The 72,089-nt window shown below is 34.1% G+C and overlaps 1 protein-coding gene and 1 long non-coding RNA gene across 2 annotated transcripts; both read right to left on the bottom strand.

Annotated features, from left to right (window-relative positions):
- Positions 1-35,930: 35,930 nt before the first annotated feature.
- On the bottom strand, positions 35,931-67,275 carry LOC149546820 (uncharacterized). Its single transcript, XR_016353781.1, has 2 exons — positions 67,169-67,275; positions 35,931-36,440 (listed from the first exon to the last, which is right to left on the bottom strand). It is a non-coding gene; the product is annotated as an uncharacterized LOC149546820 (long non-coding RNA).
- On the bottom strand, positions 51,297-60,506 carry LOC149546821 (uncharacterized). The gene is made up of 3 exons (XM_089791377.1): positions 53,412-60,506; positions 53,237-53,315; positions 51,297-52,085 (listed from the first exon to the last, which is right to left on the bottom strand). The coding sequence occupies exon 1, from the start codon at positions 60,452-60,454 to the stop codon at positions 59,120-59,122; it is 1,335 nt and encodes a 444-aa protein (XP_089647503.1). The 5' UTR covers positions 60,455-60,506; the 3' UTR covers positions 51,297-52,085; positions 53,237-53,315; positions 53,412-59,119.
- Positions 67,276-72,089: the final 4,814 nt, after the last annotated feature.

The following is a 72,089-nucleotide window of genomic DNA, read 5'->3' as shown; positions in this document are numbered from 1 at the left end:
GTTATCTTTAGGTTAGGTTACTTCTTGCCAAAATCTTAAATTACATGTCATCTCCACATGGACAACACAAGTGTCAAGTCACACATTATAATTCACAATGCCATGTCTCTAATTGATCACAAAATTAAATCCATCACACACATACAATTCACATTGATGAAATGAAAAGCACATTACAATGAGGTTTTGAATCTTTCCAAGATTCAGCCATGGCTTAATTGTGTTTAGATAATTTTGAGCCTTGATTCCTTGATTTAATTCAATGATTAATTCCATGCACACTAAACTCAATCATCAATAGTCCAAGAAAAATTATGTAAAAATACATGTATATATGTGTATGACAATTCAATATTGCATAATTCCCATTAAAATTAGCATATTCACTTATCACATTTGACTTTCCTTTCTAATCATTTTGATATGGAATATTCAAAACATTGTTCAAAGTTGCATATCAACATTAATCTCTATTTAACATAGTCAAATTAAGATTCTAAATATCATCATAATCTATTTTATATGATAGAAGTAAAACATTGAATCCCTAGCCATCAAATCATTAGGCATGTGAACTACGTCCTAGTACATATCATAAGTTAAAATCCTAACATTACAATTTAACATTTCAAGCATCTTTGCAAATTAGTTTGAATCATAATAGTGGAATACCAAAAATATGTACCATCAATCATTAAAACATATAATTTAGGTCCTACAACATAAGTGAGTGTCATCATAAATGCAAGTATTGAATTCACATAACCATAAAACTCTATGTCTATCTAGAACACAATTATGTCAAAACATCAATCACAAAATGTTAAATAATGAATATGTCATTTATGTTTGATAGGTCAGGATGAGGCTATTAGAAATGCTTTAGAATAATTGAGAGGTGGAGTGGATTAGTTATTCAAGGTCTTTATGTCCAATTAAAACTTTTTCATCAAGTAAAGTGAGCCCATTAAATTGTTCATGCATCCAAGCTTAAACTTTTCTACTTAGCAAGTTACTATAAAATTAGCATGCAAACATAACAGATGAAAGATCAACACATAACACGATGATTTACATGGCAACCCAATTTGGGAAAAACCACTAGTCACATGCTACTCAATTCTCACTCTTCTAAAGTGATGCCCTATGAAAGGCCTTCCTTGTTAAAGGCTACAACACACTATTAAATGTGACCTGGTTAAAGGATTTAACCACCATATTAGAAGTGGGCCTAGTTAAAGGACTTTAGAACATTCTCTTAGAATGCCATCCCGTTAAAGGATTTACAAATGCCTATTAAACTGACCTAATTCCATAGCATTTACCCTTGCTCACACAATTGTTAGAGAGTAACAACAAGGGCTTTTGACCTAATACAATTCACAACTTATCTTGCAAATTTCAGATCTCTATTCAACTCTTCACAATTTCTCTGGCTTTTAGTCTCTATAGCTTTGATAGCTTGTTCTCCTTTCAAGCTTCATCTCCTTAAGTCTTCATGCTTGATATACTAGTGCAATCTCCTGTATGGCCACTTATTGAAGTAGAGTCTCTGTGCTATGTTCTTCCTTCTTAATGCCTTCTCTTTGACATCCTTCAACAACTTTGCATTTTGGCACCCCAACAACTCTAACTTCTTGGCCTATGACTCCTTAAATAGAGGTTTGGAATCCTCTTCCTAGTCAATTCTTCCCTCCATTAATTTTAGATCAAATGGATTAGGTAGGATTCAATGAATCTAACCCATATCTTGTTCCTTCTAAAAACATCATGAAGAATCCTCATGAATTTGCTAAAAAATGGTTTACCTAAAATTATGTGCCACTAGCTCATCATCTTTATCCTCCATCTGGTCCACAAAATTCAAGGTAACAAACTTGTCAGCTCAGTATTGGTGAATCATTGACTTTTTAAATAATGCAACAACTCGGCACTATTGAAATTCTAGTGCTCAACACATATTGTGTTACTTGGCACCAACTATGTTTTACAGATGCTCGGTACCTACTATGGATTCACTCGACATCCACTAAGTTTTCTAATTCTTGGCACCTGAACTTTTCTCGGCTTCTTCTATATCACTTAGAACACACTAGATTTTGTATTTGCTCAGCACTAACTGAAAATCTACTTGGCATGAACTAGCTTGCTCAGAACTCACTAATGAACTTAGTTAAGCTTTGTAGACAACGTTGTTACAACTTATTCTTCCAGTGTTTTTAAGTGTAGTAAACCTCTATCTCTTCATGTATATTTTCAATACATTATTTTACTATTTTCTTAACTAATCCTTCTACTTCATTGCAAGACCATAACTCAAACTTTCCCTTAGGTGCTTTTGTTACATATTGTTGATTAAATCCTCTTCATCAATCAACTAACTGATAGTACTTGGATCCTATGAGCAATTTTCATTCTAGCAAATAGCAGGTTTGACATCAATGACAAAACAATGATTGAAAACATTCTTCATCAACAATCTCCCTCTTTGCAACAGTCTCATTTCTTCAATAATGATCTTTTCAATTAGATTTCCAACAATCTCCCTCTTTGGAATTGATGGAAAACCAAACTGATCAACCAAGTTATCAAAATGCTAACTAGGTTAAAAACAATAAATTAAATGCCAAAAAGAAAACTTTATTCAAAACTATTTATTTTATCAGCAACATAAACTAGCTTATGACTCCCTTTGCTAATAAACTATCGTCTCCTTTTTCTTTTCTACTATTTCTCTGATTGATTCTTGTCTACACTATTTTCTCCCTCTGAGTTGTTATTTCCTTTCTACTTATTTTTTGCTATTCTCCCTAAACACTCTTTTTCTCCCACTATTCACTTTGATCTTCTCAACTACTATTTCTCCTTCTTACATTTCGTTCCTTGAGATGTGTTTGTATCATTTCTCCCTCTATATACATTGATCAATTTCTATTATTTCTCTCTTTGTCAATTTGGTTCTATAGATTTGATCATTTCTCCCTCTGTATGCATTGATTAGTTTTTTCTATTTCTCCCTCTTTGACAACAATGCCAAAGACATATTATTTCAGCATCTTAACATGCAAGTGTACCATTTTCAAGTACTCCAATTTCTCTCTCTGTCACTTTGCTTGTGACTTGTTTGGAGTTTTAGTACTTTGATTACTTCAGTCAAAATTCTAAAGTAAGTATCCTCTGCATCAATTTGTAGTATTTTAATAGTTAAATTCATTTGATGCAGGGTAGTTTTGCTATTACTCAAGTAGCCTTAGCTAGGGGTATCACCCTTATCTTACCTCTAAGATACTCAAATGCATCTTTAGGTAGTGCTTTTGTGAAGATGTTAGCAATCTATTCCTTTGAGCTAACATATTCCATCCTCACTTGCTTGTCTTCCACCAATTCTCTTACATTGTGATACTTAATTGCAATATGTTTTGTTTTGGCATGTATCATAGGATTCTTTGATATGTTGATGGTACTTGTGTTATCACAATAAAGTATCACAGGTTCAATCATCTCTTCCTTCATACCTTGCAATAGGTGTTTGATCCATACAATATTAGTGCAATTGATAGTAGCAACAACATAGTCATCTTCTGTTGTGGACTGTGAGGTACAACTTTTCTTTTTGTTGGTCTAAGTAACCAATCTTTTTCCTAAAAAAGCTCTCCTCCACTGTTCTTTTTCTATCATCAATATTACCTCCCCATTCTGCATTAGTGTAGGCTTTCAACTCAAATTTTTCACTCCTCTTGTATTATAATCCAAAGTCATCAATTCCTTTTAGGTACCTCAATATTCTCTTTACTGTCATCATATGATTTTCCCTTGGATTTGCAAAAAATCTTGCCACTATTCCAACAACTAATCTAATGTCTGGTCTACTATGCACAACATATTGTAACTTTCCAATCATTGACATGTACATTGTCTGATTTACTTTAGCTAATTAATCATTCTTGGATAACTTATTTCCTATTACTATTAGTGTACTAATTGGTTTTGAGTCTTCTAGTCCAAAAGTCTTGAGTATCTCTTTGATATATTTTGATTGGGTCACAAATATGCCATGTTTCAATTGATGTACTTGCAATCCAACAAAGAATTTAATTTCTTCAAACATTGACATCTCAAACTCATGTTTCATCTGATCAACAAAATCTTTGCATAGGGCATCTTTTCCTCCAAATATTATATCACCAACAAAGATTTTAGATATCAAAATGCATTCACATTTTTTTGCCTTGATATATAGGTTGTTGTTGTTATTTTTTCTCTCAAATCCTATCTTTACAAGATATTTGTGCAATCTCTCATACCATGCTCTAGGTGCTTGCTTCAAACCATAGAGTGTTTTATGTAGTTTGCAAATCATATCGTTATTGTTCACATCAACAAATCCCTCTAGTTTTTCTATGTAGACTTCTTCTTCTAGTATACCATTTAGAAAAGTATACTTTACATCTATTTGGTAGACGTTGAAACCTTTGTAGGTAGCATATGCAAGTAGTGTTCTCACTCCTTCCATTCTTGCAACAAGGGCAAATGTTTCTACATAGTCCAATCCTTCTTCTTATGCATACCCTTTGGAAACGAGTTTGGCCTTATTTCTTGTGACTCACCATTTTCATCTAGCTTGTTTCTAAACACCTATTTGGTACCAATCACATTTTTATTAGATGGTATAGGAACTAGAGTCTAGGTTTTGTTCTTCTCAATCTAATCTGTCTCTTCTTCCATAGATTTATGCCAACTATCATCTTGCAGTGCATCTTTTACTATTTTGGGCTCAATCTTGCTCAACAGACATGATTCATTCCTTATTTTGTTCCCTTTCATTGGTCTAGCTTCCTTGTCACTAATGATTTTTTCTGTAGGGTGATGTCTTCTCACATACTTGGATAGTCTTGGTTTTGTCCTTCTTTCCATATTTGGTCCTTTAGCTTCAGAGTCACTATGCACATCACTTTTAATTATTTCATCATCTCTTCCATGTGTACTAATTTCAAAATTAGAATGTGCATTATCTTCATTCTACTCTACAACTTAGCTTCTGAATGTAGCTCGACATTCACTACATGTGACTCAGCTGATACTAAAACTTGTTGTTGATTTCCAATTTGATTGGTAGCTTCATCTTCAAGAGGCATTCCTTCATAGAAGTATAGAAAAGATCTATAATCTTCTATTTTCTTGGATTCATCAACTTGAACTTCTGCATGCTTATCAAAATTTATATTTGGACTCTCTACAATCTTGTTAGTGTTAATATTTAAACACTTATATGCTTTGCTTGTAGTGGAGTATCCAAGGAATATTCCTTCATCACTCTTTGCATCGAGCTTGTCATTTCTAGTATCTTTAAGAATATAGCATTTACAAACAAATACTTTGAAATATTTTACATTAGGTGAGTGACCATACCATAGTTTAAAAGGTGTTACATTTGTACCTTTCTTGACTTGGACTCGATTCAGGGTGTAGAAAGTTGTACTTACAACTTCTCTCCAATACTTCAGAGCAACATTTTTCTCCATCATTAATGTTTTGCTATAGTCTATCACTGATGTATTCCTTCTTTCTGCAATGTCATTCTATGGAGGAGTTCTTGGTGTTGATGTTTGTCTCTTGATTCCTTTGTCATTGCAAAATGTCTCAAATTCCTTAAATGTAAACTCTCCTCCTCTATTTGATCTTAGGCACATCAAAATCTTTCATGTTTCCTTCTCAACCCTAGCCAAATACCATTTAAACATTTGAAATGCATCAAATTTTTTCTTTTAGAACATAATAGTCATCATCCTAGAGTAGTCATCCACAAATAGCATTATGATAGATTTGTACTTCTATTGGGCCACATAAATTCGTATGGACTAGCTCTAATACTTCTTTAGAAGTGTAGGTTTTACTTTTGAAACTTGACTTGGTCATCTTTTCGAGTTGGTATTGTTTGCACATTGTATTTTTAGGTTTCTTTAGCTTAGGTTAACCTCTAACTTTCTTCTTTTTGCTGATGTTAATTAGATTATCAAAGTTAACATGACATAACCTCTTATGCCATAACCAAACATCATCAAATCTAACAATAAGATAGGTTGCATCTTCCATATCTAAATAAAGCAAATTACTCCTAGTTTGTTCACCTTTTCCTATCAAATTTCCATCAGTGTCATCGATTTTGGCAGATTTGTTTCCAAATTCTACTTTGCAACCTATATTGCCTAACTGAGATACACTCAGCAAATTGTAGTTCAATCCTTCAACATAATATGCATTATCACATGAAATTTTCTTTGTAAGTTTAATAGAACCTTTTTCTTTGATTTGACATGGAGCATCATTTCCAAATCTAAAACTATTTCCATCACACTAAGTAAAGGTAATAAATTTACCTTTGTCTCCTATTATGTGATGTCATCATCCACTGTCTATGATCCATTTGTCATTTTTGTTCACATAGGTTACTACTGTTGTTGCCTCATGTTCATCTAATTCATCCTTCATGGCTACATAGACTACCTCATCATCCTTATCATTAGAATCTTCTTCAACAATGTAGCATTTTTTGCCTTTGTCCTTGTAATCCCTTCTATCATCTTCTCTTTTGTTCTTGTACTTGTTTCCTTCTTTGTAGTTATTCTTTTGTGTGCATCTTGCTGCAATATGTCCTACTTCATTGTAATTAAAACAAATGATAGGTAGCTTACCTTTGAATTTACCTTTGCCTCTATGAAATCTTCTAGCCAACAATGCTTCCAATTGTTCCACATCTTTTTCATCTATGCTGCTATCACTAGATGCATGTTTCTTCTTTTTCTTTTTCTTTGATTTCACCTCCTCAGTGTCTTTCAATTTTAGCTTGGCCTTGGAAGTAGATTCAAGGTTCTCATGTCTGTAGTTATCAAAATTGGACAACTCAAAAGCAGTGAGTCTTCCTACTATTCTTTCAAAAGTTAGTTGGTTTCCTAGTACATATCTTAATTCTTCTATGGCTAAAACTCTAATAGCATAGATAGGGAGAAGGTTTATCAGGAATTTTCTATTGACAATATCATATTCTAAATGACCACCCAAACTTCTAATTGCATTTACTACTTTCATTCTAGAGGCATATTAGGCAGTATTCTCACCTTCCTCCGTTTTCATTTCATCAAACTTTCCTCTAAGGCTTTCTCTTTTTCTCTTTAAACATTCTAATCTACTCCATAGATATCAATCAAGCCTTTCCACATTTGAATGTAGAGCCACATCCCTTGATGTCATCAAATTCAACATAGTTCAGGGCAAAGGCAATCTCCAGCATTGCCTAATTGTGCTCCTTCTTTTTCTTCATATCTTCTATTGTGGGTATTGCTAGATCAACATGTTCTACTTCAATTGAGGTTTATGCATGATCACTTATTGATCCAAGGTGCAGCTTCATTAGATTTTTCCATGCAGTGAAGTTATCTCTATTGAGCTTGCAAACTTCTCTCTTGGAAATCTTGATCTTTCTGCTTCTAGTACCTTTAAACTAAATCAGTAGATGGCTCTGATACCAATTGTTAGAAATGATTTAGAATAACTAAGAGAGGGGTGAATCAGTTATTCAAAGTCTTTATGTCCAATTAAAACTTTTTCTTCAAGTAAAGTGAGCCCATTAAACTGTTCATGCATCCAAGCTTAAACTTTTCTACTTAGCAAGTTACTGTAAAATTAGCATGTAGACATAACACATGAAAGATCAACACATAACATAGTGATTTATGTGGAAACTCAATTTGGGAAAACCCACCAGTAACATGCTACTCAATTCTCACTCTTCTAAAGTGATGCCCTATGAAAGACCTACCTTGTTAAAGGCTACAACACATTGTTAAATGTTACCTAGTTAAAGGATTTAACTGCCTTGTTAGAAGTGGGCCTAGTTAGAGGACACTAAAACATTCTCTTGGAATGCCACCTTGTTAAAAGATTTACAAATGTTTGTTAAACCAACCTAAGTCCATAAGATTCTACCCTAGCTAACACAATTGTTAGAGAGTAACAATAAGGGCTTTTGACTTGATACAACTCACAACTTATCTTGTAGGTTTTAGATCTTTGTTCAGCTCTTCACAATTTGCCTAGCTTTCAATATCTATAGCTCTGACAGCTTGTTCTCCTTTCAAGCTTCATCTCCTTGAGTCTCCATGCTCAATATACCAGTGCAATCTACTATATCGCCACTTATCAAAGCAGAGTCCATGTGCTCTATTCTTCCTTCTTAATGCCTTCTCCTTGACATCCTTTAGCAAGTTCACATTTTGGCACCCCAGCAACTCTAACTTCTTGGCCTATGACTCCTTAAATAGAAGTCTGGAATCCTCTTCCCACTTGATTCTTCCCTCCTTTAATTTCAAATTGAATGGATTAGGTAGGATTCAATGAATCTAACCCATATCTTGTTCCTTCTAGAACATCATGAAGAATCCTCCTAAATTTTCTCAAAAATTGTTTACCTAAAATTCTATGCCACCAGTTCATCATCCTTATCCTCCATTTGGTTCACAAAATTCAAGGTAACAAACTTGTTAGCTCAGTTTTGGAAAATATTTGACCTTTCAAATAATGTAGTAGCTCGGCACTATTGAAATTTTGGTGCTTGGCATATACTATGTTACTCAGCACCAACTACATTTTATTGATGCTCGGCACCTACTATGGATTCACTCGACATCCACTAAGTTTTTTGATGCTTGGCACCTAAACTTTTCTTGGCTCCTTTTGTATCACTCTGTACGCACTAGATTTTTCATTTGCTTAGCACTAACTGAAAATATACTCGGCATGAACTAGCTTGCTCAACACTCACTAATAAACTTAGTTAAGCTTTGTAGATAGCCTTGTTATAATTTATTCTTCCAATGTTTCTAAGTGTGGCCAACCTCTATATCTTCAAGTATATTTTCAATACATGATTTTACCATTATCTTAACTGATCCTTTTACTTCATTACAAGACCATAACTCAACCTTTCCCTTAGGTGCTTTTGTTACATTTGTTGATTAAATCCTCTTCATCAAATCAACTAAGTGATAGTACTTGGATCTTATAAGCAATTTTCATTCCAAAAAATAAAAGGTTTGATATCAGTGACAAAACAATAATTGAAAACATTCTTCATCGACAATCTCCTCTTTGCAATAGTCTCTTTTCTTCAATAATGATCTTTTCAATCAGATTTCCAAAAGAGCCCTCACATCCTCCCCCATAGACATGAACTTACTCCTAGTGTACATCAAAAGGTATGGGTACTAGGATTTTGTCTATGATGCATCCTCTCCATGAAGTTGTGACCTCATCATAATAATCCTACAAAACTCTAAATTTTTCTTTCCCTATGTCTCAAAGTGCTAGGGTTTGTTGGGACAAAATGTGAGTAGGTTCCAATGGTAGCTACCCATTGAATATTCCTATCACTTGTCAATGTCAATATTTATGGTCCTTAACATGGTTTCCATCTATAGCCTTAATAAGCTTAAGAAAAATCTATCTTTTTGCTAATAGTGGTTGAAGGTGTTTGACCATTCACCATATTTATGACATAGGAAAGGATGGTGTCCTGGGGACCGTATGTATCTAATAGATCCATATATTATAACAAGAAGGTTTAAGAGTGTTCTAGTTTCCCAAATGGTTTGTCAAGGATATTTCTTAGTATGGCTATCACCATAAATATACTTGCCAGCATTATTCACAAGAAAATGCCTCATAAATAACTTAAAACCAAAGATTAACAAAATAAGAATTTTATGGGAAAGCAAGCATAAATGTGGCCACAATGGGGAATCCCAATTAAAAAAATCCGTGTTCTTGACATAAAATGGGACCATAGAAAAGAAACATAGCTAAGTAGTGCAATAATAACTACGTTGTTGGCAAAACATATAATTACAAGAATTTGCAAGAAAGGACCATCAATAATTCACATTAAATAAAAAAATTTCACATTATCAGAATGATATGGCCATACCAAGTTTCCCTCATGGGAGAAGAGGAAATTTTGTTTTATTGAACTATTAGTTTGAAAGAAAGCTCCTCATCTCCTATATCTCTAAGTGCTTCAACCACAGATCATTGTTCAATCAAGTGCACCAATGCATCTTACACAAAGTTGCATCTTTACATAAAATGGAACATAATGGGTTAGGCTCTTAGTATTGAAACCTAGCTCTAATACCAAAATGTCATGTACAAAAATTATAGGGAAAAAATACAAATACAAAAAAACTTGAAAGATAACTTAGGTAATCATAAAAGGAACTAAACATAGTCAATTAGGTTACTGCATGGTTAGGTATTCAGTATACCTAACTATTATGCTTATGAGGTTGTAACATACTACCAATCCTTAACCAGAGTGATTCTAAAAAATAGTTAGTTGATGGTTCAATTTCAAATTGGTATTGTGAGTCAGAGTAGACCATCCGATGATACTACATTCATGATATCACATTCAGCTTTCCTTTCTAATTATTTTCATATGGAATATTCAAAACATTTTAATATAAAAAGTTTCATATAAACATTAATATCTATTTAACATAGTCAAATTAACTTTCTAAATATCATCATAATCCATTTTCTATCATAGCATTCAAACAATGAATCCCTAACCATCGAATCATTAGGCATGTGAACTATGTCATGTTGATTGATGGAGGTATAAACATGATAACAAGATACTAAGAGGGGGGAAGGGTGAATTATAATCTTAAGCACTTTTACTTTTCACTAATTCATGCAAACATTCACTAGTTAACTTATGCATGTAAAACTTGTAATAATAAACTTGTTGTAACATGTAAAATTGATCTATTACATGCATTAAAATAAAAACATAACACAATTTTTGTTACATAGAAACCCTCCAATGTGAAGGTAAAACTACGGTGGGGATGACACCCATAAATTTTCACTATTGCAGTAATAAACTTAACCTATTATGGTTACAATGTTTGACCATAAAATATGATCTACCCTATGAGAGGTCTTCCCTATTAAAATCTTAAGAGACTATTAGGTCTCACCTTTTTAGAGGATTTAACACATATAACAAAGTAAGGACTCTGTTAGAAGATTTTTTTAAAATAGTTAAGACCACTCTGTCAAGAGATTTACCTTGAATCAAGTTAGTTAGAACAAATTTAGTACCTGACTCTTAGTATGCTCTGTAAATTGATTTTGAGTCTTCTCCTTGCTAAGTGGTCCTCTTCTCTAACATGATAATATTTGTCTTCCCCTTCACTACTCTGAGTAGGTCACTTTCTCTGTTAAGAGATAACAAAACACTTTCACTAACTTCTGATCTCATCTTGATCTTTCACTTTAGCATACTACTCCTTGTTTGCATGAATACTCTTCTCTTCACCATGCCACTGAACTAAGTTAAGATCTTCTCTATTTAAAGAGTTCCATAAAGACATTTCTAGATGCTTCCATAATAGCCTCTTCATCTAAATTATTGATCACAAAACATAATGATATTTAATACATGTCATTAATGTGTAAAACTCTCTATAACAACCTCTATAAATTTAAATATTCCTTCCATGTTGGCTAGAAAATGATTTACCTTCCCTATGTTTCCTCTATTAGTTTCATGCCACCGACCTCATTGTAGTTGCATTAGGGCCTTGAACTGTTGGTGGTTGACACAAAGATACTTTAGACCCATATGTAGTAGCTCAAAGTCCATCACCCAGATAGGTAAAGCATCCTCTCATGTAGTTAGTCAGAACTCTTCTTTGAAACCCTAGTTTTCCTCCTTGGAAAACTCCCATTACACTAACCTAGTTGCAAAATATGTAAAACAAGTCATTTCACCATTACATGGAGCAGCCAAGATGCTCACATTTGGGTGAAGAAATAAATATCCACACCAGTTGTGGAATTATCAAGATTAGGGTAGGAACAAAGAAACTACCATAGTTTGTTATAAAATCCCTAGACTTGGTTATCACCATTATCTTTGGTCATGGCTTGATTTTTAATGTCTTTTCTAATTATTATTGTTTCTTTCTGAAGAGGTGCTAAACATTGTTAGGACTCCTCTCCTATAGTAATTGGTAATTCCCAATTCCTGGATACTAATTTAATTTTCTAGAGTTTTGACTTTATCAAAATCATTTTCAATTTAAGATATCTCTTATCTCTTGCCTATAAATTTATCACTTTTTGTTCAAATTTGTCTATGTGTTCATATATGCACTAATCACCATAATGTCCAAGGTTATTCAATAGCTCACTGAATGGGTATATACTCACCCTTATGGAAGGAACACATACCAATATTGTAGTAGTGTGCTTTAATCAAACTATCATTGGTGAAACAAAGACAAAATGACCAATAACTACAATAACGGAATTTCTATCTCATGAACCCACTCCACTTTAAAAAAATTGACAAAGTATTCCATGAAGCTAAATGCCTAGTAGGATCATTTAAATCACTTTTAAAGGCCACAAAAGACTTTATTTCACAATTCAAACAATGTTGTTTAGATTCAACTAGCACATGAATTAGGAAACATGAAAAACTTATATAGAAACCCCATATATTTATGTTGAAATTTATTTCATTTGAATTAGAGACATCATGAGTAGAATAGGAAGCACACTAATAAAGATGTTGCTTCTTTCCATCTCCCCCACCAATCATAAACTAGATGAGTAGAATAGAAACCTCCAAAAAATTTCTAGGCTTATCCGTAGATGTTTTGACAATTATTTTCCTTTTAGAAAGGATTTTTTTATGTATTCTTTAAATCCTCTATCTATACAAGAGTTTCAACCAAAGAATTTTCTATTTTATTTTCTCTCCTACATCTTTCCATGTTCTAAGATCTACTCTTAAGTTGTTAGGATTTCCCACCATATAACTAACCTCTGATACTAAATGGTGATTTGAAATATTTTAGTACTATGGAATGTGAATTAATACTCAACCACTTCATTATTTTTTTAATCTTTTAACCAAAAATTCAACACTTAACATTCAGATTACCAATAGTACTTAATCTAGTAGTTTTAGTGATATGTTGTAACCATTAAATTGAAAAGTAATAACAATAAAACATAACATGATTCACACACTCATAATTGAGATATATTTAGTCTCTTATAAACCTTGGTGAGAGAGAGAAACTCTAGTGGGGATCATACCCACAACTCTTTACTATAGTAGAAAGCATTTTTTTGGTTAAGACTATAATATTTCACCTTCTTAGTTACTTACTCAATTAGGAGAGATAGATATATTTTAGTTGTATCTATAGTCTTGTTAGGAATTCTCTATTAAGATATTTAATCCCACCTATCCAATGTTTACCTTGTTAAGGGATTCACAAACTATCATACAATGAACTTAATATTCCAACTAATGACTACACAATTAAGGGATTTGCAAGAACTTGTAGAAACTCTTAGGTATTCATAAAAGATAAGGAATTACATGTATCTATTTCAAAAAATTTATTAGATCCCTTTCTCCTTGTTCTTAACCTCAATCATCTATTTTTTTCTTCCTCTCAACTCATCTTCATACTTTCTTGATTCTTCTTTTCTCACTTCTCTCTCTTCCAAAACTTGATCTTAATTTTTTTATGATTTTCCTAATCCTCGATAACTACTAATAAAATCCTTCCAATTAATCTTAGACTTCATCAATAATTAATTTTTATAGTTCCTTAACATCTTTATTATTAGTTGTTCCATGTTCTTCTTTATAACTAACAAATATTGATTGCTAATATTTGCTTTATTTTTATAGATGCATAGTATGTTGACAACCTATTCCTTTTTGTATTAGGACTTTACTATACATCAATAGTATAAAATTATATATCTATTAGATCCTGCTTTTGTATAAATTGACATCAATAACGAAACATATTAATCTTTTCATCACATTTCAATAGAACACACAATAGTAGATTACACATATTTGGAGGAAGAAATTCCTTAAAAACTGTAAGCCCAAAAAAATTGTAAGGGAGTTTTGATTGACATCCATAAGGACTTTCAATCAAAAGTCCTCAAATTTTAATTGAAAGTACTATTTTAAGGTACTTTAAATTGAAATTAATTACTTTTTATCAAATATATTCTATGAAATACTTTCACTAGAAATTCATTTCAATAAAAAGTAATTAATTTCAATTGAAACTATTTTTTTATCAAAAGTACTTACTTTCAAATGAAAGTACTTTTGATCAAAAGCACTTTTGACAAAATTTACTTTCTTTCAAAAGTCCCTAGGATTAGGCCTTGTTTTCAAAGACTAACAAATTTATGAAGAAAACATTATTTTAGGACTCAATTATAAAGATTAAATTGTAAAATGAACACAAGTTAGTCTGGATGACATAGGTATTGAAAACAATTTTTTAATGGTTATATATTTGATAAATTTTGAGTCCATTGTGTACATGCTTCTTGATAATAATAAAATAAATGTTCACTATCTAAAATAAGTTGTTGTATTATACATTCATGAAAAAAGTAGAAAGAAAGAGAGTAAATATTCTAAAATATAACCAAAATCTATGTATCAGAGTATTCTTCCTAGTACAAAAAAAATATATAATTGGACAAATAGACAATAAGTTATATTTATAAAAAAAAATTATGTCAAAATTGGAGTTAGGTCAACTTAACACATTAATAAAATATAAAATAATAAAGATAAATACATGAAACCAATTATGTGATCTCAATATGGATGCTCAAAAATGAAATCTGAAAGAATCAGATTGATATCTATTTTATAAAAAAAGTTATGCATTTTAAAATAGTGTCATGCTTTAAAAATCAATTTTTTAACAACATGTCAATTTTTATGAGAGAAAAAAATTGATTCAATTCAGTTCAGTGTATATAAATATCTAATATACACAAAAAATTCCTAGAACTCTATAATTTATGTGATGACTTATGTGGACTTCGTATTATCGTCACAAATGTAGAATTACAGAATTCACAAGTACAATATGCTAAATCACTTGGGCACCTTCATTATAGTAATCTACTAGACAATGGTGCAAACTATCACCTAGAGTTGTTCTAGACCAAGTTTAGGCATTTCTTAAATAGGCAATTTTATGCCACCTAGAAAGGTTCTAGACATTGAAACTTAATACCTAGGGTTGACAGACCCTAACAATACATATAGAGTCAACCAAATACATCTCTGATGATTATTTTAGAAATTTCAGGCAGCCCAACTTTGGAAGGTCATAACTCTCGAATCATTGCTCCAATTGGCTATTATAACCACTTTTCAAAAATGCCAGCTCCTAATCTACAGACTCAAAATAGTGCAAGTGCCTGCCCATCAAGTTTTTGGACCTCATTTGGGCACTCTAAGGCCTCCAATAGTGAGCTTGGAGATATTTCTCATAAATTTTCCACTAAAAATTTGCAATAACATCTTTGATACTTAAGCTAGAGTAATGAGATTTTTATGGTAGGCTTATAATAATAAAATGAACCTTCATATAGAAAATGAGAACATTTTGAGCTCGTATGACAAACTTACTAAAAATAGCAAGCCCTCAAAAATAGGAACCACCCTATTTGCTAGTACTTATTAAAATAGAAAAGGTTGAAAAGAAAATATTGTTGGGTGACGCAAGTTGCTCTTACATCTAAGATTCTCCTGCATCAGACACCCATGGTAATTTGAGAACTAACTCTATCATGTCTCAAGTGTTCAAATGAAAATCAAGGTGGTCAACCTCCTCCCTTGCTAGCCATCATGAATCCTCTACTAGCCTCCCTTTCCATTTGACTAGGTACTCCTCATAAGTTATGATCCTTGTACATTTTTCTAATAGGATTGTCTAGTATCTCCTTAATATCCTTTGTAGCTAAACTAGCTACTAGAATACTCCAATGTGCTTCTACAACTTCATCTTCATCACCTCTTTCATAATTCTCTATCAAATTTGAAATATTAAATACTAGTGAAATATTCAATTAAGTAGGCAACTCCACTTCATAGGCATTTCTAGAATCATGCCTTTTCACTATCTTGCATGGTTCAAACTTTTTCATTTTCAGCTTATTATATGTACCTACAGGAAAATGTTCCTTTCACAAATGAACCATGACTTCATCTCTAATCTAAAATTTCTTACACCTACTTTTCACATTTTTCTTAACCTTTTACTCTGTATTCATCTTTATGATGTGCTTCCTCATGTCCTCATGAATTTTCTTCAAATATTAACCAAATTCTTCTACTTCAGCACTACTTATATCTCCTTTATCCAACTGCCTCAATTCAAAAGCATTTATGGGACTACTCCCATATACAATTTGGAATGGTGATTTACCAATACTCCTATTGACTAGATTACTATATGAAAACTATGCCTATGGTAAAATCATATCCCATCCTTTTGGTTTATCTACAACCAAAAATCTTAGAAAGTTTCTCAAACTCTTATTCACCACTTCTATTTGTCCATCAGTCTATGGATGATGCAATGAACTGAACTTCAAATCTATCTTCAATTTCTTCTACAATATATGCTAGAAATACTCAAAAAATTTGGTATCTCAATATGAAACTATAGTCTTTGGCAGACCATGTAGCCTCACCACTTCTTTGAAATACAACTCTACTACATGTACAACATCACTAGTCTTCTTAAAATGAATAAAATGTGTCATCTTTGAAAACCTATCAACCACCACAAAAATAGAATCATGCCCTTGCTAAGTCCTTGGTAATCCGAGAACAAAATCTATGTTGACATCCTCTCACAGCTTCTCTGGTATAGGTAATGTCTGATACAACCCTTATTCTGCTTCACTCCTTTCACCATCTGACATACTCAGCAACTCTGTACAAACTTCTTCACATCTTACTCTAACTATGGCCAATAATAATTCTCAACAACCAAAGTAATATTTTTATCTCTATTGGTGTAAATAAGTATTTACTTATTACACTTTACTTAAGTTTACTTAGGTAAATGTATTATTTTATTATTTATTAGTTTAACACCTAGGAGTTTGCATACTCTTATGAGTTGCCATTATGATAACACAAGAGTAAGCAACTCTAATTCGGCACATGGTGTCTACAACACTAGAGTTTACATAATTAACTGAGTGTTCATGTAGACAACATAGTTATTCACACTCTTATTTTAGCACATGGCATCTACAACATAATTTTATGTGCTACACCTTTGTAGGCTTATCCTCTCATCGTCATACTAACTCTTGTGCTTAATGGAGGATAGTCCACTCCTAGTGGACATGTGCTTGGTTGTAAGACTTATTAGTATGTCAATTTTTAGGCATCCTAGAAGCATTCCAGAGGCCTTTATATTTAGGCACTCCTACTATGTATGTATAGAACATGCAATGACAATACATCAATTTTGGATATTGTTATTTTGATCATACCTTGTTGGTCTACTCCTATGCTTGTGCTTGAGTTCCTTGATCTTGGGTGATTTTTCCCTAAGACAATTCTTAGATGGTATCAGAGCTGAGGGAATTTCTCTTCACATAACCACTACAAACCGATCTTGCTTCACCTCTCTAGGGTCCTCAACCAAAATTTGGAGTATTGAAGTCATTGGGAGTGTCTAGAGCCAAAGTAGACCATGCAATTGCATCTAGAACATCAATTCAGTGAAAATTGACTATAAATTTGCCTACCCTAGGCTATAGTCAAATTTGAGTCAAAAAAAATTTGCAAACTGGCACCCAAAGGCCTGATTTGCAAATCTGATATGATCATTTTTTAGATCTAAAAATTTAAGTTTCATATTGGTATTTTATTCTTTGCAATTTTCATTAGAATATTTTTGCATTTTTTGTAAATTAAATTAGGCCAGTCGAGCCTACAGGGACAAAAAAAATTGCAAGAACTGGGTAGTGAAACCCCGACCCCTACAGGTGGAATATTCCTTGCACATCGCAAGAATATTCCTTTATTTATTTGGTGGCATTTTCTACAATTTTTTTCCATTTTACACATTACCGATGGTATTGCACAAATTCTGGTAGCCTTACCCGAAGTGACGATCGCAACCAGAATCTGGCAACCAACTCTCATTCCACAATGGCCTTTTTATTTCATACCCATCAATTGTCCCTTTTTAAACATTGTGTAGGGTCTTTCCATGATGTATGTGGGATAAAGCCCACATCGTCGACTATCAAAAATTTCCCACTGGCAAGTTTATTCCCATTGTTCCATCTTCCTACATTTGTATGTCCTTCCTGGCATGAATTTGAACTTTGACCATGGCTGGCAAAATTACCATGTCGAAACCCATTTTCTCCACCGTCTATTGGAAATCTCTGGCACTACTATTTGGTGAACTCCAACATTATCAAACATTTTCTGTGCCATCTTACTTCCTAGCCTAATGTCGGTTAAACAATCTCTGGCATCCTTATTCCCTTTGGTGGCAAGTTTAGTGTTCATGCATAGCCATGCGGCCCTATCAGCCGCAGACACTTGTCGGAGATCGTAGAATCACATCACCCTACCATGCATCATGAGAAGACCCTCCACGTGGCAACCTACCACATTAGACAAATCTACACATAAGCATACTTGTCACATAAGCACTAGCTCACTACCTAGTCAACTCTGCCAATGAGGATATTTACCCTAAAATGTCATCATTCTGTATGGTTTGTGCTAGTCATATGTCTAGTCAACCAGCCATGTTAGTAAGGGGGACTTTTTTTGCTAACATCAACTTTTAAAGGCATTAAATTTGACAGTTGTTTGACCATCATTTCTAGGAAAATTTGAACTACTGTGATGACCATTAGATTGTCAAATTTAACCTCATAGTTTTTTGCCCAAACCCTCTCTAAATTTAGTTTTGATTTGACAGTCTGACTTTGGGAGGCCATAACTTAGTCATCCAAACTCCAAATTAGGTGCAATTTTTTTTATTTTGGGCATAATTTCTTGAACCTTTTAATGGTGCAATTCTTTTCTAGTCTTGGTGCATGGATTTGTCAAACATTGCATTTTTTGGTGACTATACCTATCTAATACTATATTTTTCAACTTGAAACACTTCGTATAGGCTCATTTGGATTCAAAATCAAGTTCTATTTTTTTAAGAGTTCTTAATTTTTTGTCTACTTTCCAACTATACAATCAGATTATGGGCATGTTTGGACAAAAAATTCACTTTCACACTTAGGGCCTTTTCTGCATTGTATTTCTTTGATTACTTTTCAAAATTATTGTACATCTGAGCTATAGTGCTTAGTGACAAATTTGAGTCTCAAATGGTAGTTGTAAATAGTAAAATCAAAAGTCCACTTTGTACATTTTGACAAGTGGCCTATTGTACATCGACTACATATAAAGCACCAAATCATACATTAGGGGTGGGGTGGGGGGGTTTCATTGATTTTTTGCATTTTGGGGGCTTCATTGATTGATCTCATGGAATCTTGTCACACATGTCAGTTTGGTGTCAGATTGAAGTTAACAACACGAAACTATCACAAATGGAGTACTTTGATACTTGATCATCTAAGAGAATATCAAGAAGTCTTTCCTTGTCTCTATTCAAAGATATTGCCACCTATCCTAATTGGGCATATATTTCAAAACTTCTTCAATTTTTGTATAGCAATATGAGTAAGGAATGTTCTGCTCCTCTTAGTATGGCAAGTTTTCCTCCTAATGTATGGATGGCTCTTTGGGAAGCATATGGAAATCCACATGTTCCTCCATTTCCAGAGGTCATTCTATCACCAGTCACTCTAGCCATGATCCCTACAACTCCAATTGAGATCTCACCTCTTGATGCTCTTGTTGCTACTACTAATATAGTTCTAGCCACATATGTTTCTGATTTAGTACAACAAGAAACACTATGTCTTCCTACTTCAGCTTCATGGGATGACTTCCTTCCAGATATTGTAGGTCTGTTCATGGAGTCTCACATTGAAGATGTGGAAGGCATCATCAATGATATGCATTTTATCTTTGTTGAGGCGAATACTTCATCCATTGCCATAGTGATAGATCTAGCACAATAGGGTACACCTTGTCTTCCAGTTCTAGCATTAGTGGATGACTTCTTGACAGATATTTTAGGTTATTTCATGGAGTCATACATAGTAGATTTGGGAGACAACATTGATGATATATATCTTCTCTTTGTTGAAGACTATCCTTCTCTAGTTGATGTGAGGGCTCACTCTGACCCTCCTATCCATTCTCTGCATGATCAGTCTTCACAAGTTAATATGATTGTGGATCCTTATGTACAACAGTTGCAAGAGGTCTCTTTATCATTTGAGGAGATAGTTTGTTCTTTGAGGCATGTTCTACATCTATCCTTGTTAGATTTGCACTTCTTCTTTTTAGTAGTACTAGAAGGGGCAACTATCAACATCGACACAGGGATAGTTGAGCAGGTTTCAAAGGCACCATTCATCTTCAAGATTCTTTCTACACATAAAGAAAACATCTCACCTGTACCTCTGTGATTTTTTCTTCCAAAGGGGGGAACATTATTCAACAGTCATGGATTAGCTTCTACATTGAAGAAGCTATCACTGATTGGCACTCTACATTTAGGGGGGGGACTTTTTCCTCTTATGGGGTTTTGTCCTTCTCATACTTCTCTTTTGCATATACTTTAGCTATGTCATAATGGGGGGATCTTGATTACTCCATCCATCTATGCATCTTGTTTTTCATCTCTCTTGTTGGGGGGAGGGTTTTTTCCCATGAGCTTTTCCTTTTTTCTTTTCTTTGTGAGAGATTGCATTGCATTTTGTACATGGGTACCTAACATGGCCTAGTAGCCAGGACCCATCTTGCATTCTTCATCCTAGCTTTCATAATCTTAAGTGCATTCCCCTAAGTTTCACTTAAGGGGGGGTGTTGGTTTAAATAAGTATTTACTTATTATAGTTTACTTAAGTTAACTTAGGTTAATGCATTATTTTATTATTTATTAGTTTGACACCTGGAGTTTGCATACTCTTATGAGTTTTCATGTTGACAACACAGGAGTAAGCAACTCTAATTTAGCACATGGTATCTACAACACTAGAGTTTGCACAATTAACTAAATTGTCATGTAGAAAACATATTTATTTGCACTCTTATTTTAGCACATGGTGTCTACAACATAACTTTACATGCTACACCTTTGTAGGCTTACCCTCTCATCATCTCATTAACTCTTATGTTTAATGGAGGATAATCCACTCCTGGTGGACATGTGCTTGGTTGTAAGACTTGTTAGTATGCTTATTCCTAGGCATTCTAAAACAATTCCAAAGGCCTTTATATTCAAGGACTCCTAGTTTGTATGTACAAAACATGCAATGACAATTCATCAATTTTGGATATTGTTATTCTAATCATACCTTGTTGGTCTACTCTTGTGCTTGTGCTTGAGTTCCTTGACCTTGGGTGATTTTTCCCTAAGGAAAATTCTTACAATCTCTACAAAAATGTCTAGCTGATCCACCATTATGCTTCTCCTTGATGAGATTTTCTATCATTGAACTTTCGAGAATGCACAACTAGCTTCATTTGAACTACATACTATCCTAGGTCATGAAATCCAACCACTTTGTCCTATCAAGTTTAATAGGTTCTATAAAAGCCTTCCACACTTCACCAAAATTAGGATCATCTAGATACAAAGTATTGAGTTCCTTGAACCCAACCACCTTTATCTACATTTCTATCAGCAAAAAATTTCTTCTACTAAGAGCATTTGCAACCTTGTTAGACCTCCTACTCCTGTGTTCTAAAACAAATATATAACTCTGCAAAAACTCAACCCACCTCAAATGCCTTTAGTTCTATTTTCCTTGACTAAATTTATTTTTCAAAGCTTGATGATGAGTGTACAAAACATCTCCACTTCTTTAATGCTTGAACTATAGCATAAAATTCCTAATCATAAACAGAATATTTTATTTTTGCATCATTCAAATTGTTACTAAAATAAGCAACAGGTCTACCTTGTTTGCTCATAATAGCTCCTATTGTTGTACCACTAGCATCACAGTCTACTTGAAACACCTTGTTAAAATTAGGGAGTGCTAAAATGGTTCTCTCAGTAACTTAAATTGTTTCCTGTCCCCTCTCAATGTTTTAGTCAAGGATCCACAAATACTACTAAAACCTCTTATGAACTTTTTTTAAAGACTAGCTTTCCCATGAAAAGATCTTACCTTGGTTGCACTCTTTGGAGTAGGCCATTCAAGGATAGCCTTCACTTTCTTTGGGTCCATTTCCAAACCTTCTACTAAGACTACAAATTTTAGGTACACCAACTCCTTTACAAAACTACACTTCTTCAGGTTTATCAACAACTTTTCTTCCCTCAACTTATCAAACACCTTGCAAATATGGATCAAGTGATCCTCCAATGTCTTACTAAAGATTTAAATATCATCCAAGTAAACAATGACAAACTTACCCAAAAGCTCCTTTAGTACCTCATCCATGAGCCACATTAAAGTGCCTAGTGTGTTGGATAGCCCAAAAGGCATGACTAACCATTCATATAGTCCTTTTGTCTTTATAGCAGACTTCCACTCATCACCTTCTATGATATGAATTTGATGGTTCCCACTCTTCAAATCTATCTTTGTGAAATACTCAGCTACACTCAAACTATCCATAATATCATCCATCCTTGGAAATAGAAATCTATACTTGATTGTGATCTTGTTGATAATGCAAGAATTTATGTGCATCCTCCATTCTCCATTCTTATTTGGTGCTAATACGGCTAGCACAGCATAGACTTAGACTCTCTTGAATCAACCACTTTCTGCAACAACTCATGAACTTGTCTATTCAATGCTTTACTTTCTATTGGTGTTATTTTGTGTGCTGTCTTGTTTGGCAAACTAGCTCCTAGAACTAGATCCATCTGGTGACTAATCTTCCTCATTGGGGCAATCCATCAGGTACATTATTTGATGCTATATTAGAAAACTTTCCCAACATATCTACAACTTATACAGGTACCTCTCTACTTCTTCTTTATCGTCTTTTGGAATTATAGAAAAATACCTGTGTTCATGCTTCGTACCTTTGAGAAACTCTTTTCCATTAACAAAACATATTATGGTAGCACTACATACCTCTTCTTATTTATCCTTCAATAGCTTCAACTTATGCTTCACTCCATCCTTTCTCATCATCTAGGTATTTTCTCACCCATTGTGTACAACATACCTATCAAATTGCCATGGCCTACACAACAACATATGACATATATCCATAGGTATGATATCACAAAGTACCTCATCCTAGTAGCTTCCAATATTGAACCTCATTGAGCACTGCTCATTGACCATGACCTTGTGGTCATCTTTCACCCTAGCAATATGGTATGGACATGGGTGTTTCTGTCTCTTTAGCTTCAACTTTGTGACCATCATTTTTTATACTAGATTGTCAGTACTTCCACCATCAATGATCAGATTACAACACTTATCCTTACATCTGCACCTTATGTGAAATAAGCTCCTTCTTTGATTAGGTTCATTCTCACCACTCAGTCGAACTCTTTTGTTAATTCAGACTTCTTGTTTAGCATCTTCAAAATGTGAGTATCCAACATCTTCATCAACATGTGCAACTCTGGCCTAGCCTGTTGTTCTTCGATCTGTCCATCCTTGGTGTTGGGAACATTCAAATGCTCTATGCCCTTCTACTCCATAGTGAAAACATTTACCACATAAGCCTCCTCTGCAAGACCCTTCTCCTCTACCTCTTCATCTCTGATCTATATTGTTCTGATCATGGAAACAATTTGAATTATTTCCCCTCTAGTTCTGAATACTACTTGCAGGCTCATCCTTTTTCTTTTGATGATCATTACGGCCACCATAAGATTGTCCGTCAGATCTTCCACCATGACCTCTTCCATTATTCTTTTTATCAAACTTTTTGCTCATTTTCTCCTCAACTCTTTGGGAAAACTAGTATGCCTCTTCAATATTATTCATTTCAACTAGAATCAACTCGTCCTAAATACTTGGCCTTAACACTTTAAGATAACAGGCCACTTTCTCCTTATCAACTTCTACATGGCCAATTTTGATGAGAACTCGATAGAACATGCTTGCTTCAACCCTTGCATTTTCTTCAATAAATCAAGCTCATAATCCTTAGAAATGAATTGTTTCTTTAGTTTAGCTATCATCTTATCCTATTTGGCAATTTTATCCTTTACCTTTCTATTTCACTCCAATTAAACCTCCTTCCACTAGATCTTTGCATGTCCCTTCAGTTTTTCCCTCACAAACATGACCCTATCAGAATCCTCAATATCTTCATACTCAAAGTAATCCTCTAGTTCATTGATCTAATTGATCAGCTCCTCTAGGTTAATATTTCCCAAAAATGTGGTAACCTCAAACTTAGGTCTTTCTCCAATCTTGGAGATAGCCTTAAAAATCCTCCCTTCCTCTAGGTTTAGAACTACCTCTAGTTCAACATTTTCTTCTTCTTTGTCCTCATACTCACTTTCATCTCTTATAGTAAGATTTATTCCTTTGTGCACTTGTTCTTCCAATGCTTGCATTTGTCTTTGGAGGGCTCTAAAACCCTTAGGTGTAACACATACAACTATTTTGCCATGTTCTCTTTGTGGAGGTCTTTTTGCTGAAATCTTAGTGCAAATTGCCTCGCAATAAGCGATTTATCTACATGCTCAAGAAAAACCATAGTCTTGGTGTGAACTACCTCAAATTTGGTGATCTATCCACACACTCAAGAACTCTAGCTCTGATACCACTTGATGAAGGGTTCTCCCCTTAATACCATAAACCCATAACAAAAACAAAGAAAAAATAGCAAATGTGAGAACAAAATATGGACTTCTTATTATTGTCACAAATGCAAAATTATAGAATTCACAAGTACAATATGCTAACCCACATGGGTGCCTTCATTCTAGTAATCTACTAGGTAATGTTGTGAACTATCACCTAGAGTTGTTCTACACAAAGTTTAGGCATTTCTTAAATAGGTAATTTTATGCCACCCAATAAGGTTCTAGACATTGAAACTTAAAACCTAGGGCCAACATACCCCAACAATACATATAGAGTTGGCCAAATACATCTTTGAGAATTATTTTAGAAATTCTAAGTAGCCCAACTTCAGAAAGTCATAACTCTCAAATCGTTGCTTTGATTGGCTATTGGGTAAAAGTACAAAGTTGAGTCACCTTTTAGGTTGACTTATCAGAATGGTTGAATTTGAGTATTTCTATCTATAAATAAATTTTATTCAAACATATGATCTAAGACAAATTCACTCCAACTATAAGTTATATATGGTCTCACACTTTTCCAATTGGAAATGTCTATTAAATACATGTTGTAAACTAGTTTGTATCCAATTACTAAAGAAATACAATTATTTCATAAAACTGATGCTTCAATAACTCTTACTATTTTTAATGATATTTTTAAAATAACATATAAATTCTATTTTATAGAGTTTAAAGTCAATAATATTCCTCAATAGAGTTTATAGTGTTTTAATTAGATATAGTATATTGTAATAAAAAAATTGTACAAGTATTAACACTCGAGAAGATGTCAAGTTTGAGAAATGAAAAAATACTAAATCATATCAAAAAAAATTAAAAGTCACATGGTGTTCTAGAGGAGAGGATCCTCTTCTAGAATGTATAATTTTTCTTTTGATTAGAAAAGATTTGTTTTCAAAAATGTGGTGGGAGATGAAAACTATTAGTTTTAGATGAGTTAATTTTGAATCATTGTAAAAGATAAGATATAGGTCTAAAGCTAATTTTTATTTGTTGTTGTTCTAGCTATATATTTTATCTATAACATCATCTAAGATCAAATGGAAATAAGCTAATTTACACATTATTTTGTGGTGGGAACTAGACCCCTAATTTTTAGTATTTTTCATCAAGTAAAAAATTGTCTTTAAAAATTAGGAAAATATATCAATTATTATTTCAAATAATTATTAAAAATTATAATCCTAAAATTCATCCATTTCTACAAATTTCCTTAGTTTACTTCATTATTAAATTCTAAATAATTCTACCATTTTTATGTCATTGAAAATGAACAATAATTATACTTTTGTTAGCCTTTTCCTTTATAAAAAAGTGACAAAGGTTTGTGCTTTTACCCTATTATAACCACTTTTCAAAAACACTAGCTCTTGATCTTCAGGCTTGAAATAATGCAAGCACCACTCTGTTAATTGTTCAGACCTTGTCCAAGCACTCTAAGGCCTGTAACAGTGAGCTTGAAGATATTTCTCAAAAAATTTCCACCGAAAATATGTAATAACTTCTCTAATACTTAAGCTAGAGAAATCAGATTTTTATGGTAGGCTTATAATTCTAAAATTAACCTTCATATAGAAAATGAGAATATTCTGAGATTGTATAACAAACATACTAAAAATAACAAGCTCCTAGAAATAGTAACCACCCTGTCTACTAGTCCTTATTAAAATAGAAAAGACTTGAAAGAAAATATTTTTAGGTGATGCAAGATTGCTCTTACACCTAGGATACTCCTACATAATTATGTCATGTTTCAATTTGTGAAGATTTTGTGGTTACGTGCACCTAAAAGTGGAAGTTTTATTGGTAATGTACAATTTTGTATTTGTTTAGGCAAAAAAGTGGAACCCACTATTGTGGGTTCACCCCTAAGAATCATGATAGTTCCTTGTCTTGAACTTTACCATGTATTACTCACTAACCAAATCCTTATGATATTTTTTCCAACACACAATCCAATAGCAATTCTGGTGCTTCTTTCTTTCTAACTTCAACTTATTAACCATTTTTTTGGAAACAAGATTATCTATGCTACTACTATCAATAATGGCATTGCATACATTATCATTACACTTGCACCTAGTTTAGGAAAAATTATTACAATTTTTTTTTTTTTTGATTCTCATCATTTACTTCAAATCTCTTATAGTAACCAAGACTTCTCCTCTTTCAACACCTTTAGAATGTGGTGGTTTGGCATCTTTGTCTACATGCACAACTCATGCATTATTTTCTAGTCTTTTTTTGGTTCTCCCTTGATGTTGAGGAAGCTCATAATCTATATGACCTTCTCCATAATGGAAATATGTCCCACATAAACCTTATCTTTTTGAAGTTTTTCCTCTTCCTCTTCCTCTCTAATCCTTGTTATTTTGATAAAGGCGATGATTTAAATTATTTCTGCTCGAATTCTAACTACTACTTGTCTCATCATTTTTTTCTTATCTTCATTTTGGCCTCTATGTGACTGTAAACTAGATCTTCCACTGTAACTTCTACCTACCTTAATTTCAATTTTTTTTGTTCATCTTTTCTTCCACACTTAAAGAAGATTTCTATGACTCTCCAAAACTAATTGTCCTAACTAGAATAAAATATTTCTTGAAACTTGGCCTTAAACCATAAATCTAATGGGAATCCTTTTCCTTATCAACTTTTGCATGGCCTATTTTAATGAGGACTAAATAGAACTCTTTTGTATATATTCCTCAATCGATCTTCCCACTTTCTTCAAACCTTGCATTTTATTTAATAGATAAGTCTCATAATCAATAGGAATGAATCAAAAATTTGAATATATTAGGATCTTTGATATATTCATACTCAAAGTATTCTTCTAAATCATTGATCCAATCAATCAAATCCTTTGGATTAAGGTTTCCTAAAACTATGGGATCTTTAATCTTGGGTCATTTTCTAATTTTGGAAATTCCCCTCAATAACATATCATCCTTAGAATCCCTAATTGTTTTGACTCTTTCATGTTGAACATTCCCTTCTTTAAATTTAACCTCCCTTTCATCTCTTACTACAATCCTTATTTCTCTATGAAGATTCACTTGAATTGATTGTACTTATCTTTGGAGGGCTCTAAAAAAATATTTTTCCACACATTTGGCTTGTTCACCATGGTCCATTTGTAGAGGAATTTTTGTAGTTATCACTCAAACCTACAAGCATAGTTTTGGTGCAAGTTGCCTTACATTTGGTAATATATAAATACACTCAGGAACTTATTTTGTTCTACCATTTGATTGAGGGTACTCTTCTTAGTAACATAAACATAGACAATAGAATAGAAAAATACCACAATTTACAAGAATGGGAAATTGGCTTCTTATTATCTCCTATAAAATAGAATTACAATATTTAGAAATGTGACATGCATACTCATGTGGACATTTACATTACAATTTTTTTCAATTCAAAGATACCATATACCTCCACAAATTTGTCCCAGAGGACCTATAGACCTTCATTATATAGGTAATTTTCCCTACCCAAGAAGGTTTTACAAATGTAACCAACCCTAAGATATTATTATTTATATTTTACTGCATTATAGAATGCCCCAAAAAAATTTGGGACTCAAAGTAAATTTTGAATTAAATTTATTTTTTTTCATTCCAATTAGAACAACTTCCAAAGGCCATAACTTATTGCTAGTTGTTCTAATTGGTTATTATGATCCCATTATAGAAATGCCACAAACTTCTATAGAATGTCTGACTAGTGCTAGTTCATTTCATCCAGGATGAAAGCACCCATGCAAATTTTCCTTATAATATTCTACAAACTAGAGCTAGCATATACATCCCCATAACTATTCTAGATAGCCCCAAAGACATTCATTACATAGGCAATTTCCAACTACCCAAGAAAGTTCTAAACATTTTAACCCTAAACTTTGAGGCCAACCAACCATAATATATTATTATATATATTATATTATATTATAGTAAGCCCCAAAAATTAAATTAACTCAAAAAAATTGAAGCAAAATTTCATTTTGTCCATTTCAGGTAGCACAACATTTAGTGATCATAACTCATTGCCAAATGCTTTGATTGGATATTATGACCCCATTTTGAAAATGTCATAAATTGTTATAAAGAGTCTAAATACTCTAGGTAGTTGAAGATTGATCCCTTTTTAGAGCCTCCAAAGCCTTCAAAATTGAATTCAAAGTTTTTCTACCTTTTTTCCAATGCCAAAATTTCAATATCTTAATCAGACTTGATCTTGCAATGAAGCTTTATTGGCAAGATAAATTATCTAAACTAAACCTCTAGGGAAGGAATTAGAACATTATGAGTTCCAATAATCAATTTACTAAAAATAAATATCTTTCAAAAATAGCAATTCTACATTGAAATGACCCTTGTTGAAAAGACAAATTAAAAAATATTTTTGGGTGATGCAAGATTTCCCTTAAGACCAAGATACTCCTCTATTAATTTAGAATCACAAAGTGATAATTAGAAAGGCTTCCAAATTTTCCATCAAGAATCACATACTATATCGTAACTTCAACAATATTTTCTTATAGTCTTGTAATGATTCACTCAAAGCCCCCCATCTATAGTTTTTTTATCCTTCTCTCATTCTTCAAGGAGGAAAAATAGTTCATAATCTTAGTTGCTAGTTAATATCTCTATAGAATTTGGTATCATATCTCTACATGTTGGATACATTGAAGAAACAAATCTTTATTAATATTCTTTGCCAACCTATAGGTTGTCAAAATATCATTTTCCACCTCTAGGAAGGCCTTTGTGACTAGCTAGCAATCCCATGCAATGTCTCTATATATAGCATTAATCCATTAGAAAAAAACAAGATCTAAACTATCTAAGATTTCTTCCATTTTTGATAAAAATTATCTCAATTTGGTTTTAGCATCTTCCTAAGATAGCAGATGAAAGGGCCAAGCATGCCTCTAAGCTAAACTTGAGGGTCAATGGTCTCCCTCTTCCTTGCCCCGAGCCTCTTGCACTAGGCTACTCCTTCCTTAAAGACCAACTGGATATCATTGACATCTCACTTGATTGTGCTTGGGTTGGGCATGACAATACTCTTCTATCTCCCCATCAAGATCTATCTTTATGAGGATCTTACCAGATCATAAGTGGAAAAACTTAAGGAGACTTAGGCTCTTGTTGCGGTTGCCAGACAGGAGAGTAAATGGGTAGTGATCAAAGACCTCAAGGTTATGATTCATGAGACTTTCCCTACTAGCTAGGAGTTAAGATCAAAGTAGGTTGTAAAAGGCTATTGGCATTTCCTAGGTGGTAGCATCTTTTCCTTTCTTCTTTCTTTCTCTTCTCCTCTCTCTCTCTCTTTCTTTCTTTGAGCTTGGATCCCTACTCCTTGTTGGGGTGGTTCTCGCTCACTTCTTCTTTTGGTTTTTGTGCTTGTTCTTCCATAGACATCGTTTGGTGGTCCTACTGCCTGTTGGCCCCTACTTGTATTTGCAGTCCCTTAGGCCCATTTGTGGCCTCTTGTTGGATATTAATAAATTATCTTATCTTATCTATCTCTACCAATAGATGCTAACAAACTCTGCAGAATTAGGATTAACAAAACTACTCATCAAACCCTAACAAACCCCAAAGTCTACAATAAAAGTACATTTTTTATCTATTTAATAGCATTAAGGATTATGATGGGTGTAATAACTATTTATATAGAAAGGTAAACCCATAATTTATAAAATGTCACCTCAAGTCATTAGGATATGGCCCTGAGTATCCCAATTTAATATTTGATTTGATGTGACTCTTACTTTGTCAAGGAAATTAGCAACTCAATCACCCTCTTGGTACTTATAGGAAATTGAAAATAATTGGAGATGATTTATAATATCCTTTCAATATTTAATAATATTTTACATAGTCTAGCCAGACATGGTTACCCTTTAAAAAATCACATTAAAGAAATCTCTTTCTAACCAAACTTTGGTTAGCCCATTCTCTTTAGCCATGCTCAAACCCAAACCTAGGTAGATAGCTTTGGCTTTGAAAACATTTAGTGGATCTCTAAAGGAACTGCCACTAGAAAAACTAGCCTTCCTTTAAAATAGGAAGATTGTGTTATTATTATATAAAATAGACAAATTTTACCACAATTTTATGGTACATTTATAATTCTTCAACTAGTGAACAAAATGAGTGTACTTTGGAATATAGAATACAAGCATAATTATTTGTTACAAGTTGTTGAAAAATATTTTTCTTATGTATACACAAATGAAGTAGGACATCTTGTAAATATTGTAAACATATATATATATATATATATATTGGTTATGTGTTCTTCAAACTCCAACATGCAATTAATGATTGTAATCTTGCAATTAGTATCATTTGCAAAGAATTATATTTTAAAATAGAGGTATAGAGAGATAAACATAATAATGCATTTTATTGACACATAATACAAATATTCATAACATCCCAATAAAATGAGTAGGTTCTAACAGTAATATACATCTTACCGAGATAATTTAACATGTTGTGTGTGTGTGTGTGTGTGTGTGTGTGTGTGTGTGTGTGTGTGTGTGTGTTTGATTTGTTTATGTGTTCTTCAAACTCCAACATGCAATTAATGATTGTAATCTTGCAATCAGTATCATTGACAAAGAATTATATTTTAAAATAGAGGTATAGAGAGATAAACATAATAATGCATTTTATTGACACATAATACAAATATTCATAACATCCCAATAGAATGAGTGGGTTCTAACAATAATATACATCTTACCAAGACAATTTAACATGTTGTATTGGCAAGGACTATAAAATGAAAATATTAAAATAGGTTGGTAAGTACAAGAAAACAACCTAAAAAGTAAGTATAGAGCTTACATAGTGGAAACCGTAGTATGATTGAAGGAGCCTTGTTGGAGAAGTTCATCATTAGTTTATAAGTTAGCTCTCTCTCTCTCTCTCTCTCTCTCTCACACACACACACACACACACACACACGCACATGATACATAATACAAACATAGTTTTTGTATACAAGTTGAAAAATAAGATTCTTATGCATACACAAGTGAAGTACTTTTTAAAAAAATTAATTATAAAAAAAAATACTTTTTCATCAATTTTATCCTTTAAAATGACCTTCTGGAGAGATGGAAGACCCAAAAAAGCATTCATATTTCCTACATATGTATGGTATATAAGTTCTACTTTTATATTTTAGTAATTACATCATTAGCATAATTTGTTAATAGGTAATATTGGTGAAGATCAAATACACAATACAAAAGAGAAGGCCATGTATAAGTACATATTATTTTATCCTTATCACCAACAATGATGTGGAATTTATGATGTGGAATTTAATGTAAGGGCCCCTTCAATTAGGATGAATTGATGATTCTTTCTTAGCATTATGCATATCTACCATCCTCATGAGTCATGAGGTGTGGACTGGTTCCTAATAGCTAACCAAGTTGATGGCATTGATAACAAAGTGGATTCCTCCATTGAGGGTTATTAAATTATATAATGCTTTTAGGGTTGTTTCTTTAAGATTATGTATCTTTATTTTGTGGGTTTAGATATGATAGTACTCTGTTAAGGTCTCTCAAACTATTATGGTATTATTCAATATAATTTTGGACCACTCAAATATATATACTAATATGGTTACTCCATCTATGCTTTTATTAGTTCAACTCAGCATTGCTTCGAATTGAATTTCATGTGTTTATGCTTCAATTATTTCATAAATTATCCAGTCATGACCTAGTATGAATTCATGAAAGGACACTTATTTCTTGGTATTTATGTGACAATACTTTCATCAATCATCTATAAATAAGGATAATCATTATTTTTGGGGCTTTGGGATGCATTTTAGCAGTCTGCTTTGGTGGTCCCTTGATGTTTATTTTATTTTGGTGATTTACTTCTCCCACTATAGGTGTAAAAGGAACAAGGGTTAAATTTTATTTAGGGAATATTTTGGTCATTGTGTGTCCTAGTTCAGCCTTACCAAATTTATATTTCTGGGTCTATTTGCAGGGGTTGTTAGGGATTTTGGTTAAATTGGATTGTGGCTTTCATTGAAGCCCTTGATCCTAGTTAGGTCAGGATCATATCCATGTGGTAAGTTCTAATGAAAGTAAATTTTCCTATTCCCCATCAATTTCCATCTATTCCCCATCGCTTTGGATCTTCTTTTACATGTATCTACCACTTTAATTTTAGTTTCAATACACGAGAACTCATCTCTTCTACTTGATTTCAAAGATGCTTAAATCATTTCTAAAAACAAAAAATCTAGATTCTCTATTTCTAATTATTATGGTAGTTTATTTATTTTACTCTTTATGATGTACAATAACTCTAGTTTTCTTACTTTTTCCCATTCAGCTTAATATAATTAATTTGGTTTCTAATCTATACTCTGAACAAGATGGGTGGATAATTTCCCCTATGAATCAAGAGCACTTATTCATTGGATGTCTCATGGATAAATTCATATTTTACATTGTCTTTAATATGGTTTTAATATTATGTAAGGTCCTAAATACCATTTGGAGTTCATTCAAATTATTTTGTAAGGCTATAAAAGCCATTAAAAGCATAGTGACTTACAAGGTCCTGAAACATGTCAAGTATGAGAAAACTACTCAAATGTATCAAAGTAGAGTGGAAATGGTTTAGTTTTAGTATTAAATTCATTTTCATCATGTTTCAAGGGTTTATGGAAAGTTTGGACTCATTTAGATGATAATTGTAAAAGTGGTTCAAAAGTTGCCAAAATTGTAATGACAACTTTTACAACTTGGTGACAACTTTTAAAAGTTGGTTTAAAGATGTTAATGGGTAGTTGTAGGTTAGTTGGAGAGTTTAATGTGATTCCAAATTATATATATTTGGTGTCCAAAAAAATAAAATTGTAAGTTGGAGAAGTTGGAGGAAGGATTTGGAATGGAAGAGAACTTATTTTGATGTTGTATATTTCAGTTTTCTAGTTATTTTTTCTGTAGTTTCTCTAAATTCTTGGTTGATGTTAACCTATTTTAAATGATAAAGACCTGAAACTTATATTTTCAGAAAGGTATATGAGTTACCTTTCATTTGGTTTTGGTCTAGATGATTTTCATTATGTTTGGAAGAAGTTTTGACCATTTTGGTGAAGATTAGTTAGATTTTGTCATAATATGAACAATCTTGAGAAAATTACAATAACTTTTATTTCCTTTCTTGGATTTGGCTATAACTTGGAGAAAATGTTTTGAACTTTGTGTTATTGAATATCGCAAAAAATGATTGGTTTAATTATTTCATTTATGGAAGCTATTAATGACTAATTGAGAGTTTTAAATTTTGCCCTCGTTGAGAAATTGTTCTTAAAAGTTGTAACATTCTTGCATTCATTTCAACGACTAGAAAATATTATAAATGTGAATCCATACCTAAGTATTAAGTGGAATAATATATTTGAAATTTTGGATTTATTCTATGTACCCATTCCTCAGTACTTTCTCTAAAATCCAAGCCTAACTAGGCACGTATTAGGTTAGGTTAGTGAACATGGTAAGGGTTAAGGAGTACTGGAGTAGAGTTGGTTCTATAAATTTGAAATTTTGTGCAAGGCCCATCAAGCACACTTTTTTTGTGCTCTCTGCATCACCCTAACACTTGCTATCTACATTTTTCTTTGTTTTTTTGTATGGTTTGTTGTTGTGGTTGTTCAAGATGGGGGTGGTCAAGAGGACGACTCTCAAATAGATTTTTCTCTACCTACTATGCTTCAACAGAGCATCTCTCTACCACTCTATGATGTTTTCTTGTATATTTTGCATTGTGTGTATTGTATTTCAATGCTGTAATGGTATGAATGCCTACCAAAGACCTCCATTTTGAGGCATATCAAGTGGAATGTTACCTCTAGCCACTAGCTTGGCTTTGTATATGAGGGTATGCCCTCCAATCCCTTCTAATGGAGGTTGAACACTTCCACATCCCCCATGTATACAAGATTTAGTCATGGGATACACATAAGTTTTCTTAGATGTTCTTTTTCCCCTAGTGCCTGCACTTTGAACAAAGTTGTAAGTATCAATCATCTGCAACTTCTATGTTTCGTCTTTGAATTAGATTTTCAAATATAATATTAGAACTTTTTCTACGCACATTATTTTATGATTTATGATTCCATTAGTTTTCCTTAATTTCATTATAAAATTTAAAATTTTAAATATTTTTTAATCTAAAATAAATTTGGCTAAAAACAACTAATCATTACTATCCTATGGGAACTAGTTCACTATGTAGACCCTTGTTATGTAGTTGATATCTCTAAATCATATCATGTTTAATATTAAAATTAATTTTAAAAATAAATTAAATGTCTCATGTTTTGTGCTAATATTATTTGAGAAAACGACTATTTCAACCGATTGATTGTCTATCATGTGAACTAGCAAAGTACCATTTTCCATCAACTATTATTATAATAAATTTAGTTTTCTCAAATCTTTTTCCATCTATTCAAAATATTCCTTAGATTAATCAAACTTGAAGGTCAAAAGAACAAAAAATAGAGAAATATGATTTATAATTGAGATGTTAAGATATATGAATTGACATATATATTAATAGTTCTAACTTGTACTAGGTGGAACAACAACATGGCTGGAGAAGAAATATCTATGAGTTTGACTCGCAGGTGGTTATGAATTTATTGAGTAGACTGAACCTTGTGGATGTGGATTGGCATTTGGCTCTGGATTTTCAGCAGGTCAATCAGTTATGCAGTTCTCTAGATTCTGTGTCTTTTATGCATATCCCTTGTGAGTGGAATGGTGTGGCTGACTGTTTGGCTAAATGGGCCTTAGAGCATCTGCCGGATTGCAACATTATTGATCATAGGATGCTTCCCCTTGATTTATCTCAGATGTTGGATCAACTTCAACTTGTGGACCAGAATAAATCTCTGTAGTTCTCTATGTTTCCTCTATTGTTTAGTTTTCTTTGGTATTCAATAATTTTTTTACACCTTTTAGTGAAAATAGTTATGTATAATATGAAATTGTACAATTGTCTTTCGATAAAAATTTGCAGAAGATTGTAAAAATTATAATCTGATTTATCTTTGCAAATATGAATAACATATATATTACCAATTCTGGCTCGTACTTGGAAAAAGCTTTACTATTTGATCAAGTTTCTCAGAAATTGTATTCATTCTATTCCTCTAATAGTTCTGTATAATATGAAATTATACAGTTGTCTTTAGATAAAATTTTGCAGAAGATTTAAAATTATGATCTGATTCATCTTTGCAAGGCTTCTCTAGCAATCTCACAACGACATTTTGGGAATCACCCCATTACCCAAAAATGCTAATCTAAATTGAAGTGCCAGCGAATTTATATGTCTTCCAATAGAGACCGCCATGACACATGAATTTTGATCAACCGATGGTATTTCATATCAGGTATCACTCTCATATAAATCCAACAAAATGTAAAGCTCTTCCCCACTACAAAAATCCTCACATACATACAAATGAGTCCCAAGGCCCAAATCGTGGAAGTCCAAATGAGCAATAAAATAAACCAATACACCCTAAAACCTGCACATAAAAATGAACAAAAATTTAACCAATACATATTACACAACAAAACTTGCACATAAAAATAAGCACGAAAACTATGGAAATCCTTGTACATACAAATGAGCAACCAAATTTACAGAAAAATACTCATACTAGTAAATACAAGGATTAAAAGAAATCAACATCTAGTGACCCAAAATGTCCATCCATATAAAGTCTTAAAATGCAAATAAGAAAATGAATCCAATGGAAACATAGTAGAGAGTTGAATCTCCATCCATATACAGATCCAAAGAGCTTGGTAGAAAAATGTGTAATGGATGTTTTCAAAATAAATGTCCACCCTTAAAATATTACAAAAAACAATGGAGAGTTGAATCTCCAGTAGCATTCTTACTTACATGGCTCTCATCATCAGACTCCCATCACATTTAAGTCCAAAAGTAGTTAGCAAATGTTCAAATGAAGCTATAATTCAGGATACCCTTATTCACCTAGAAAGCACATAATGACATCAAATTTCACAGAAATAAAATTTACAAAGCATACATAATTCATGGATTGTAACATTAACATCACCAATTATCAAGCCAACATACTTCAGCTAATCTCATTTGAAAGCCCCTCATCTTTGCTAGAACTTGAGGACTAGCTACAACCTGAAATGTTGTATCTACCTTTGTAAAAATACAATAAAGACACTAGTCAACTACATTAAATGTCCACCCTTAAAATATTACAAAAAACAATGGAGAGTTGAATCTCCAGTAGCATTCTTACTTACATGGCTCTCATCATCAGACTCCCATCACATTTAAGTCCAAAAGTAGTTAGCAAATGTTCAAATGAAGCTATAATTCAGGATACCCTTATTCACCTAGAAAGCACATAATGACATCAAATTTCACAGAAATAAAATTTACAAAGCATACATAATTCATGGATTGTAACATTAACATCACCAATTATCAAGCCAACATACTTCAGCTAATCTCATTTGAAAGCCCCTCATCTTTGCTAGAACTTGAGGACTAGCTACAACCTGAAATGTTGTATCTACCTTTGTAAAAATACAATAAAGACACTAGTCAACTACATCCTCAATTTCATAGGATATAGTTGCTTCATGAGAAATTTTCAAACACTGGGATGAAGAGAAGAGACCATTCCAACTTGATACATGAGTCAAGTAAGCAGAAAGCAATTATTGGTAAATAAATTAACTATAATTCTTGAAAAGTAAAATCAAATAATCAAATCAACAAGTTCTTTGTTGTATGGTCAGTTAGCTATCACTTGTACGAGATTTTTACATCTTTTGATAATAGCATACCTAAAAATTTAACTTGAAGCAAGGGCAAATATCCCATAGAATCAGATTTAGAGAAAGATGAAGATTGAAGTTACACGCCTAATAATCGAAAGGTAGATGCACCTTTGAATGCCAAAGCCAAAGGTACTGAAAAACTAATGAAATTTGACGGGGCAAAGTGGGCACAATTTCACCAAAGCATTATAACCATTCCAAATGGGAGACTCGCCCATGCAATTTCTTGTTATGCTTTCACAGATATATTTAGAAAATGATACAACTCACTCCAAATCCTTCAGTGTTTACAATATGTTTCTCTGGATTGTCATGGCTCTTGGAATTCAATCGTTGGTGAAACATTCTACTTTATTTATGTTGGTTTCTTGAAAACTGCAGCTACTGTATTTCATCTAAACTTATGTGCATGCAACTAAAAAAAATTAATTGTTGAATAGTTTGAATAAAATGGAATTAAATTTTGATGGGGTGTAAGAAATGGTCTATAGTCGGGTGCTCCTCATTAGGTCTCCTAATGGTAGACAACCATCTAACAATGAATTGCTCCTCCTTTAATTTCTGGGGAGCAAATCATATCATCTAATTATTGTCACAAAATTCTACAGCTGGGCTTAGGCAGTGGTTACTGACCTAAGCAACCTCATGAAACATTGGAAACAATCCCCCAAGTGTGGGACTTGACTAGTGAGATTGACTCTGAGATGTTAAAAGGGAAAGGAGGGTGATATACCAAAATGATTGTTTAGCTACTCTCTGCCTATGGGTGCACTCATATTGAATAAAACTATATCAATACACAATCAAAATACTTATCATCCTCGATCTAACATGAAGGCAAGAAACTAAAATCAACCCTACAAGGAATGCATGGATTCACTAGATAAAATCAAATCAGCCAAAGACTACACAATATAGAAGCCTACAAATGATGAAATACATGGAAATATGTAGGTAAGAGATAGAAGTTACACAAAATATCTGCAACTAAGATAGGTAAAAGTCATAACAACAATTTTATTGAGTTAGGGAAGGCAAAGTACAACTGCATGGAAAAAGCAAAGCTCTGAAAGAGACATTTGAGTTCCAACACCTATTTAAGATAAGTCACAAAAAGATAGAATAGACCAAAAGAAATTTGATTTTTACAACAAGGAGATCTTAGAAGTGACAGGAAGTCCAAGAATGAATGCCCATACTTCTGTCAAATAGAGATCAGGCTTCTTCCCATGATGACACAAAGAAGAGATTCTCAAGCCACCCACAATCATGAAGGCCCTGCCTGGAAAAAACAAGAGATCTGATTGTAGATGGACATTAATGCCCATTGAAATCTATGTCTATACATATCTAACACAGTAATCAATGAGAATAGATGGGCTGTTGCAGACCAAAAATGTTAATGCTCTATTTAATATATCATTGAGAGTCACCCTGATGAAATTTGTGTGCCCATTGGTGCCATAGATGACTATCTCAACCATTGGAGAAGGCCCCCCCCAGTGATCAAACTCCCATGCTAAGCATACCAATCGTGTTGTCAAAAACTATTGATATCGTAGAAGCCTTTGAGAATATTGGCAAACAAATTAATTATTTGGCCCTCAAAAATATCATCGGCATAACCTCCGCTGATCCCATTGGCATATCAACCACTTTCAGGCCATACATTTTTATCCCTTCTGATAGAACAAGTTTGACTGATAAGAAACCCATCAATGGGACTCACCTGTTTCTCTCCCGATCCAAATCCATCATCATCTTCTGTATTCAAAGCCTATCTGTGATTTGTTCAACAATGCAACCATCATCACAACTTGCACTTTCAAAATGCAAGATTTTGTCATTTCCAATCATCGATGAACCACACGATCAACGAGACTCTTGCTGATAAAAACTCATTAGCAAAACCCAGAGGCAGTTTCGTCAATGACCAAAACCCTAAACTACTAGATTAATACCCACTCGGAAGAACCTCCATTGATGCCTCAAAAAAAGACCAGTTCAGCAAGACCCAAAGATGTCTTGTTGAAACACTTCGTTGGATTATTGCATGGTAAAAGACATATCAGCAAGATTTATGCCGATGAGCCTCGTCAGAGTAACAAGTTTCTTCAAAATACATTTGTTCCTCCTGGCCAACAAGAAAACTATGTTGATTGGTTCCATTAGCAAGCCCTCACCTATTATGCCAACATCTAATTTTGAATTCATGTGAACATTCTATTTGGGATTTTGGGGAAACCCTAGGCCCGTCTCACCAAAATTGAGCATGGTGAATGCTACAAAAAAATTCTTGTTCTGAACCATTCAAACTGATTAACTCTGCATATTTTCTTACTGGGACCCTGCATTGAAAAAGTGATCTGATGTTGAGTTGAAAAGGACAACATTTTGGAGAACTTGCCTGCTAAGTGCAAAATACTAGTGCCTTGGCATACATTGGGCATGGAGCCAAAACTAGTAAACAAGGAACTGAACATCCTGCAACCAACAGAACATCAAAACCTGCCAATTCCACAGAGTAGTTGTGCTTGTGCACTTCTTGGAAAGCAAAAACATCTACTCTTCTATGGTACAAGGATTTACAATGAAAATAAAGCAAACAAAGCCATTAACTGGCTCTTTGATGTAGCTTCACCTCCATACAAATTGATTGGTTCTTTCATAAATCTAGGAAATTAGATAGGACAAAAAATATAAAAAGCATATTGCTACCTGCTGGAATATTCTTCGAACACTGAAAACCAAGAAGCTCTCTAGCACTTGGACATTGTCTTTATGAGAAAGACAAATCTGTTCATTTTTTGATAATCTCTGTCGTGCTCTGAAACAAGCATGAACATGGGCAACATGTTGATTTATTACAAAGATAGGTACCTTATAGGGCATTCTATTGATGGTACTACGTCAAAGATATCAACCTTTACCTTGTTGTGCTCAACAAAGTTGGTATCATGCTAGTTTGAAAGTGGAACCTCCTCTTTTTGTGAAGATACGATCTCCACCCTTTCCTCATGTTCTTCATAAGCTACATCCCTAGAAGCTACTGGTATGGTACAAAGCCTTGAGAAGGAATCAGGGTAATCTTTAAAAAAACCTCTTCCAAAAACAGATATAAAATATTGGCAAATCTTTCATTATTATGAAAAAAAAAATTATTTCTACTCATGAATCTTTCAAAAAAATTATTTTAAATATTATTTATATTAGTGATTATTTTATAATCATAATTTTTGTATAGAAAATATTGGTGAATCTCCATAACAATAGAAATTTCATTAATCACCATAGAATATTACAAATAAAAATTGAATTATTTTAAACTCATGGATTATTATAAAGATTATTACAGTATATTTTAAATCAATACTGAAAACTAAATATTGGTGATATATCCCTTAAGTAACTAATAATTGTTATAATTATTGGTGAATTAATTTTAATTTCTTCAATAATATATAATATTTAGGTGAATCAAATCTAATCATATATCAAATATTATGGTCTTTCAACATAAATTTTGTAATAAAATAAATTATTGAGCAATTTTAAAGCTAAGATTAATAAAAATATCGCAATTTAGGATGCGTTCAATCTTAAATTATTTGTCAAATTATCAACCACAAATTTCTAAAATTAGCCAATTTACGAATATTAGCCACTAAAAAAATACCTTGGAAGGAATCCATTATGATTTTGGAAAAAACATCTTCCATCTTGTACGCTCGATCTAGATTCTCTTATTTTCTCTGCTCATGCTTGTCTTCCTGCCACAACTGCTGATTCATCACTCTTTTTCCTGCAATAGGTCTGATTTTTTTCCACCCTTCCTCAACTAATGGCCCGGTGTCTATAATTTGTTCCTCAAAGAAATGGGCTTTTCATTTTGTTCTTCCTTATCTTGAACCTCCACAGAAGCAAAGAAAGGATGTTGCTCTAATAGGAAGATTGAAATATCTTCATTATTAACCTCCTGAGACATTACAAAAAAGGTGGGCTCTGATGGAGCCCAAAATTCTAGTCTCGAGTTTTTATCTTGAAGAGTGCGTAAATATGAATTTCGAGAAAGAAGGGATTCAGAGATTTATTTTCACATACAAGGCTTGCTAAGACAGAGAAACCATTGATGACAAATCCCCAAAAGCATTTTCATATATGGTCTAATCAATACATTTTGGGCCTAATATATCTATTTCAGCATTCATTCTTGTAAATTCTTTAGGATTCTAAATATGAATATGTTGATTACAGTAACCAGAGAGTCATTCAATATAGCTTGAAATTTATTTCAGATGGAAAATGGTAAGGTTGTGCAATAATCATCTTACTACATGGTCAAGGAGCAATTCTATGGCATGTTTCAAAACAATACATGAAATAATTGTATCGCAGATATACACAGCGGTCACTTCTACCTTTATATCCGGCAATGATCAAAGACACTAAGGAAATCATGATTAGCATATATAGAAATGGAAAGTAGAGAATGAGCATCTAAGACACATTGTAGAGTAACATATTTTTCGTCTAGATAGAGAAATTTTATACGTCCTTCATCTCCAAATTTGTATGTGTATGAAGCATCTATTTAGCAATCACAGAAGCAAAACCTACGATAGAAAGCAGATGCTCTAAGATAGGCAGAATGAGCCTACATATATGTGCCGAAAGGTGGAGATGATGGAAAGTTACCACTAGTGTCCCTGTTTGTGATGCAAGGATGATTCAGTAACATATGCCAATAATCTCCACACTTTCTGGTTACTCAACACTAAATAATGTTCATGAAGGCTCGATACTTGTCATGGATGCATCAAATATGCAGTGGGAACATCTTTAGAATGGTGCTTGACTAAGGTTTGGAAAAATCAATATGTGCTATTGAGATAGTTGACGCCATCGTGGAGGATCACTGTAGAAACAAAGCCAGGGCACAAGCCAAATTAATGAAGATACACGGAAAAGGAGGGAGCTTGTGCGAATAAAATGGCACTCCAGATATGCTCAATAGAGGAGACTTTTGCACCTGTATCTCATGTCTTTATGCCGTTGCAGGGGAATCGTGCAACTTAACTTGGTCGATGGCTTTAGTTTTCACTTAATGAGGACACCCGTGTGTGGCTATTCCTTGGACACGCATTGCAACCTAAGCACTCAATACATCCTCACTACTAATATCCTTTAGAATTAGCACATATGTGTATAGGTGATTACTTCATACCGGTACTTCGTTCCTAATAATCATAGATGTGCTTAAACATGCCTACTTTTAGACTGTTGTTTCAATACCTGAAACAACAGTCTAAAAGTAGGCATGTTTAAGCACATCTATGATTATCAAGAATTGAAACAACAGTCTAAAAGTAGGCATGTTTAAGCACATCTATGATTATCAGGAACGAAGTACCGGTATGAAGTAATCACCTATACACATATGTGCTAATTCTAAAGGATATTAGCGGTGAGGATGTATTGAGTGCTTAGGTTACAATGTGTGTCCAAGGAATAGCCACACGCGGGTGTCCTCATTGAGTGAAAACTAAAGCCATCGACCAAGTTAAGTTGTGCGATTCCCCTGCAATGACATAAAGACAATTTGGGATTATTTATCATTTTTAAAAATAGACACTATTTTGGATGAATTCATAATTGCATGGTGTTGTCGGGTAGTTGTTCTTGTTAAGTATAGGCAGGTCCTTTGGAGAGACGTGCCTTTTCATCCCCATACCCTTTAGTGGTCTATAAATATATGATAAAAATCAAAACAAAACACAAATTCATATTCCTACAAATTTTAATACCAAAACCTATACATGAGCATTTGATGTATTATTCTTTATTTGTAAAGAAATGAGTTTTTGAACTAAGCCCATGGAATGTGGATTATTAAATACATTTATATGTGATTCTGGAGTCAAACTGGATTGAATGGATCATCTCTAAGGAGTCTCTCTAGTGCAATTTAATTTCTGGCATGACCAATAAGAAATTTTTATTTTTATTTTTTTGCATGAAGCTTTAGTGTTAAAATATTATATAGTTTCATCCTTTATAATTATTATTTTAATTTTATAAATAATTTATATGATAGATAAGTGGACAAGATAAATTATAGCATTTCAAAATCGAACATCATTGATATCGTGAAATATTTTGTTGTTTCCGAGTCTATGTCTAGTTTGTCTTCGAATAGGAGTTAAAATACATTGTAGACTATTTTAAAATTGCATCCAGATGTTTGATCTGTTGCATCTTGATTACTAAATTGTTTAAACTTATAATATCGACTCTATCGCCCTTCAACACTAGTATTCGTATTTTCCATAATTTGTAATCCATACGCTCGCAATTATTTCATATCTTTCCTTTAAAGACTTAATAGATTCATTTGTTACACTAATCTATACTGATTCCTATTTTAAAAACATTCATATATTCGTTTATTATTCTTAGTTCATAATTTGCAAGTTTTTAAAGTTTTTTGTAATCCTTGTTGTTTGGAAAACTTTTACTACATTCATATTCTAACCAATCTGCTATAAGCATCTTGTGCTTAAGTGTTTTGTTCAGGGTTAGGTACACCCACCTTGGTTCTGCAGCACCAAAAGTGCACAAGATTTGGATTGCATCGATCAATCCCATCAAGTTGGCCATAACTAGTTGGCTATCCTAGCATCAAGTTGGCAAGGCTCGTAGGATTCCAATCTATGGTTTTGGGATCCAACAGGCTCGTCCACATGAAAGTTTAGCACAACAGTTTCTTGTCCAAAAAAGGGATTTGAAAAGAATTCAAAAGAATGAACTCCATTCACTTGAATAGGCTCTTTTGGTAAAGGTGATTGTTTAGAATTTTGAATGACAAATTTTGGAGAAGGGATCTTATGTTCTTGAGCAGCTTCATGCAATGGAGGAGTCGAGCTTTGCCTAAAACTACCAAATTTACACCAAGGAACCTCTTGTTCTTTAGATGCTTGCATTTGAGTAAGCTTAAAGCCCTATTTCCTCCGCTACTACAGCTAACCCTCAAATTGTCCCTTTTGTGTCTCACTCTCATATTCCTCTTGGAGATACGCCTAGTATGCCATCTCCACTTGATGTATGTCAAGCTCCTTCTTCTTTGCAATCTCATCCATTTACCCTTTGAGGTCCCAAAATTGCTTGTCCACATTTTATAACATAGCCTACATCTTCAATTCCATGGCTTTGAGCTTATCATTTGAACATGTAGGGGCTAGAGAGTAGATGTGGAAGGATGGCAAATATATTGGACATGCTAGCCATTTGGTGTCGCAAATGAATTTGGGCCATAGAAAGGTTGTAATCGAGAATGATATTGATAATAAGAGGGTTGAGGTGAAGCATTTTCAAGATATGGAGGAGCATAACACACGTTTCTATGAAACAGGTCCCTGATTAACACTTCATTAAAGCTACAAATTCATTGAAATTTTGGAAACAAAAAATATTAGAGTCAATTTTTTTTATAACAGCACTAGAAATGAAACCAATAGATTTGCACAGAGTCGCCATAGTGTATCATGAAATGCCTCCAAAGGCAGATGACACTAAGAATAACACAAAAATCCTCATTGAATGAAGCTTAAATTGTTTGATCAACAAACTTGAATTTGTGTCCCACTAGGAGTTCAAAAAACCATTATTACCAAATTTAGTACCTAGGCTTGGACGTAGTAGTTAGTAACCCAAGTAACCTTTTGAAATATTGAAACACACTCCCAATTGTAGGACTTGACTAGTGAAATTGAGTGTCCAATAAAATTTGGCTTCCTTTAGAATCGGGGTGGAAAAAACTAATGCTTTGAGGGGAAAAGGGAGAAGGAAATGCGATTGTCAATGCTATCTTTTAAAGAGTAGACATAACTTTGAACGAGCTATATGAGTTCCAATCGCTACTTTGGTTAAGTCATAAAAAGATAGAAGAAATTAGAAGAAATATGATCTTTGCTACATGTAGATCTCAAAAGTAATAGGAAGTCCAAGAATGAATGTCCATGCCTCTGTAAGATAGAGATTAGAATTCTTCCCTTGATGTTGCAAAGAAAACATTTGCAAGTCACCTGTGATAATGAAGGAACCACCTAGAAAGAAAAAAAAATAGAATTGTAGATGGAAATTAGAGTCCATTGAAATCTTTAAACTTATATCCATCATTGAATTCAATGAGAACATATGGGTCATTTAGGATTAAGAAACATCAATGCTCTATTTCACATATTATTGATAATCACCTTGATGAAATTAGTGTGCTTCTTGGTGCCATAGATTACTATGATCTTGACAATCAGAAAGGGCTCCCCAAATGATCAAACTCCCCCAGTGAATGTACCAATTGGCTTTCCAAAACAATTCATATCAAAGAATCCTTCTATTCTATTGACATTTTGTATTGTTTAGCCTTCAAAAATATCATTAGAATAAACTCCATTGATGGAACCCATCGACATAGCACCCACCACAAGGCCTTACAATTTTATCCCTTCCAATAGCATATATCAAAGAATCCTTCTGTTCTGTTGACATTTTGTATTGTTTGGCCTTCAAAAATATCATCACAATAAACTCCATCAATGGAACCCATCGACATAGCAACCATCACAAGGCCTTACAATTTTATCCCTTCTAATAACATAAGTTTCACTGATGAGAACCTCATCAATGGAACTTATCCCTTTCTCTCCCAATGCAAATCCATTATCAACTTGAGAGTCAAGCCTATCGGTGAGAAATTCATTGATGCAACTGTCAACATAAGTCGCACTTTCACAATGCTAGAATTTATCACTTTTGATTGTCAATAGAACACACAAACGGCAAGACTCTTATCTATAAAACTTCAACACCAAAGCCTAAAGGGAGCTTCATTGATGGCTAGAATACCCTCGACCATACAATCAATACCCCATTCATGGGACCTCTATTGATGGCTCAAAAGATGATTGTTTTAGCACGACTCAAAGATGTCTTCCTAAAATGCTTTGCAGAAATGTTTCTCATCACAAGACATGTAGGAAAGAGTTATGCCAATGAGCCTCATCAGAGTAACAAGGCTCATCAAAAGACATGAATTTGTCCCTGCCAACAAAATAAGCTATGTCGATGGGTACTATCAATAAGACCCTTACCTACTATGTCAATATCTAGTCCTGAAGCCTAATGAACATTTTACTTGGGAATTTGATTAAAACCTAGAAAAGTCTCTTTGAAACCAAGCCTAGTTCATATTAAAGTACTACATTCCCATTTCTATGTAGGCTTGTAGCATGGGACTATTACACCGAAATGCTTGTTGTGAAGCATTCTAGCTGATTAACTCTACATATCTCTTCAATTGAGAACCTACATTAGAAAGGTTTTTTGAGAATTTTAATTTGAGCTAAAAAAGTTAACATGTTGGAAAACTATGCAGACACAAGCCTCCTAAGTAAAAAAGATAGATAGCTTGGCATCCATAGGGTATGGAGTCAAAACTAATAAACAAAGAACTTAACTTCCTATAACTAGCCAAAAATCAAAACTTTCCATTTTTATGTAGTAATGTGCTTGTGCACTTTGTGACAAGAAAAAAGCAATTACTCTACAATGAATAAGGATTTGAAAATAAAGGAAATTAAACAAAGCAATTAACTAGCTTGTTGAAGTAGTTGCCTCTCCTAACATGTTGATTTTTTTTTCATGCATCTAGGCACTTAGATAGGAAAGCAATCATAACAACCATGTTGCTACCTATTGGAATGTTCTTCCAATGTTGAAAACCAAGAAGCTATCTAGTACTAGGACATTGTCTTTATGGGAAAGATAGATATGCACATTCTTGTGATGATCCCATCATGTTAAAAAACAAGCATGACCAGGAGCAAAGTGTTGGTCTCTAAAAGTGCTAGGTGCCTTATGGGGCATCCCCTTGATTACAACGTCAAAAATATCAACCTTTACCTTGTTATTGTGCTCTACAAAGTCAATATCTTGTTGGTTTGGAAGTGGCTCCTTTTTATGAAGATACGATCGCCTATTCTTCATATGGTTCATGAGCCATTTCCCTAGAAGCTACTAGTATGTTGTCAAGCCTTGAGAAAAAATCTATTACAATATATTACAATATTGGAAAAAGCATCTTCCATCTCATACGCTAGATCTAGATTCTCTTCTTTTCTTGCTCATGCATGTCTTCTTGTTGGAGTTGATGATTTGTCTCTTCTTTTTCCTACAATAGGTCTTATTTTTTCCTCCACTCCATAACTAAGGGCTTGGTGTCTATGATTTGTTCCTCAAAGTGAGTGACCTCTTCTTTTTGTCCTCCTCTAACTTATAACTAAATATCAAAAAACTAAAAGAAGGTCCTCTAATAAGAGAATTTATTGAAGCTTCTTCCTTATTAACCTCCTGAGACATTACAACAATGGGAGGCTCTTTCACATGAAAGTTTAACACACTAATTTCTTGTCCATAAAAGAGATTTGGAAAGAAATCAAAAGAATGAAGTTTGCACCCTTTAAAAGGCTCTTGTGGTGGAGAGGGTTATCCTAAATTTGGAATGAAAAATGTGGGAGAAAGGGTCTTATGCTCTTGAGAATTTTCCTACAATGCCAATATATAATCCCGAAGCCAGATGAACACTTTAGTTCAGAATTTGTTTAAAACCTAGACATGTCTCATTGAAACCAAGCTTGGTTCATGTTGAAGTACTACATTCTTATTTCTATCTAGCATGGAAATGTTACACCGAAATGCTTGTTGTGAAGCATTCAAACTGATTAACTCTACATATTTCCTTAAATGGGAATCTACATTGAAGAGGTGATTTGAGAATCTAAATTTGAGCTAAAAAGCTTAGCATATTGGAAAACTATGAATGCCTCCTAAGAGAAAAAGACCAATAGCTTGGTATCCATAGGGTATGGAGTCAAAACTAATAAGCATTGAACTGAACTTAACTTCCTTTAACTAAACAAACATCAAAACTTGCCACTTTTATGGAGTAATGTGATAGTGCACTTCTTGACAAGAAAAAACACCTACTCGACTATGTGTATGGATTTAAAATGAAAGGAAATTAAACAATGCCATTAACTAGCTTGTTTAAATAGTTGCCTCTCTTAACATGCTGATTGTTTAGTTCGTGCATCTGGGCAACTGGATAGGAAAGCAATCACAACAACCATGTTGCTACCTACTAGAATGTTCTTCCAATGCTGAAAACCAAGAAGCTATCGAGTAATGGCCCAAAGGCTGACCCGTTTTGGCAAGACCCGGAGATGTCTTGCTGAAACTCTTCGGAGTAACAAGGCTCACCAGAGGACATGAGTTCCTCCCTGCCAATAGTATAAGCTATGCTGATGGGTTCCATCAGCAAGACCCTCACATTCTATGTCTATATCCGATTCTAAAGCCTAATAAACACTCTATTTGGCATTTCAGAGAAATGCTAGACTAGTTTTGCCAAAAACAAGCCTATTTCATTGTAGCATGTGGAATGTTACACCAAAATGCTTGTTGTGAAGCATTCTAACTGATTAATTCTACATATCTACTAAACTGGGGCCCTGCATTGAAAAAATGATGTTTATCTGTAATGATGAGCTGAAAAGGTCAACAATAGGCAACCAGTAGTTTATCCCAAAAACCAAAATCAAAGCAAACCACTAAAAACTTGGGACCAAAGTTTTCATACATGGATTCTCACCTGTTGTATGCCTGTAGTTCATTGTAGCATGTGGAATGTTACACCAAAATGCTTGTTGTGAAGCATTCTAACTGATTAACTCTACATATCTACTAAACTGGGACCCTGCATTGAAAAAATGATGTTTGGATCTAATGATGAGCTGAAAAGGTCAACAATAGGCAACCAGTAGTTTATCCCAAAAACCAAAATCAAAGAAAACCACTAAAAACTTGGGACTGAAGTTGTCATAGATGGATTCTCACTTGTTCTATGCCTGTAGTTGAAAACTATTCATGTACAGTACCATTCTAGGGTATTTATGGGAGTTCCATTTCCTATGTGCTGCAAGCACGATTAAAAAAGTCATGACATAATGAAGAATAGATTCAATTTTTATAAATTTAAAGAATGAATTTTTTACGTGTTGATAATTGTATACATAAAATTTAACTAATCACAAAGAAAATATCCCGTAGAGTCAGATTTAGAGACAGATGAAGATTGAACTTAAATGCCTGAGAATCAAAAGGCAGCCATACCTTTAAATGTCAAAAGACTCAAACCCTGATGAAATTTGAAGGGGCAAAGCAGGCGCAACCTTACGATAGTGTTATCATCATTCTAAATGGGAGACTTGCCCATGCAATTGCTAATTGTGCTTTCAGAGAATTCTCTTAAAAAAATGATTCAACTTTCTCCAAATCTTTGAAAAGATCTTTCTCTGGATTGCCGTGGCTCTTCGAATACAGTTGCTGGTGAGACATTTTAAATCTTTGTTTCCACTGCTTTCTTGATAACTGCAGCTAGTGTTTTTCATCTAAATGTATTTGTGTGTAATAACAAGAAATTTATTTGTCAAATTGGTTGAATAGTCAATAAAATGGAATAAACAAATTACTCAATGGGGTATAAGATATAGTCTTAGTCCGGTGCACCTCATAAGCTCTTCTAATGGCAGACCATCATCGGACATTGAGCTGCTACTATTTTTTAATTACTGGGAAGCAAATCATATCACGCAACCAACCTATTGGTTCTCAAAACTGCAGATTGGAATCCTATGAGCCTTCCCTACTCGATGTTGGGATATATAACCGGTTAAGGCCAACTTAACGGGATTGATCGATGCGATCCAAATCTCTTGCACTTCTAGCTCTACAAAACCAAAGTAGGTGTATTTGATCCTAGACAAAACACTTAGATCCAAGACACTTATAGCAGATTGATTAGAATGCAAATGTATTGAAAGTTTTCTTAATGGAAAGAATTATAGAAAATAAATAAATAAATAAAAATTATGAATTAATAAATAAATATGATAATGTTTTAAATAATGAATGAACACAACAAATGAATATGTTAATTCCTCAATGGAAAGAAATGAAAAAGTTGCCAACATATGGATTATGAATCAAGAGTAATATAAAGACCGATGCTTAATTAAATGGGCAAACCAAGTCAATATTTTAAGTTGAAACATACAACTTTATAAAATTCAATGTGTTTAAATTCTAAACAATTTCAACAATTCAGATGCAATGGATCAATTATATGAACGCAATTTTAAACTAGTCTAGGATGCACTTTAACTCCTGTGATGTGGAGACAAACTGGACATAAATACAAAAACAATAAAATATTTCACAATATTTACATTTATCAAGTTTAAAATGCAATAATGACCCAGTTCACTTGTCCGAACATTAAAACATTTATATAATTTTTTTTTAAAAATTATAAAGGACACAAACTCTAATTTAAAATAAATAATTATGGTAGAAATAAAATCACAATAAAGACACTCCTTACAGATCATCCATCTATTATGTTTCAATTCCATAATCGCATATAAATTTGCTGGTAATTCAAAATCTAGAAGCTTTATTCAATCACTCACTCCTTTACCAATGAAAAATATAATATATCATAAGTGCATCATAGTATATAAAAATCAGGAAGTGTACATCTCTATTGTAAGATTTTACGTCTTATATTTAAAGTGGATGGAGAGGTATGTCCTCAACCATCGCACCCCTTTTAAACAAATTACTGAAAACTTAATTTAATCTTGATTTAATATGATGGGTGATTTTATAACCTCAGGTATAATTTTCCTAGGCGGTGGCCTAAATGGTTTGAATAATTTACACCATATGCGAGAATCGTCTGCTCCATATCCGTGAGGGCTCCTCCTTCCAACATGTAATTCCAAACGCTTAAAATATCTGCTGGGAACACCAACGCCGCAAACTCTAGATGATCCACGTGAGGCGCTCAGGTTTAGTATGCATTCAAACATTGACGTGAAGCTTTCCATGTCTGATCTTTGCTTTAAACACGTCTTCATTCGATCCATATCTCAGTCGAGCCTGTACTGTCCTCAAACTCCAGCCAAGACTATAGTCTGAGAAGATGAAATTTCTACAATGGAATGCATAGAGACTTGGACACTTGGATCTCTCCGTTAATGACTTGGCTTAAAACCTTCCGCACTTGTTTCCTGTGAGTGATCTTTGGTGATTTCACGATTCATTAGATGTGATCCCACCTTTTCTCGTGCTCTTTCTGTTTGATTCCCGTTGAAATTTCTTAACTCCTTGTCTCCAACTTGCAAACATTACCAGTGACTCTTTTGTATATGCTCAAAGATCTGCAACAAAACATAAAAGAGCAGTAAGCATTGTTAAAAACAAATGAATTTCCTTGCGATATTCGGACGATTCCAGATTTTGCAATAATAATTGATTGTTTCTGAATAATTCAAAATTTCTGACTCTTCTTGTAACATGACAGGTGATACCGAAGGTCCAAGGTCTGTATCTTCCAGTGGCACCCGCACACTTAAAAACTCTTCCACAATTGGTACTGTGAGTGGGATATGTAATATTATCTCCATCGTGGCACCAATGGTGATCAATTAACTCCATTTGGATTTATTTTGAATGTCTCTTTCTTGACTAATATCTTTTACATGCTGCATATAATTACTGTCTGTGCATCATCGATTTATTCCTACCTCACACCTTGCACTTGGAATCAACATTCGTGTTGCATCTCAAAGGTCCTGAACTTTTGTCTAGGTGTATGATCCTCATGGTGCCTAACAGAAATAACACAATGTATTCTTCAGATTACCCAAAGTGTCAACAATGGCAAAGGTGCTACGGCTGAGTTGATTCGGTGAAAATGGAGGATTTTGAAAACATAATTCTCTGGATCTTCATTGGATTCTTCTCAAAAGAAGTTCCATTTAATTCTTCTAAGATTGTAGGTATGTTCCCTCCAGACTGTTGTGCAGCATGATTGCTCTTAATTCTAGATGACTGAAAATCTTAAGTGGAAGCAGCAGAATACAAGGGAATTCTCCTTCTTATGTCAGAACAATTCACAACAGCATGAATTGCAAATACCAAATCTTCAATAAGAAAAAACATCGACTCCCTGTTATCATCCTGACATCAACCCCTGCAGCAAAATCCTTTTCAATATTTTCAGATGGCTGTTCCAGCAGATGTATCCATTATGGTGTTCTTTGTTTTGGAGTGCCCCGTGCAACCATTTATATACAAAAAAGCATTGATGGCAGACTGCTTCACATAAAAGTCCCATGCTTGAACTTGTTTAGAGCTTCAATTCTTTTTGGTTGACTCATTTGATTCCGCCTTTTCTCACTCTTCATAATTAAAAAAAATAGAAACTAAAATTGAGGCTCCATTACAACCAATAGTCAATCTCAAAAAACCAAAATCAAAGCAAGCTACTAAAAAGTTGGAAGCAAAGTTGTCAATCATGGAATCTAACCTGTTGGCCACCTGTAGGTGGAATCTATTTGTGTCCGCTACAATTCTGGGGTGTTTATGGGAGTCCGGTTACCTATGTGCTGCAATCACAATAAAAAGGTCATGGAATAAAAAAATAGAACAAATTCAGTATTTATAAATTCAAAGACTTTAGTAGATGTGCTACAGTAGTTCACCATAGGTTAATGAGCCTGCTCAGGAGAACTTTTGACATATTGGGTATACTTAAGAGGTTGAACTCTGTTTTGAGCCCTTTGTAAACCACTAAGCTTGTTAGCTGGGCCCTTCAATCTGTCTTGAGAAGATCTGGGAGGCTATGTTTTATTTATGTTCACAAAGTTAGAACTAGCATCCAAGAATGGATATTTTTTTCTCTCCTTGTCTTCTTCCTTTGTTCTCGCTCTGTATTTTGCACATTGTTTGCTTCATTTTCACCATGTCCTGCCACAGTTTCCTCCTTAACTTCTTTAAAAGTGCAATTACTGCAGATGGAACTAAGCTGTTTCAGCGCACATTTTATAAGATGCTTGGTTGGATCTTCAACTATTACCTTTGCAATTGTCATTCCCCTTGTTTCAAATTGTTACAGAAGCCATTCTCTGAATGTTTTTCTCTTTTTCAATGTGATGCTCAGTAGTCATTGTTTTTACTTTGAAATCTAAATTTCTGTAGAATGATCACTCCATGGTAATGAAGACATGTTCATGGTGGGTTACTTTTTAAATTTTCTCATAAGTTTAGCTTGCACGATTTTTTTCTCCTGATTTAGGCCTTTTAAAAATGCAACAATTTCAGTTTCTACTGGAGCAATTGTGACACCAATAATGATTCTATTAACATTTCCTTCTAGTTAATGCTTTTATTTGAGGTGATGTGATGGTATTTTTGACTCAAGTTTATTACCCGTGAATTACATTTTGCAGAGTAAAGATGACATTTCCTGTAGAGAAGCCTTACATATTTCAAAGCGACAGAAAAAACAACAAAACTATCATAACCTGCAACCAATGCTAATGCCACTGGTGATACACATTTCTGTTGAACAATGACACTAATAGCTTCTGATTTTGTAGCCAGATTGTCAGAGTATAGGTACAATGGATTGGACATTGAATTGAATAAAAGTTGTTGCTGCATGATGGATCATTGATTGCAATGTTTCAGGATAGAAACCATGTAGTGAAAGGAATTTATGACCTCTGCCCACCACCTGATCATGGGCCTTGGGAATAATTTACAACAAATTTATGCGAACATAAAATAAAAAATTTGCAGAATCCACACGGTCCTGATATTCAAGCCATTGCAGTTAGAATTTCTGGGGACAAGTCTGTTGGTGTTTGAAAATGTTACCCATTTCCAATTACCCTGATGAGAACAAAATGCATCTAGGGGCAGCTAACTTCCATTATCAACACATTCGTTCAGACACCAAGCCAACTATAAGGCTATACTCTTTCTGCACTTCAGGCTCTGCAAAACTTAGGTGGGTGAACCTATAGATTCCTTATATGGTACCAATTGTCAAAGCATACACTGAATCTATTATGAAGCAGATAAAACCCTTATTTCTCCTAATAACTCATGAAATAACATAAATCTACAGTAGCTAAATGCAGATCTAAGAACCTCATAAGCTGAGTGAGGGCATTCTATTATAGCTCTTCAACATGAAAGGGGAAAAGAGTTTGATTTTTGATGTTGATTTCAACAACCCTCCGATATGCAACAGTGAGAAAGTAATGACCCTGTAGCTGATCAGTGCCTAGTCCATTGGGCAAATTCATGGATCACAAACATACATACTAATATCTGAGACATATGTGTATCTTCAAATATAGATCTATCTATTTAACTTGTAAATAGACATCTATGTTCAGTTTAAAATCTCGTTCTTACCTGATATCCTCCTCAATAAATCTGCAACCCTGTTGATTTCTATGAAGCATTTACACAATTCTTTGAACTATCGGCAACAATGAAACAACATACAGTCTTAGGGGACTGCAACTACGACCTAAACTCTTTGTTCAGATATCGTAAAACATTGAAATTCAATGAGAATGGAGACAAGATTCAACTGAAACTTAATCATCTGCTGCTCTTTGCATTATTTCCTTGAAAATATACAATCATATGCATGAAATGAAAGACATGAAAACAACCTAACAGATCTGAACTATCTGTATTTATCTTCCTACTGCTGTTCATACAAGAAGAATATTGCTGAAGAAAAATGGTGTCACAGTCATGGAAACATGTCAAAATACTGGAACCAATGGTCTGACAGTGCAAAAACTGGAATCCCTAATGGTATCACAGCAATGAACTTTTTCTTCCTAGAAACTGGAACCCACTGGTTTCTCAGTAACAAAAACAGGAACCCATATAATAGAGAAAGAAAAGAAAGATATAGGAGAAGAGTTGATTCCTGGATCTGATCTGTAACTGACAAGTGTCCACTTGGAAAACCTTCTCAACAGGTTAAAACAATCTTCTTAATCTTTTCCCTCAACTTTGCATATCAAATCTTCAATCATCTAGCTTTTACCAGCATTAAAATATCTGAAAACACATGATTGAAAAAAAAACCGATTTGATTCTTCATCTTTACCCATGGTCAAAACTGAAAATCAGTTAAAATTTTGCTTGTAAAAGCCAAGAAAACCATCTAAAATCAATTTTCTTCAGACCCAGACTTCAGAAAACCTTTATATCTACTTTATATCTGATCCTAAGGCTTCACACTGAATTCTGATCATTCCAGTGTCAATGCCTCTGAAAATTGAAAATCTGCTTATACACTGAACCAGTGAATTGCTGTGCAAAATCAGAGCCCATATCTGGAAAGTTCATTTCTTCCCGGTTCCAACAGTATACTGCATTGCACATTTCTAATAAAAAATGCCCCTGATATGGCAATTTGAAAAACAGGCTTCCAAGACTGAATTAGAACACTTAAAATGAAAAATTTCAAAAGTATATAGTTTAGACTATATAAAAATTCGAAATATTTTAAATTTTTCACTTTATACTTGGTCCTCTCTAAATTTTCATTTTATATTCACTTTTTTCTGAAGACGCCATGTGTCAAATCCTGATTAGCCATGACCCTTTTTGAAATATTCGTAATTAATTAATTAATTCATTCATTTTCCATGTATTAATCCCATACTCCACCTTTACGCTCTTATGGGGAATATATCACTTTTTAATCAATATTTCCATATCTCGTAGCCCCGGAGACTCTTCAACTTTCTTTTACGACCATACGCTTTCCACTCTCGTAAGAGCGAAACCCTCTGAAAATTGCCTCTCATTCTCACGCTGAACACTGCCCTTTACGTCTTTACATTCATATGGGACTAATATTTTATTGATATTTTTTGAATCTCGTAGCATCGCAAGCATTTGCAATTTAATTCACGTCCATACGCTGATGGATGCCCTTTACGTTCTTACGGGCTTGAACGTAGCACCGAAGAGCTTGAAAATTTGATTTACGCTCATACGGTGGGGCTCATGAGCATATCATCGGGAAGCCTTACTTCTCAACCTTCGATCTCAACCTTCGATCATATGCTTAAGCGTAAGATCGTAATACTTCTATGCTAAGCCTTCCGCTCATACGCTGAAACTCGTAGCACCGAAGAGGTTTCAAATTCACTTTCCAGGCAAACGGGGGCCTGCCACGTCTCTCCTATTTAAACCACTTATATCCTTCGATAAAATATTTTCAATCATCGACCATGAGTGGACCCTACCATCTAAGCTGCGGCTTCCAAAGCCTTCTCTCTTCAAGACACCAGTCATATTGCCCGCTCTACCTTTTAAAAACATATAATGTCTATCCCATGAGCAATATGGGATTAAAGGATTAGGCGCCATCACTCGTGTGTCTATTTGCCTGCGGCCTTTTATATACGTGACGCTGGAGCTGGGTGTCTTCTTTTATGTTTTGCTACTACTCCGCTTGGTGGGAGCTTCTTCTATTTTTTACTTGCATTTTTTATTGACTATCCATGATTTTGCTATGCATGGGACAGCAGTCCTCCAGCGGCTTCATCTTCCAGTCCAGCGTGGGAAACTTCTCTTTAACTAGCGTGAGCTTGCATCTGAATTGCGTGAGACTTATTTGTAAGTTGCTATGTTTGACTGCATGGGTGGTGTCCTTTACCAGCATCTCTCTTTTTTCAAACATGCCTCCCTGCATGAGACAGGTTCCTTTGACTAGCTGCGGCTTTAAATTGGCGTGGGGCTGCTTCCTTAACGCTTCATTGGGCGTGAATGTTGGTTTTCCTATTATGTGCGAGCTGCTATTATCTTTTTGGTTGCCGTCTACTAGTTTTCTTTACTGTGGGTTGCTCCCTCCAAAACGTGAGACACCAATCTGTTCTCTCTCTATCTTGCAAAAAATCCCACTGATCATTCCAACTTGATTGAAAACAAACTTGAGCACCGAATCACCATTAAAACTTATTTTAAATCACTTCCGCACCACTGTGAAATTTGTGTCAGGAGGCCTACCAGTTGGCCTTAAAAACTGATTCAATCAAGTAACCAAGCCACAAGAATCGGTATGAGTGTTCAATCCTACACGCTCTACCATACTACAAATTTTCAGCCCATGATGAATTCTCAGTCAAGAGATTTTAATTGCCGAACATCCATACTTCAATTAACTTGCAGGCAAACAATGTTAAAATACATAAACTGGGCTCGGGTTCGGCATTGTAAAATTGGGTTATTGATCACTTGGGATTCTGAAAACTAGGATATAAGTTCTTTGCCATGAAGAGAATATAATTCCATGTTTTGGGCTCATGACGAATCACAGGGCACATTTGGCGAATTTTCGAAAACAAGCACTTGGAAATTTTGACTAAGAAATGTGTCAAAAAGTAATTTTTGGCAAATGTACAAACATGTGAAAGTATGCAGATGGATTCATCATGACTTAAGAACTGGCATACTTCAAGAATTTTTAGGACACAACATGATGGTACAATCCATTCAGGCTAATCAATCACAAGGTCAAAGTTATAATGTGCTGAACAGGGGTACGGATCGATCTGGATACCTTAGTCATAACAAAACAATATAAACTAGGTTTTTAACCATGTTAGCAGACTGATCAAATGGATTCGTTATGATCTCAAAGTTTGAACATGTGAATTATTTGACCCCTAGAACACAATGCAAAAAGAATTTCTTCATTTGGGTCAACTAGGTCAAAGATATGATTGGTCGAACAGGGCTTCCCAGAATTGTGAACAACTAGTCAAATGCACAAAATAGTAAATTACCAACTTTGAGGGGTTCGAAACCTATTGAAACGGATTCGAAATGATTTGAAAATTGAAACATAGGTTCTCTGTTATGGACACTAAACACTCCCAAAGTGGTGGGTCATGACACATTCCTGGATAAAAGATATTCAAAGACAAACTGAGCCTCCTGTTGCTATTTGACACTTGGGCAGAATTGCAATTTTGACACTAGCTCAAAATGGGACTTCACTGAATAGTTTGAGATGTCAAAATGACACTATGGATCACATGCATATGTCAAATGAAAGGTGTTAAGCCACTCAAACACCATCTAGGCCTCAAGCTACCAACTGACCACATGCATAAAAGGCACTTTAAGACATGATTTTCCAAAATTTTCAAAATGTGACTAAAAATGAAGCATGCAATTTTCAATCCCAACAGTGGCTCTGTCTGGGGATGCATGCCCCTTGCGGGCATGGCAAGGATTCAGCCCTCTCGGAGAAGTAGACCACACACCTGAACAGCAAAACTCTCTCGAACAGCTTTATTGAAAGCAGAGAAACAATTACTCCTACCATGTACAAGCGATGGCCCCGGGCCACCAAAAAGTTTCAGAACTCCTTACCTCTGTCATACACTTGATTTTCATTTACATTCTTCTGAGGTAAATAGAAATCCTCATTTCCATTTGTTTCACCCAGCACATCAACATTTGCAATTAGCTCATTAGGCAAAACAAAACTTTCATCATCTTCATAGTGCATATAAAAATCAGACATACTTTCTTCATCTTGCTCACTATGAAAATATGAATTAGCGGGATCATAGCAACTAACAACAAACAAAAACTGATCATCACTGACTGAACCATGGATTCCTTCAATAGGAAACAAAAAGGCTTCGTATTCTACTTGATTCAACAAGTTACATGGATCAATTTGTAACTCACCTTGTGCCTCCGAGTGTGAAGAGTATGTAGAAACTGATTTCTGCCTACTTGCAACCATGTTACTCATCAAGTCAGATTTATCATTTGCTGAAACCTCTTCACATTCTTCAAACAACTGATTAGTCACCAAAATTGAAAACTCATTCTGAAAGTGTTGATCTAGACTATGTTGACCACTACCATCTTCTTCATCCAGCTGAAAGTCAGAATACACCTTGAACTTATCTTCACAAGACTTATCAGCATATAAAGAAAAGCCATAATCCGATTGACAATATTCACTGTTTTCCTCTTCACCACGTGAAATATCAAAACTTATTGTAGCATAACCAGCATGGAAAGAATCTGAAACAGCATTAAACTTCCCTTCACTAACATAATCAACATTCAACAAATGATCATGTGCAAAGACATTTGAGGTACTATCATCTACACCTCCAAAATTTGATAAGGATTGTTCAGATTCTAGATCTTTTTCTACATCAAACTTTGGGGAATTGATTTGATTGAATGAGAAAGTATTATGAGAGAAAATATGAAGATCCTTAAAAATACTTACGTGCTTTTTAAACTCACGAGCCAACAATTCTGAGATTTCACTGGAGCTCAAGAAGACTGCCTCACAAATCTTCTCCTGGTTGTGGTTATCATTTGGATAACATGAAGAACTTACAACAGCAAGATCCTTAGTGTAACAATATGGAAAATCAACATTATTACAACATTCTTTCTTATCGTGGCAATCACTAGATCTACTGTTGTTACAACTTTCTTCAACTTCATATGTACTGTAAAAAAATTTATCTTCTCTTTTATATCCATCTTTTTCATACTGATTGCTATTACCTGATTCATTAACATTTGAATCCACCTCTTCACATTCGGAAGACAGATTATCTTGCTCTACGGACTCATTGTATTCATTACTATCTTGGCTTTCAACACACTCATTATCATTAGAAGACATGTCATGAAATCTATAATCACCACTTTCCATCTCCTCAATGAATTTTTCAATTCGCAAAATTATTTGTAACCTTATAGGTGCTGGCCAATCGACTGAATCGGGTACTAGAACATCAAGGAAAACACTAGGTAGGGAAGATTCCTCAGGTCTACAATGAAAGGGCATCTTACTGATTACTGACTTAAGCCTCAAATAACATTGTTCAACACTTAGACCTTGAGTACTTCCTACTTGAATTCTTATAAGATTGATAATCCTTTTGTAAACCATTGTATTCAACATAGCAATGTTATTATTCACAGTTTCTAGACTCTCAGAATTTGTCAAACTAATCTCAGATCTGAGATTTGACTCCATTATAGAACAAAATTTCTACCTCTTCTTTCTAGTGCTGAAAATCACTGAATAGAGGCAACTTTTTTAAACACTTGACTTCCATGAAAAGCAAACATGAAAACCAAAATACCTTCAGTGCTGATGCTGAACTTCGATCTGCTGATTTGGCACAGGTGCAAGACTGAAAAACCTTTACACCACTGGTCAAAACTTTGTAGAGCCGCCACCTCTTTGCAAGAGGAATATAACAATCACTGCTGTGATCTATTTTTATATTTCAATTCTTTATAACAGCAGATTGCAACCAGCACTTAAAAACTTATCAAGAATTTGAAACTCCTTTTCAAGAAACTACCAAAAGCTTCAGATCTGCCCATACAACTGAAAGTCCTTCAAAATTTTGCAATGAAATCAACTAGGAACAAACTGGTACAGAGATTTGAGAGTCGCCACTCACACTTGGTGAGAAATAAAACATAATTTGTCACTTGACAAATCTGAACCAGACCTTCAATGTAGGAGAAACTTGCAGATCACTGACATCCTGAAAAGAATTTACACTTTATAAACGAATTCTTGACTCTGAAACTTTCTCATCAGTATTGGCAAACTGGACTGATTGAAGATAGACCTATGACAGTCATAGAACACAATTTTCATCCAATTTTACAACCTACTGCTGATCATGAATAAAGCTTAACTGGGGAACATAAAAATTCAGCAAGGAAAAGGGAACACATCTTGCTATTTATATGCTATATCCAATCTGTTTCATGGCAGAGATTTTGGTTCTTTCTGAATGCAACCCGCCAGCACAGTCGCCATTTTGTTGGTGTTTGAAAATGTTACCCATTTCCAATTACCTTGATGAGAACAAAATGCATCTAGGGGCAGCTAACTTCCATTATCAACACATCCGTTCAGACACCAGGCCAACTATAAGGCTATACTCCTTCTGCACTTCAAGCTCTGCAAAACTTAAGCGGGTGAACCTATAGATTCCTTATATGGTACCAGTTGTCAAAGCATACACTGCATCTATTATGAAGCAGATAAAACCCTTATTTCTCCTAATAACTCATGAAATAACATAAATCTACAGTAGCTAAATGCAAATCTAAGAACCTCATAAGCTGAGTGAGGGCATTCTATTATAGCTCTTCAACATGAAAGGGGAAAAGCGTTTGATTTTTTATGTTGATTTCAACAACCCTCAGATATGCAACAGTGAGAAAGTAATGACCCTGTAGTTGATCAGTGCCTAGTCCATTAGGCAAATTCATGGATAACAAACATACATACGAATATCTGAGACATGTGTATCTTCAGATATAGATCTATCTATTTAACTTGTAAATAGACATCTATGTTCAGTTTAAAATCTCGTTCTTACCTGATATCCTCCTCAATAAATCTGCATCCCTGTTGATTTCTATAAAGCATTTACACAATTCTTTGAACTATCAGCAACAATGAAACAACATACAGTCTTAGGGGACTACAACTACGACCTAAACTCTTTGTTCAGAGATCGTAAAACATTGAAATTCAATGAGAATGGAGACAAGATTCAACTGAAACTTAATCATCTGCTGCTCTTTGCATTATTTCCTTGAAAATATACAATCATATGCATGAAATGAAAGACATGAAAACAACCTAACAGATCTGAACTATCTGTATTTATCTTCCTACTGCTGTTCATACAAGAAGAATATTGCTGAAGAAAAATGGTGTCACAGTCATGGAAACATGTCAAAATACTGGAACCAATGGTCTGACAGTGCAAAAACTAGAATCCCTAATGGTATCACAGCAATGAACTTTTTCTTCCCAGAAACTGGAACCCACTGGTTTCTCAATAACAAAAACTAGAACCCGTACAATAGAGAAAGGAAAGAAAGATATAGGAGAAGAGTTGATTCCTGGATCTGATCTGTAACTGACAAGTGTCCACTTGGAAAACCTTCTTAACAAGTTAAAACAATCTTCTTAATCTTTTCCCTCAACTTTCCATATCAAATCTTCAATCATCTAGCTTTTACCAGCATTAAAATATCTAAAAACACATGATTGAACAAAAAACCAATTTGATTCTTCATCTTTACCCATGGTCAAAACTGAAAATCAGTTAAAATTTTGCTTATAAAAGCCAAGAAAACCATCTAAAATCAATTTTCTTCAGACCTAGACTTCAGAAAACCTTTATATCTACTTTATATCTGATCCTAAGGCTTCACACTGAATTTTGATCATTCCAGTGTCAATGCCTCTGAAAATTGAAAATCTGCTTATCCACTGAACCAGTGAATTGCTGTGCAAAATCTGACCCCATATCTGGAAAATTCATTTCTTCTCGGTTCCAACGGTATACTGCATTGCACATTTCTGATAAAAAATGCCCTTGATATGGCAATTTGAAAAACAGGCTTCCAAGATTGCATTAGAACACTTAAAATGAAAAATTTCAAAAGTATATAGTTTAGACTATATAAAAATTCGAAATGTTTTAAATTTTTCACTTTATACTTGGTCCTCTCTAAATTTTCATTTTATATTCACTTTTTTTCTAAAGACGCCATGTGTCAGATCCTGATTAGCCATGACCCTTTTTGAAATATTCGTAATTAATTAATTCATTCATTCATTCTCCATGTATTAATCCCATACTCCACCTTTACGCTCTTATGGGGAATATATCACTTTTTAATCAATATTTCCATATCCCGTAGCCCCGGAGACTCTTCAACTTTCTTTTACGACCATACGCTTTCCACTCTCGTAAGAGCGAAACCCTCTGAAAATTGCCTCTCGTTCTCACGCTGAACACTACCCTTTACGTCTTTACATTCATATGGGACTAATATTTTATTGATATTTTTTGAATCTCATAGCATCGCAAGCATTTGCAATTTAATTCACGTCCATACACTGATGGATGCCCTTTACGTTCTTACGGGCTTGAACGTAGCACCGAAGAGCTTGAAAATTTGATTTACGCTCATACGGTGGGGCTCATGAGCGTATCATCAGGAAGCCTTACTTCTCAACCTTCGATCTCAACCTTAGATCATATGCTTAAGCGTAAGATTGTAATACTTCTATGCTAAGCCTTCCGCTCATACGCTGAAACTCGTAGCACCGAAGAGGTTTCAAATTCACTTTCCAGGCAAACGGGGGCCTGCCACGTCTCTCTTATTTAAACCACTTATATCCTTCGATAAAATATATTCAATCACCGACCATGAGTGGACCCCATCATCTGAGCTGCGGCTTCCAAAGCCTTCTCTCTTCAAGACACCAGTCATATTGCCCGCTCTACCTTTTAAAAACATATAATGTATATCCCATGAGCAATATGGGATTAAAAGATTAGGCGCCATCACTCATGTGTCTATTTGCCTGCGGCCTTTTATTTGCGTGACGCTGGAGCTAGGTGTCTTCTTTTATGTTTCGCTACTACTCCGCTTGGTGGGAGCTTCTTCTATTTTTTACTTGCATTTTTTATTGACTATCCATGATTTTGCTATGTGTGGGACAGCAATCCTCCAGCGGCTTCATCTTCCAGTCCAGCGTGGGAAACTTCTCTTTAACTGGCATGAGCTTGCATCTGAATTGCGTGAGACTTCTTTGTAAGTTGCTATGTTTGACTGCATGGGCGGTGTACTTTACCAGCATCTCTCTTTTTTCAAACATGCCTCCCTGCATGAGACAGGTTCCTTTGACTAGCTGCGGCTTTAAATTGGCGTGGGGCTGCTTCCTTAACGCTTCATTGGGCGTGAATGTTGGTTTTCCTATTTTGTGCGAGCTGCTATTATCTTTTTGGTTGCCGTCTACTATTTTTCTTTACTGTGGGTTGCTCCCTCCAAAACGTGAGACACCAATCTGTTCTCTCTCTCTCTTGCAAAACATCCCACTGATCATTCCAACTTGATTGAAAACAAACTTGAGCACCGAATCACCATTAAAACTTATTTTAAATCACTTCCGCACCACTGTGAAATTTGTGTCAGGAGGCCTACCAGCTGGCCTTAAAAACTGATTCAATCAAGTAACCAAGCCACGAGAATCGGCATGAGTGTTCAATCCTACACGCTCTACCATACTGCAAATTTTCAGCCCATGACGAATTCCCAGTCAAGAGATTTTAATTGCCGAACATCCATACTTCAATTAACCTGCAGGCAAACAATGTTAAAAAACATAAACTGGGCTCGGGTTCGGCATTATAAAATTGGGTTATTGATCACTTGGGATTCTGAAAACTAAGATATAAGTTCTTTGCCATGAAGAGAATATAATTCCATGTTTTGGGCTCATGACGAATCACAGGGCACATTTGGCGAATTTTCGAAAACAAGCACTTGAAAATTTTGACTGAGAAATGTGTCAAAAAGTAATTTTTGGCAAATGTACAGACATGTGAAAGTATACAGATGGATTCGTCATGACTTAAGAACTAGCATACTTCAAGGATTTTTAGGACACAACATGATGGTACAATCCATTTAGGCTAATCAATCACAAGGTCAAAGTTATAACGCGCCGAACAGGGGTACGGATCGATCTGGATACCTTAGTCATAACAAAACAATGTAAGCTAGGTTTTTAACCATGTTAGCAGACTAATCAAATGGATTCGTTATGATCTCAAAGTTTGAACATGTGAAGTATCTGACCCCTAGAACACAATGCAAAAAGAATTTCTTCATTTGGGTCAACTAAGTCAAAGATATGATTGGTCAAACAGGGCTTCCCAGAATTGTGAACAACTAGTCAAATGCACAAAATAGTAAATTACCAACTTTGAGGGGTTCAAAACCTATTGAAACGGATTCAAAATGATTTGAAAATTGAAAGATAGGTTCTCTGTTATGGACACTAAACACTCCCAAAGTGGTGGGTCATGACACATTCCTGGATAAAAGATATTCTGAGCCTCCTGTTGCTATTTGACACCTAGGCAGAATTGCAAATTTTGACACTAGCTCAAAATGGGACTTCAATGAATAGTTCGAGATGTCAGAATGACACCATGGATCACATGCATATGTCAAATGAAAGGTGTTAAGCCACTCAAACACCATCTAGGCCTCAAGCTACCAACTGACCTCATATGCATAAAAGGCACTTTAAGACATGATTTTCCAAAATTTTCAAAATGTGACTAAAAATGAAGCATGCAATTTTCAGTCCCAACAAAGTCTACATTTACAATTTCAGATTTCTATACTTTCAGGGCACTGTGCCCGACTACAGTGGAAGGCATTCTTTCAAAAACTGTTCCACCGAAGGTGCTCAGATTTTGTACGCGGTGATGAGCAATCTAACTATGAGAAAAACAAAATTAAACCAAACACAATACCCATCAGGAAAAAATTCAGTCTCCCAACAGTAAAATTTGTTTTGGTCCCTGATTGTAATGCAATTCATTTTGCAGAAACGTCATCTCCTTAAAAAATCTCTGCTCATCATAGCCATTACAGCGCAGGGAAAGACCTCTGTAGCAAAACAAACAGGATACGACAATATGTGTTTATTAATTGTAAGGTGACAGGAGCCGGCTTTAATGTTCCTGTGCAGGGCATGGGAAACTTACTCCAGGGTTAAATTTACCTTTACCTAAATGGATAATATTATCTTCGACCCTCAAGTATGGGATGACTGGAACGATACCATTAGACTAAAGCGCTTTAACTGAACGCATAAAGAAATTCATTTTATATCCAACAAGAAACCCTTTTCAAGTTTCTAAATTCTTCATTCTTGATTATTAAAGATTGCATCAGTCTTGATTTGTTTTCTTGTGCGGGGCTGTAAATTTTCCTAAGCATAAATATGTTCTGGACCAAGTTCAAACAGCTCAGCGAGTGTCCCATGATCATTTGAGCTGAATGATAAATACTCTTTCATTACTTAAGAGGACAGAAATAGAGTTGTTAACATAACTTTTGTTTGTCTGCTTCAAAACAAAGTGGACATCTTGGTTTGTGAGTCCCCACGTCATGACATACTGTGGAAGGGAAAGTGAATACCTAACCAAAGTTTCAAAGGAATTTAGGAGGCGTAAATTAGGAGAGTCAAAACAGGGCAAGCTCAAATTATGACAAAAAAAAACATAATGTTTCCATGAACATGTCTCCATTGCCATCAAAATAAAACACTTTCAATAAAAAGTGAACACTACTGGAGCATCGCATCGCAAAAGGAAAAAATGGAGAATTGAATTATTGGCGCTAATCTCTTTGTCCATAAACACTGTGTTTGTTCACTACGCTCCATGCGCAGAAGACAATCTGTCAGCTCGGCTCATGACCTCATTCTCAATTCAACACAACGCAAACTTTTTTATGAAGAGGTTATGAAAAGTGATCTAAACTTTCTCTAGTGCTACAACTTTGTAAATACCTGTTTACAAAAGATTAGGTTAACAGTGCACGAAGGCAAAATTTGAAGCCGGATGCCTTGCTGCATTTCCCTGCAACCGCAGACGCCACCATGGATTAAATCTTAAGGGTCCGTTTGGTTGCTGGAATATAAATTAAGCATTGGCATGCGGAATGCTGGCTTTGGGATTCTGGAACTTGAAATCCAGATTATGATTAGGGAATCCAATTTGGGACTGTTTGGTTGACCAAGAATTCATTGTGAGAATACATGTTTCCTCCGTTTGGTTGCACATTGTGGAATTGGAATACTAGCCAAAATAACATGCAAAATATTATCATCCAGCTGTAGCATTATCATCATGCAAAAAAATTCAATACTTATTTGGTTTGTTGAAGTCCAAACATTTTTAACAAGTATAAAAAGATTAAGTCATGTTGAAAGTAAACATTATCATAACGGATGAGGACAAGATTGTACTAATGGATACTAAAACTTTTATGACTCTTGCTCTATAAAAAAAATACCATTGATTATAATTCACATTATTACTGATATAAAATATTATTATTGTTCAAGTCTCGTTGAATGAATCCGAATCACAAGAATTGATGAAATAAGAGTCAGAAACATCCCATTATATATATATATATATATATATATATATTTGTAGAGATCCAATAAAAAATTTGATCATCACAACATTCAAACTCGCAGGTGCAAAGTCTAAATTTTTATATTAAATTTTTACGAAATCTTACTTGGAAACACTTTTACGCCAGAAAAAAAATCAATAGAGTAGATTGTTTTTGTCCTACATACAATTCATTTAACTGAGAAACAATGTATGTGAAAAAGTTATTTCACCAAACTTTTTTGCAGTAACTACTGAGGCAGATCAGGCGGAAAAAGCCTGATAAATTGCTCAATAGTGGCAAATATATGAGCAAGTAATAGCAGAAAATTTTCCCCCCATTTAAAAAAAATAAATTTCAAAAATTAGTGCAAAAAAAAGTGCCCCCAAATGGGCATCCAGAAGTCAAACCCAATCAAATTTTATTTTAGTTGAAATCCTCATTTTCAAAAAATGAGATTTAAAATGGGAATTAAAACGGGAATTCCAAATAACAAGTATTTGAAGGAATTTGGAATCCTCGTTTTGGGGGTCAAATGGAGATACCGGATTCCACTTTTTTCCAATTCCAATTCCGATTGTGCGGACCCAAACAGTGGATTAGAATTTTTTTAGAATTCCGAATGCCAATTCCGTTCTAATTCCAGCTACCAAACGGGCCCTAAGTAACCTAAGGCCCGTTCCGGAAACAAGACTGACGTTTATAGTTCGAATCCCGCCGATGATCCGCTAGCTTTTGGCTATGCAAAGAAACTTGCCTCTGAGCGCAACGAATCATTCCGGATGGAGCGATTCTTTTATCTATTTTCAATCAGATAAAATATTTGGGTGTTTTTCTATCATTTTCATTCTAAAATCATTTTAATCTATAATTTTATTTTATTCTTTATCACGGCCGAAACCTAGATTAATTAGTATTATTTGTTAGAATTAATTATTATTATTATATGTTAAGCAAAGGTCGATTCGAAACTCTCAAGAATCTACTTTCGCTTAATATATAATAATAATTAATTCTAACAAATAATAATAATTAATCTGAACTTTGGTTGTTTACCAATAAAAAAAATGTTGAAAAAAGAAAAATGAAAGAGTATCATAAGCTTTGTTTAAAATTACTTTAAAAAAAAAAATTGCTTCTGGCTAAGTATTCTTTGCTATCTTCATTTGTAAACCTTTTTTTTTTTTTCCTTTTTACTTTATTATATGACAAATTGGATTATATGTAATATTATTTAATTTTAAATAAATTATTACAATTATAATATCAATATGTTATAATTATTCAATTATTTAAAAAAATACAATAATGTTTATATATTAATATTTACAAAGCAATAACAAATAGGATTTAAACATTGTTCCCAAGAATTATTTCAGATGAACAAATTGGGTTTGTACTAGGTAGATCAATCCTTGATGGAATATTCATCATACTGGAAACTATACATTCAACAGTTAAAAATAAAGAAGCATGTATGTTTATTAAGTTAGATATGCAAAAAGTTCATGATGTAGTAGACTGGAGGTTTTTATGTAAATGCCAAGAAAAGTTTGGATTCTCCAGACAATGGATAAATGTAATATTTAACTGATATGTACTCCAAAAATCTCTTTGCTTACAAAATGTACTCCTAAGGAATTCTTCACAGTTCCAAAAGGTATCTGACAGCGACCCCTTTTCACCTTTTCTTTTCATAATAAGGGCAGAAGCATTTGGTAGAGCAATTCAAAAGGCACAAGGTGAAGTCTTAATTAAAGGCATTACTCGAAGAAAGAATGTACCTAACACTACGCATCAATAGTTCGTCGATGATACCATTCTTCCTAGAATTAGTACCAAGGAAGAAACCATAGCTTTTAAACAAATTATATTGGATTATTCAGCAACATCAAGACAAAAGGTAAATGCAAAAAAATTAAAAAAATTCTTTTTAAACACCCCAAGGAACATGGAGGAATATATATGTAGTCAAATGGGATACAAAAAGAGTAACTTTCCATGTAAATACTTAGGGACATACTTAGAAAAAGGAGTTAGGAACAAAAAAGGATGGGACAACATCTTAGAAATAATAATAAAATAGACAGAGTCATGGAAAGGAAAATGGTTGACTAAAGCAGAGAGAGTAACAAAAATTAAATTTGTTCTGTCAGCTATTCCCACTTACCCTCTGTCTTGTCTTCCTCTACTAGCTTTTATTAATAAAAAGACGAAAGGGAAAATTAGAAAAAAAAAAATTGGAGTGGAATAGAAGAGAAAAAGAAATAAGCACTAATAAAATGGGATAAGATATGTCGACCAAAGAATCAAGGAGGTTTGGGCATAAAAAATCTTAGCTAGCAAAATGAGGTACTAGAAGCAAAACTATTATGGTGTTTGTAAAAAGAAAAAGATAAGAAATGAGCAAATATACTCTATAACAAATATCTAAATCTACTAGACCTGTCCTCTCTTTTAGAATTAGAAATCCACCAAGTGGGTTAGAAAAATGGAATTTAATGATGAAGTGCAGGCCCCTGGTTAGCAAATATCTAACTTGGAATTTAGATAAAGGAGATGAGGCATTATTTTGGAAAGATTCATGGGATGGTCATCCTTTGATCATTAACTCTGGAATATCCAGAAACAACATTAACGACTTAATTAATCTATGGGGACCCAAGGTTTCAAATGTTAAAACCTTGGTAAGGATTGATGAGACTGAGACTTGGGCATGGAAATCTTTGGATAATGTAAATATACTGATTATAGATAAAACTATCTTTGAAAATATCCTCAAGGGAAGGTCAGTGATTCACAATAATCGAGAAGATAAAATCATATGGGGAGAATCTAAAGATGGAACAAACAAAGTTAATCTAGGATACAATATTATAATTAACTCACAAATGTGGGATGATATTGCCATCCCCTTGGATTTATGTTGGGATTTGACTTGCCTACCTAAGATAAGTATCCTTCTCTAGGTTGCAATCCAAAATAGGATTCTTACAATTGATAGATTTACTAAAATGGGATTTGAAGGACCATCTAGATGCAGTCTATGCAAAAATGACTCTAAAAATATGGAGCATATTTTATTTAAGTGCCCCTTTTCTCAAGAATGTTGGTATTGGGTTAAGAATAAACTGAATTAGACATCTCCTCTCCCTCACGATATTCAGGGACTTCTTAGGGGGTGGCCTATTAAGAATAGGGCCAGCATCTATGATAAATTATGGCATCTCACACCTGCAATCATTGTGTGGGAAATGTGGAAGGAAAGAAATAGATGAATATTTCAAAATCTAGAGTTTAGCAAGTCATCATTTCTTAAGAAAGTCAAGGTAGCCATCATAGAAGTTATGAATTTCCATCTTAGGAATACACCTAATGTTGGATACAATTTTTAATTGTGTATTGTCTTTGATGTTACACAAATGTCATATCAGCCATTAGACAGAGTCTACCAAGCTCAGACCATCAGCAAAGCAATTCACAGTGTCTACTAAACATTCCTAAATAGCACAAAGGAAAGTTAGCTCTTACCGAGCTCACTCGGGCATCAAAAGATTTTGTAGCAAAAAATTAATGTTAATCGAGCTCCCAAGGGTAACAAAGGGAAAATCAATGTCTACCGAGTTCACTCAGTCATTGAAGAGAAAGTTTGCTTTTACCGAGCTCACTCGGTAAGCGAAGGAAGGTCAGTGTTTACCGAGTTAACTCAGTCTCCGAAGGAAGTTGCAAGGTTTGCAGTGTTTACTGAGCTTCACTTGGTTAACACTGGGAAACCATTCTGGAGCAATGGTCACCGAGCTGGGTCGGGCAACGAAGAATTTTATTGTTCTAAAGAATTAAGCTTAATTGTTTTGTGCAATGTTTGCAGCCGACTGATTTAATGTTTTTCAGTTGTTGTAACTTGTAATTGAGCTGACTTGACAATCTGTAAGGTATATATGAAAGGTAAAGTTGTGAATTCACGAAGATGTAAGAATGTGGATGCATAAGAGTGTGAATGTATGGATGTAAATGGAGTGAGCAAATATTGAATATATGAGCGAATATTGAATATATGAGCGAATATAGTGGAAGTATTAGATATCCTTATGGAGCTGCAAAGTTGTATTCGATTAGTGAGGATCTAGTGAAGTAGAATAGAGATTTGTATTCAGCAAAGATAAGTTGCATATATTTCAGATCACTTCATTGTTGTTTTCTAATCATTGTAATAGTGATTCGAAATCTCTTAACAGAGTTGGTTTAACAACCATTTTGTAAATCCTCTAACAAGGTGACAATTCAGTTGAATTGTTCTAAAGACCTTT

Source organism: Cupressus sempervirens, chromosome 7, assembly GCF_028749045.1.
Source record: "Cupressus sempervirens isolate cs-2001-9-10 chromosome 7, ASM2874904v1, whole genome shotgun sequence".
Classification (NCBI taxonomy): domain Eukaryota; kingdom Viridiplantae; phylum Streptophyta; class Pinopsida; order Cupressales; family Cupressaceae; genus Cupressus; species Cupressus sempervirens.
The sequence above is the reverse complement of the archived record's forward strand: the minus strand, read 5'-3'. Positions and strand labels throughout refer to the sequence as shown.

Coding starts and splice junctions, on each gene's coding strand:
- LOC149546821 (XM_089791377.1), bottom strand. CDS start 60,454: ATGGAAAGTGGTGATTATAGATTTCATGACATGTCTTCTAATGATAAT.